Here is a 72,089-nt window from a genome sequence, read left to right as displayed (position 1 = left end):
TAGAATCCCAGTTGGATGAGCTATTTTTGGGTACTTGATCTTGAAGAAGTCCAATAGGAGTGATGAGTCCTTTCGCATGAAGTCGATTAAAAGCAGTATCGTAGTGATGAGTCCTTTCGCATGAAGTCGATTAAAAGCAGTATCGTAGTTCATCCCAGTAGGGGTGAATTCTTTCCTTAGTTTCTTTTTAGGTTTTTGGTTATCTATGGCTAAGGCTTCGTTAAGGTCAAAGGTACTAACATTGTGACTAGCATAGGCGGATCTATGAAGGGGCCTGGGTGGCACCGGCCCCCCCAAATTTTTTATTTTTTTATTTAAGTAAATATATAAATTTATAGGTTAAATACAAATTTTATGCAATAAATAACATCAAATTAGCTTTGTCATAGTGGTAATGTATTGAGTTTGGACAAAAAGTCTTAGGTTCAAGCCCTTGTACAAGCATTTTATTAAATTTTTTTATTTAGTGCCCCTCCACACTAAATATTCTACATCCGCCACTACTTACTAGAGTAGGTGTTTTTGGAAGAAGAAGGATTTTCGTTCTTCTTTCCTTTCTAGCCATTGTTGTTACTATGTTACTAGCTTTATGTTTTTCAAGATTGTCTTTAATATCAATACCTATGTCATAGACAGCTTTGAAAGTATTTAAATTGCATTGATATTTCAGATGCTTTTGGTACTTGTCTTGGAAGTTTTTGATGAACATCCTCATAGATTCCTTTTTAGTAGGAACTTCTACCATCATAGAAAAAGTTTCCCTCCACTTGTTGAAGAAGGAAGTAAATCCTTTTTTTTTAACATCTCATGTTCCCTATGGCCAATTTCAACTTGGATGTTGCATTTGTATCTATCAATGAAAGCGTTTGTAATAGTTTCCCAAGAAGCAATCTTCTCTTTGTCTAGGGAGAAGTACAATTGTTGACAAACGATTTCTAGAGATAGCGAAAACTGCAAATGGAAAGCTTTCCTATAAATCCCCTTGATATTCATTATAGTTTCAAAAGCTCTTAAATGAAAATAGGGATTGTCAGTTGGCTTGAATCTAAAAATGTCATTGGCATTGAACTTCTGCAGAAGAAGTTCCTTGTCCACTAAGACCCCTTGGGAACTGATTCCCTGATACTTATAATTGTTGGAAACTTTCTTAAGGCTTTCTTCCATGCGCTCAAGTTGTTCTTGCTTACTAAGGTCGTTGACTTGAAGAGCGAGATTGTTCGTGTTTTGCCTCAACTCATCAACTTCTTGTTAGGAAGCCATTAATACAAACTTTTTCTGGTGTCTGATGGGTTTATCGAAGAGTAGAGCTTGAACGAAAGTGTTGTCCTTGATTAAGCGCCCTTCTCTCCTTGACCAAGTGATGTGGAAAGGGAAGTCATGGATACTTATTGTTAATTGTTTGACTCAAACTCATTCAATATGCATAGATGAGAAGAGATCATGGAAAAATGAGGGAAATGATATGTATGGACAAAGCATGTGGAGAATTGAAAGATGATGTAGATGGAGAGATGTGGAAGATATTAGGAATAGAGTGGACCCCCAACTCAAATGACGGAAAGGGTGACTCATGCATGAACCTAAGACATAGTCATGGTGACGCATATACAAAGTGTGTGCTTTTTACTAGTGAGTGAAAGTGATATGTTTAAGACACGTGTCATGAAAATGTGACTAAACATGTGATTATACCCGAACAAAGACTAAGTTAAGATCACATGTATATGCACTAAACTGGACAGTCTGTAGGATTTTAGTCATAATTTTTTTTTTATTTGTGACTCCGAATTGGACGAATCCAACTCCAAATGAAAGATAAACCTCGGGGCTACAGATCCATAGGTTGCACGACTTGTAATTCTTTCTAGAACTCAGATTATGACCAAAACAAGTTGACGATTGTGAAATATACGGGAATAAAAATCCGGGTAGACTCAAAGAAACTATGACTCGATTTTAGACATAATTATTCGCTCAAATTAATTAATCAATTAATTAAGCAGAGTCCTTTAGTCATTGGTTAGTTTATTTAAGCATATTCATAATCACAAGTCAAACCAAACGGTTAGTGTAAACACATATAAGCTATGCACAAGCAAGAAGTGCACAAGTAGTCAAGTAAGCACAATATGATGCAATGAGATGCACAAGTTCAAGGATGCATCGCGCGAAAGCCTTACTGTAGAAACCTAATTGTGACTCCCCAAAACACAAACCCAGTGATGAATAACTTTCACGTCATTTGATTATCGAATGAGGTGAAATGTGAAAGAGTCTCGTGATGCACCTGTGTTTAATAAAAATACTTCTTTCTGTTTTCGAAAATATTTCTTTTTATGCCTTATTTATGGAAAACGTCCAGTCCACTTTAGTTTGGTCCATTATATGGGTCCGGTGATAGTGTAGTTGGATAGGGTTTGAAAAGAGTTTTACAACGATATATTATAAGCCCAATTCCGATTAATAATGTGGAAGTTATGGCCAAAATATTAAATTGGGCCCAAATGGTTTTATGTGGCCCAATGATCAAGTGCAGGGCCCATTAATTATCATTCCTAAATTTATTAGGATTTACTTTAATTTTCTAGAATAATCTAGAAGATTATTTTAAATTCTAATAGAGTTAGAATTAATAATTATATTTTTATATTATTTAGAAAAGATAAGGAATTTAATTTGGAATAGATCAAGTGTTTTAGAAGATAAAACTGATTTTAAATAAAGATAATTACGGATTCTAATTACCTAAATATATTAGGAAAAGGACTCCGTATAGGATTTTTATCCTGATCAAGCCATCGCACTGCGGAAAGCCTATCGCGCCGCAATAGGCCTATCGCGTCGCGATATGGTCTGTCGCGTCGCGATAGGGTCTATTTTACTTTGAGTTGAATTTTGACTCTTTTCGAAGTGTTCTAGACGTTTTCTCTATAAATAGGGGCGTTATTTCCCCGTTTTAAATAATCAATGATCATCTAATTCTTATTTTCTTCTCTTTCTTAAAGCTAGAAGTTTATTCTTTCTCCCTCTTTCTAAGCCTTCCCTTTTTAAAATACAATACCACATTCATGAGTCTTAGACACACATAGCCAAGCTCAAAGTTGCCTTCGCCCTAGACGTGAAAGGTTGATAATTTCTGAAGGTTTGGTCCCAAACCCTATTTCAATTATTTAAATTAATTGTTTGATTTAATATTTTCATTGAAGTTGCTAAAGAGTGTATTGTTTTTATAGAAAGAGATGCGAGGCAACAAAGTAAGTAGTTTCATTGCTCTGTATCTTTAGGAAGCATGCTTAGATTATATTAATTCCTATTATCATGTTAGGATGTTATTTATTGTTTTCGATTATCATGTTTAGATTGCTTCCTATTTTCTTCTATCATGTTAGTATCATATTAGGATTAAAGGTTTGATCTTTAATGTTTAGTGACATGCTAGGATTTGTTATTAATCTTGTTAGTATCATGCCCCTAGGATCTTGCTAATATTATTATACTTTGATGCGATTATTGTTATGATGATGATTTGTTGTGTCTATGTGTTATTATGTTGCTTGATATATTATTATTATTGCTTGATTACGCCCTCTCTTGCAGGTTTAAAGGGAATTTGTACTTGAAATCACGCTTAATAAGAGAATTAATAATTTTTATTTAGGCTAATATGATTTTAATTCAAGTGATCGCCAATAATAGGTTTGTTTGTGCATTAATATTCAACCAACATAGATTAAACATGTTTAGAATTAATACTCCGTATATTGATTTTATGTTAGTCAGAAAGCACACATGTATATGAAAAGAACAAAGTAGAGGCCTATTTTAGCCACAATGCTGTCTCATCAGCTTCAACACTCTGAAGTATGGCTTGGATGCACCACCTTATACTTTTCTTAGTGGCCAAAACATCACAAACTAATGATTTGGGTGCAAAGCTCATCTTTAGTGAGTTTTTCGGCTTCCATCATCGAAAAAATTCACCGGCTCCGGTGAGAATGGTGGTCGGAAAACTCACTAAAGGTGTGCTTTGCACCCAAGTCATTAGTTTGTGATGTTTTGGTCACTAAACAAAGTACATGGTGTTAGGTGCACCCAAGCCATATTTCAGAGTGTTGAGGCCAATTTTGCCTTTTATATTTGGTTATTTTGATTATACTTCATACTTTTTAAATAAATAGGTGTGTCAAATCTTTTTTTTTTTTAATAATGTTTATTTTTTTGCCATCTATAACTATTACTAAAGTTATAACCGCTGACATCATTGTTATACACATGTCATTTTCTAATTAAAAAACTTCCCTCCAAAATTGACTATGACATCATTTTTTTATATTTTTTATCTTTCCAACAAATAAATTCAAATTTAGGAATATTATTTTGTAAAATTAAATAAAAGTACGAGTATCAATTACTAAAAATGCATTAATGAACTTTTTCTTCCTAAAAGTTTTCTTTCATATGATTTGTTGCTAAATTATTAATTAATTTTTTTATGCACAAATTATTAATTAATTAATAATATAATATTAATAAATTAAAATATCTTTTAAATTCTTAAATCGTGCATCGCATGAGTATTAATCTAGTTATAATTATTTAACAATCGTTAATCTCTATAGTGTAATAGAGGAAGTATATGATACGTTTCTTTGAAAATCCTTGTTGACCCCTCTAATTTTAGATCTTCTTTTTCAAATGCTAATACTCTCAATATTACATTCAAGTGTACATAGAAAAGAGTACATTTAAGACTTAATTTTAGTTCAAGTACTCACTCTATAGAAAATAAAAAAATGAATATAATATCAATATGTGAACTAATATTATACATTTAGATGAATGTACCCAACTTTGAAATATACACCAAATTACTAGATGCACTAAAAAACAGTATTTACATTAGGAGTATCCCTCATAAGGAGGGCATCCTAACACAAACACACACAACAAATAAATAAATAAATAAAATAAAATAAAAACAGTAGTCCTACTCCTCTCATTGTAATAGCATACTTAATGAAGCTTCTCAAGCAATGCTTCCTTGTTTAATTAATGTCCAAAACCACATATTCCTTGACCAAGTAGTGACTAATTAATTGAATCATAGAGAACCAAATTTACGCATGATGAAGGTATAAGCTTAGGAAGTATTCCAAACTAGTTTGACCGGTGGTCCCTATAACATCATAACATGGAAGGGTCCTCTTTGAAACCTCTTTGGGAGACACTTGAATTTTTCTATCACTGTTTTGTGACTTTGTCACAAAACTTTAGGGATTGTAACCTTGAGATAAAGAGATTTGGTCTACTTTTCAAATGTTTCATTGTTTTATTTTATAGCCTTTGCTTCCACAACAAAGATAAAGCTTATGCTTAAGCCATCATTACAAGGTCTTGTGAGAGACTTCTAATCTAGTTTAAATTATTAAATGTGATTGAAGTGAATGAGATGAGGATGTTTCTCTAGATGTCGTTTATACTTCCTTCCATGGCTATAAGCCACGTTATAAGTTATTTTGAGATGTTCGGAATAATAGTCGATCGCTTTTTAAATTGATAAAATTACACCAGGTTATGGTTTGATTTTTTAACGAATAAAAAAAATAAAAATAAAAAAGGCGTTTCTAAGAACGTATGTGTCACGTAGATTCTCTTTCCTTATGCCATGTCACCTATTCAAAAATCGCATTACGCCACATCACCTGTCAGTTAACTATACTTCATATAAAGCATAAGGATAAAGAGATTTGAACACCCAGTCTCTTATAAGATGATTATTTATCCATCTAAATCAATTATCAACCATGTTATAAAAATGAAAATAAATGTAATAATTGCAAAATACAAAATCTAATTAAAAAGGAAAATAAAACACCATAAATATTAAATACATATGATCACAATCTGGTACAATTCACAATCTGGGGCAACGCTTGAATCACACTAATTCTATTAATGGAATGGAGGAGAAAGTAGGAAAATTAGCATATAACACTCCGTAGTTAAACAAAGTTTTTTAAAGGCAAAAGCTAATGAGCGCCCCCGGGGCGTTAAATAAGAGAATTAAAGGTAAATATTAGAGTAAAATTAACATTAATTACACCGAACGACGCGTGATTTTGTCATGAATTCCTAACTTAATACCATTTCAACCAATATAATTTATCCTTATCTAACGCCGCGGGGCGCTCGTTAGCAAGATCGTTTTTAAAAACATCATTATACTCCTCCGTATTTATGAGGTTTGTAGACATACATATGTTATAAGAAGCTCAAAGTACATTAAATCTTGATAAATGGAGCACAATTATTCTTTTAACATGAATTGTTCCTTCATTTAGGCGTCTCCTATTGCGTGAGATCATATTCCAAACACCTTTTATTTGCTTTTTAGGTTAAACAAATGCTTTCATATTGTGATAGATCTGGATTAATTCAAGTGACACGTCGATAAATTGGATCAAATTGTACACTGTGTAAAAGTTAATCTAGTATTTAAATATACAAAAAGAAAATAAAAGGTGACTATATTTTAAAATGAGTACGGCGCCCTTTAGGAAAAAGAGGGAGATGAAAACAATAAAGCAAAATCTTCTAACATTTTTAAAAAAAAAATTAAAAAAGAAGTATCATTAATATTTAGTGCCAGATTGAGGGAAATGTTAATCATGTATATCCACTAAACCATTTAATTAAACAATTAAGTACCAGCACTAACTTTCTAATATAGATGTAAAATTTCTTCATAAAGTTTCGACAAGTCTATAAAAATTGGCTTCTTAAGAAGTATTTTTTCATTTTAAAAAAATAAAAAATAAAAAAAAAAGTAATTAAAAGAGTATAATACTTGTTTCAGATGTAAAACAATGGTCTTGATTATGGTGTGAGCATCCATAGGTCTTGGTTTTTTATCGCGTAAGGACCTGCAAGATGAACCCAAATCTTTAAGACTGTTAGATTGAGCCTCCGACGCTTAAATTAGTACCCAAATAATGCATGTAGTATAATTTGAGAGTATTAGGTAAAAGAGCTTGGGATTTGGCCTTAGTCAATTTAAGCCTTAGTAGTGTTTTTGAGCTCTTTGATTTGGCCTTATGAGGCGCTTATTACCCATTCGGCTTATGTGGACCGTAATTGCTTTAGGCTAAAATGGATATGTCCATGTTACTATATATGAGTAGTGAATGCCAAGTAGTTAAGTTACTCATAGTATTAGGAGTTGGAATGTAAAATTTGATATTGAGTTTCATTTACTTCATCTATATTATTGTCGTTTGTGACTCTCTGTTCACAAAAAAACATATGAAAATATGAATAGCACATATACTATCACCAAGGGACCCTACTAGGGAACACAATTTCTTACACGCTAATTTTACAACACCAATGATCATCAAGTTCAAGTGGTAATTGATGTTGTGAAATTGTACTTCGAATAAGATTTAGGAAGCTGTCACATGCTTATTTAAAGTTGTCTCTCAAAAGGAAGCTAAGATCGCTTAACATGGCTTATGACATGTTATACACATTTTATTATTAATTAATTTGTACCAGATCTCACTCATTTCACTTACCAAACAATTCTATATTTGATTGGTTGATGCAGAATCACCTTAAGAATAATTTCTAAGATGAGAAATCTTAGTTTTGCATAAATTTGTAGATTGTTTACTTTAATCGGATGTTTTGTGTATTCTCTTTTGGGATATGATAGTAAATTATTTGTTTAAAAACAACAAATAGCTAAGGTTTAACAACATCAAACAAAATTTTAATACAAAGTATATAAAATATAATAAATAGACTCCTCAATTCAACGGATCTTTTACCAAAATGGCTAATTTGACAAAAGTATTTACCAAAACGGCTAATTATAAAATTTAATTCCCAAACTAGCTAAATTTATTGATTTGAAAGGATATTATTTATTTACCAAAATGGCTAATTACTCTATGTTTTTTTTTGGTTTTATTTAAAAAGAATTAGTTTTTTAAAAAATCTTGGTTTTATTTAAATTCTAATGCCATAGTTTAAAATATCCCATTAATTTGAACGATAAAAATCAAAATAATATATATGAAGTATGTAGTAATTCTCAATTTTTTTAAAAAGTTACACAACATAAACAAAACAACTACTCAAAAAAATGATCCAAACTTCCAATCAACAAAAGAAAAAAAAAATACAACTATTTTTTTAACACATAAAGATAGAAATAAATATACTACATATGTAAGTTTGATTTATCATACACATTAAACAAAAAAAAAATATTCATACCAGCCGACATTAACAAAGAGTATACAATTAATAGACATGAAAAAGATGAACAATACCTTAAAATCTCTTATCGTCGTATAAATTTGCAGTAGTCTTTTTTTTTTTTTTGAAGACAAATTTGCAGTAGTCTTAATAGAACAATACTACTTGAAATTCCAAATTTTTGTGATTGATATGATCAAGATGAAAAATTAGTGCTTTTAATTTTTTTTTTATCGAAATTAGGGTTTTGCGAGTCTACAACTGTTTACGTTCTTCGTAGTATTTTATATTGCTTAAATTTTCCAACTTAAAAAAAATCTTTAAGTAAATAAAAATAAAACCAAAAAAACAAAGTTAAAAAAAAAAAAAAAAAAAAAAAAGTGAACCAAACCGGTTCAAAGGAAATAAGAAATAGATAAATTCCTTCCAAGTTAATAAATTAGCGAATTTGGGAATTAAAATTTATAATTAGACATTTTGGTAAATACTTTTGTCAAACTAGCCGTTTTGGTAAAAGATCCCAATTCAACCCACAAATGAGTTTTTTTTTTCCTAACAATAAAACCTTCAAACCCTTTATTGTTTATCTCCTATCGAAAAACACATGTTTGTAGTGTCATATCCCAAAAACAATAGTGATTTGTTGTGTCATATCCCAAAACCATTTATAGAATCAAGAATTTTCATGTCTCTATTTTGATTCCGATCCTAATTTACAAATTTTTAAGAAGTAAAATCTGTCAAAACACCTAAAATGTAGCTCTTGTTCTCAAAATCAACCCTTGCTAAAAACGTTTGTTAAAATCCTCTAACAACTAATTTGTTTCCTAATGACACTCATTAAGGTAAGCATCAAGGTTTATTTTGATACTTTTGGCCGAATAATTCCCATTTAAGTTGTTATTACCTCCATTGATGGTTATCTGCAACTTTGAGGTATTATTTGTGAGATATTAAAAATTCCACAGTTATAAATAACTATTAACGAAGGTAGTATTTCAAAAAAAAAAAAAAAAAACACGAAGGTAGTATTAAAGAGATTATAGTGATGGATAGAGGAAGCGTTAAATCTCTATCTTTTGAGTTGTTTAACCTAAACAAAAATTTTATCAACCATCAATTAAAATGTACTACATATATACACTTCCCACAAAAAAAAATACTTCATATATACACTCTCTATAGAAGTATTATAATCTAAAATTTTGTCTCAAGCCCTAATCTTCAAATTAATTTTAAATGAAATTGTATAAAGGATTATCATAATTGGTAAGCTAAGTTGCTGTGTTGTTCACTTAATTGACAAAGCTTATTACGCTAGTGAAAAAAAAAAAAAAAAAAAACTTATTTTGCTTCGGTTCTAATGGAGGCATTCACTCCAATTTTGAACCGAAACACTTGTGCGGGAAGCCAACAACAAGAGTAAAAGACTCCGATCAAACCGGAAAAAGAAAAAAAAAGACTTAAGGGTTGTTCATATTTTTAGTTCAGCTCCAACATTCAGTTCAATTCAACTCCTAATTTCCCTCTCTCATAAAATATGCATTTCAGTTCAGTTCAGTTAAGCTCCAATCAGTTCAGTTTAGTTCCAACCATTTCAATTTAATTATGTTCAGCTCAATTCAGTAAATGTGAGTATGCCCTTATTGCTCTGGTTCTTAGGAAAAAAGACTTATTTAGTGTACTCTTTACAAAGCCACTTACGGTATAAGAAAACAAATTAAAAGCACAAGTTCTATTCCATGTATTGTAATTGACAATTTGTTGAGTTAAGTATAAAAGTGAGTACTCATTTTTAACATTTTTCACCTTTTGGGTACTCTAAGTTTTTTTTTCACCTTTTAGGTACTCTAATTAGAAAACCGGTTAGTTAACCCAATATAAACCCACCAGAATAAAACATAGTACCTTAGCTAAATAAATGCAGCAAAAACTCAGTCCCTTCATTGAATTTTAATTCCAAAAAACACAGTCCCTTCTGACAAATTAAGCAAGGCCACAGAATTGAGTAGCTTGAACAACAAGATCCCACTCCCCAAGGAACACGTGTGCCAATCCTATGCGCCGCCTTCAAATCATCATCAGACGTAATTAATAGGGGACTGAGTAGAGATGGCAATGGATCGGATTCGGATCGGGTAGAGCTTCACCCGCATCCATCCATTACTCTAATCGCTCCATCCACATCCATCCATCATCCGCTTCACCCATCATCCATATCCATCCGTCCATCATCCGCGGATGAAACGGGTGGAGCGGATGACTAATGGATGAGTATTAAAGTTGAAAAAAAACTCACATAACTTTAATTTTCGGTTATTTGTACAATAGTTTTATTAATTTTATTAATTAAAAAGGAAACAATAACAATATATAGTTTGAAAAATTAATTTGCAACAAAAAAATACATATAATTTTCTTGCACATTTCAGATTTTATTATTAAAATTCTTAGATTAAAAAATTAATATATGTTAAACGGGTGGGTGGATGATTAGCGGGTGAAAAAAGTATCATCCATATCCGATCCGATCCATCATCCGCTTCATCCGTCACCCGCTTTTCATCCATTTATTTATTGCGGGTTAGTGGATATCCACTTAATATTGACATCCCTAGGACTGAGTTTTTTCATCATCCCAAAGAATTTTTTTAAGTGGGTCCCACGTATACAAGGGTACTCAGTTTTTAGGAGTTTTTTTTAAAGTGGGTCCCACGTGTAACCAAGGTACTAAGTTTGTAACTCACCTTTGGTTAAGTTTTGACCGGAATATGCCTTTGAATACTTAAAAAATGAAAAAAAAAAAAAAAAAACTTAGAACACCCAAAAGGTGAAAAATATTAAAACTGAGTACTCACTTTTATACTTAATTAACTCACAATTTGTTAGATTACAATCATATTCATTTATTTTACCAAACATAAATACTACCAAACAAAGATTCAAAATCTACCATCGCAAGTGACTGAAGGGAGCCACCAAACAAGATTATTGTGCACGACTACTTTGCCCTAGTATATTCTTAAGGTTTTTCTGAAAAAATATTAATTAATTAGTTTTTTTTTTTTGAAACATATTAATTAATTAGTTTATTGAGGGATTTTGGACAAATTTTCCTGTAAATTGCTGTAATTACGATTTATTGGATGGACTTTTACTTCACTTTGATCTCATGTTCACTAGATTCTAAATTTATTAATTATTAATGATCATATGAATTTTCTTCCGAGGATTATTGTACATGTATTACATTATTAAAATTTCAGATGATAATTCAAAAAATCCATAATTTTAAAAATAGTTATGAACTAGTACATTATTTTTATTTCATTTTTGTACAGAACACTTAGTACATTTGATTAAAATAATTATAGTCAAAAGTTTTTATTATTGTTATAATTATTTTATAAATATAGAGCGGGAATGGAAAAAAGCGAAACGTTGGCGTTTTATTGAAGTTGAGCCAATGAGTTGGCAAGTAAGACCGGTATGATTTTCTTGGACCCATTTTTTTTACCTTTATAAACCGGCACAACATTGGGCCCATCTTCCTTTTTTCCCTGTTCCCCGGTTCCACTCATAAATCATTTCCTATTTTAATGAAATAAACCGACCAACTTGGTTCATATATATATAACACACTTCACTTGGTAAGTCACACAATAATACACAAAAATAAACAAATACACACAAAAGAAAGAAAAAAAAAAAAAGCATGGAGTCTCTTAGGCTTGATCAAATAGTTCACCACATTGACACCCCAACCTCCCCTTCACCTGAAATGTTCTCCTTCCCGGGGACACCGGCCGATGATCAATCCGAATTCGAGTTTGGCTCGTGTGTTACACCGGATTCTCCTACCATGTCCTCTAGTGACGTGACCAAAAACAATTTAGTCGATGACTTCTCTACTACTTCACCAGCTGATCAATTTTTCCTAAATGGCCGACTCCTCCCCCACGACTTCCCTGTCGTGCACATGACGAGTAGTAGCACCCGGGCCTCGTTCTCTGGACGAGAGAACATGGGCCCGGGTGCTACTGTCACTCTGTCTAGGGGGACTAGCGCGGGGAGTAACAGGAGTGGCAGTTGTGGTAGTAGCCAGTATAGTAGCAAAGACTACTCACTGGTGTCGTCTAGGAGTAATAGCACCAACAGCAGCAGAGGCAGCACGTGTAGCACATGCACCAGTAACGCTAGGATCAGCTCCAGCGAGGTTACTTCAGACAGGAAAACATTTCCAAACAGAATGCATAGTGTAAAGGAAAAAAACGTTTCGAATTCACCCTTGGGAAAATATTACAAGTTTGGCGCATCAGGGTCGTCTCAAAGATGGCAATTCATCACGGCAGTGCCCGTGCTAGGGCCAAGCCAGTCGCGGCGAGGGAGGAGAGAAAATGGCGGTGGGACCGGTACGAGCCCGAGGATGATGAGGGATGTCGGGAGTAAAGAGAAGCGTGGTGGTGATAATAATAATGGAAGTTTTTTGTACAAAATATTGAGGTCAGTTGTGGCGACATGTAAAGCTTGCCATGCTATGGAAGGTCAAGAAAATGAGTTTGAGTTGGATGCAACAAATGATGTGTTAGGACATTAATAAATATGGATTTCAAATTTCATACATTGCTGCTTTTTTTTTTAATTCCTTTTTTTTTTTTTTGGAAGATGGTTTGTTATGATTAAGAGAAGTTTAATTATGTACGTACTCGGTCTATTAGAAAAAGAAAAGGGGAAAAAAAAGTTTGCTTTAAGAAACAACTCTCTGGCTTGAGTATTTGATTAAGTACATTGTTAATGATGGAATGATCACTCATAAAGGATTATAATGCTTTTGTTTATTGAATTGTTTTAGAATTAATTACTCAAAAAGCTAGAGAAAAACTACGGAGTACGTATCTGTAAGATTCGCGAGGAGTACTCTATAGGTATACCGTATACAATTTCATAGGGCTCAAATGTAGTAACCTAAAGGACTATTCAAGACAAAATAAAAAATATAGGGCTTGTTTGGCATTGTTTTTTGTTTTTTTTTTTTTTTTTTTTTAACAAAAAACCAAAAACATGAAACAAGAAAAAGGTGTTTTCACTTTTCTTTGTCATTTTTCAATATTATCATGATTTTAATGGGTTTGTCTAATTTTTGTTTTATTATATGACATATATCATATGAGTTTGAAAATCAAAAAACAGAAAACCACAACGATGCCAAACGAACCCGTAGTAACCTAAAGGAAATGTAACTCTCGTATATCTTAATAATAAATTAATTCTCTCAAATGATAATATCCATTGAAATTGGTTATAACTTAATTGGTTGTGCTACAGCATAATTATAAGAATTACATGTTGGGTACACCTTTTATCGATGAGTGTTGTATGAATTAGTAATGCAATTGGATTGTTCCTTGTTCGCCCTATGAGATAAGACAAAGGTGTTTGTCCGGAGAATATAAAGAGAATTTATCTACCTATGTTCGCTTAATATGGCGACTACGAGTTTGTGGCCAATTAGGTCAATCGAGCTGCACCCTAGTAGACACTTGATGGTCTTTTGACGTTGAAACATGATTTTTAATTTGTTTATTTTGTTGGCTTATCTTCTATATTTAGCCTCCACTCCTATCAAGACCTAGCCTAAACACATAAGCAAATTTAAAACCCTTCGAGTAAGATTCTGGTGCATGAATTTGAAGGATGTTGTATTGACCTTCGAGGTGATATTTGTCAGATCACCAAAAGCCATATACATAAGTAGTGGTTACAAAGGAATTTTGTTTTCAAGACAGTGATCCATCAACACATATTTTTTGGGTAAGATGAAGGACCCTATTAAACTGGTATCGAAGGACCCTAATGAATTGATACTTCTCACAAGTTTAGCTAGCCTAGGTCCGCAAATCAACACTTGAGAGTAGAGGGGAAGGTAAGGAATCCCCCTACTTCCAAGCATTTTGTTCTTAATGGGACTTAAACTCGTGACCTCAAAGTTACAAGATGAGTTCTCCACCAACTCTATTAAGCTTTGCTTGACAAAAAAGAAAAAAGACAGTAAACTCTAATTGATCTCTCTCTTTTTTTTTTTTTTTTTCGATCGATCCATATTATCATGGCACAATTCCTATACAAGTATCTTGAGATCTACAATCACATAGTAGTATATTCTCCTTCACATAAAAGTATTATTATTATTTCTTGGATTCTACAACTTTTATTTACCAACTATCACCATACATTGCTTATAGTAAAAATTACAACAAAAGTACAATTTTAATTATTATACTTGTAACAAACTAAAAATTGAGGCTTCGTGGTTCTTTCTATTGATGTAGTTGCTTTTCGTAATGGCATTCTCTTAGCAAATATTGGATTGATGTAGATAGATAGCATATGTTCATAAATTATTAAATTACATAATACATACATTGATGTCCACAAAATTAAATTAATTAAAGATAATTAATAGGGATTTAATTGGCTAGTGTTAATATTTATGAGATTAGATAAGATATGGTTATAGGGAATCAAACCATATCGATCAACTACTAGTTGGTTAGAACTTGTATGCACCATGAAAGTTGAATTGATGAATACGATGGAGATATATATTAAGATAATTAATTGATGATTATGACTTTGATTTTCTCTTGTATATTGAATTATATAATTGAGTAACTTGTTAGGATTAAACGATGTATGTACCCTCTAAACCAGGGTTCCGAACCAAGCGTGCAGCTAAATGCATGCTAGATGCTACATAGATCAAGCGACGACGGAAGATATCATTGGCTTATTGCCCAAACCTTTGCATTGAACTCGCCGTAGAGTTTGTATTGAAACTCAACACAGGGTCGTTGTTGCACAAGGGTCGACACCCTTTCTGCTACTTCCGTTAATTTTTAGTTGCAACAAATAAATTTTTTATGTCTCACAAATAATGCCACGTACCCCATTATTGCAACCTAAAATTAATGAAGGTAGTATTTGAATTACACGGTTCAATTCACATATTATTAGTTGATTAAGAAATATTTTCACATGAAGTATTAAATTTTATGTTGTTATAAATAACTGCAATTATGTAACATGCGCATGGAATAGTTGCAAAGAATTACTAAATTACATTGTATTTGTAAAATAAAAATATCTAAAAACATATATGTTGTAGACCTTGTAGTAGTATATGAAGACAAACATTATGTACTTTTTATGTTTCAAATTATTTTTTCCAAAGATAAATACTTTTTATTAATTAAATCACAAAAGCTACACAAATAAGAGTTTGTAAATAATATCAAAAGCCAAAACGTGTCAACTAATTCGCAACTACTCCAAAAGTTTAGGGACCTATATTATGCTTAATTACCTCTGTTTGCTTCTACGCAATCATCACATTGTTGGTCAAACATTTCCAAACTAAGCTATGATTAGATGAGTAGTTCGTATTGATAACAAATTATTCTGTTACCTAAAGGAAAGATACTAATCAGTAGGATTATGCATATTTGTTACTGTTCTCTTAAAGAGATCAAATCATCAGGTTGCTGGCTTAGGAACCCTATTTTAACACAGCTAGCATACATTAGTATTAACACACACTAGTGATACTACAATTAATGAAATTGCATTGAAATTTTATGTACACTTGGGTGTAAAATGCATCATAAGGTTATTTTTTGCTCCCTCGTTTAATGTTTAATGAGCAATAGTTATTCTTTAATTTAATCATCAAAATAAGCAAAGAATACTTTAAATGCATCGTACACCTGAGTGTATATTGATAGAGAATATCTATAGAATATTCTCATCCTAGGTTTAAAAATTAAAATGATATTGGAGCCAGCATGACACAAAGGTCACGCGTTCGAATCTCATCCGCCCCTCTTTTAAAGTGGAATTAATTCGCACCAAGTATGGGTGGCCCTGTGTTGCATCCACATTTCAAGATAACCCAATTTTTCATTTAAGTATTAAGATTTAAGATAACACCATTTGCTCATCACTGTAACCTCCTATTATTTAATTAATTGCCTTATATGTGATTATGGAAGTGGCTAGCCACATATAAGAATTTGTGATTAATAATTTGATAAAAATAATTTCAACCAACCGCTGAATGAAATTATCTTTACTATCAAATTGTCTATTGATTTAACTTATTTTATTAGTCAGTACAGTGAATTTTTTTACCAATTTATCGTTATAGGTCTTTTTTTTATTTTTTAACCAATCTAGTCAATTGGCCAATAATTGAAGAAATAAACTCTAAGAAATAAGCAGTTAATGGAGACCCGCCCATCCTAGGCCCATGAGGCTCTTCAGAGGGACCTACTTATGCAGCAATTCTCAAGACCCAACTACCCAAGCAGCTTAATATGCATACCCACAAAATTCATCAATATTGTCGCCCAAACTAAATGGTCAAAATGAACTGAAGGTCAAAGAAAGAGTCTTATGATATGAAGCTAATTAGTATGTACTACTTCCAAGTTCTAACTCATATTGTGAATGCTACTTCAATTATGTTGCACATCATGATTTAAGAACACAATCAAGTTATAATACTTCTGTAGTGCACTTTCTAGTCCAGAATTAGTCACGTATGTTGTTTTAAGATGTTGAGAATAGTTTCACATGTTCAAAATGTTGGGGTTTGGTGAGTCCGACTCACCGTGGAAACAACCCCAACCCAAAAAACTACTCGTAATTAATAAAACCATAAAGCATAAATAAATAACACAAGAAAAGGAAGAATGAATCATACCCTTGAAGAGAGCTTCGCCCTCTCAAAACAGGCTCTTACTTGAAAGCCTTGAGTACCGCAAATGTCGTGCCTACAACGGTATCCACCCACAAAGGACGAACACGACTTTTTAGGTCCGCTACCTTGGAGTTAGCAAGGTCCGACCAAAACCCAAGTGTTAATGAAGTTTAAGAGTTTTTCCCAAAATGTGGAATGCTCTTTCTAACTCCCACTCAAACACTTTACTCCAAATCCCAAGGTTGGTATTTATAGAGGAAAGTATGAGTGGGAATTTCTATCCCATCAATGTGGGATCATGAAATTCCACAAATTAATTTAAAGCTAAATTAAATTAAAATTGCAAACTAATAATAAATCTACAAGTGGCATTACCATGTGAAATGGGTTGGTGAGGACCACATCGAGAGTAGGGGACCATACTTGCTCCCCACTCAATACTCTCCTTATGCCACATGTCCTTACCCACTTGCTCCCATATTCCTCAAGCTTCCCCATAGTGACCGGCCCTATGGCCCTAGCCACGAGCCCAGCCCGAGCTCAGCCCCGCACCAAGATGCGAGCTGCTGATGTGCGCGCAAGCCACGCACTTGGTGTGGGCTTGCTGCTGTGCGTGGCTGCTAGTGCGTACGCTGCTAGCACGCCTAGCTTGCGGCAGCTAGCTGCTGCACGCACCACGTGCACGCGGCTGCTAGTTGCTGCTGTGCGTGGCTGCTAGCACGGTGCACTAGCACGCACCTAGCCAGCCATGCTAGGCTCGACTTGGTGCGCTTGCTAGCCACCTATGCTTGGACATTTTTTCCCCTAGCATTCGGATGCTCGGGGCACTCCGATGCTAGGGGTATTTTGGGAATATGGTCGATTTATTATTATTTTGCGCGTCTCGTCTTTTTATTATTTTTGACTCGACTTCCGACGATCGGTTTCGACGCTCCAAGCTCGAATTACCGACGTCTAAATATTTAACACTCGGGCGACGAATTAATTTCTTCCGAATTAATTCGTCGAGTCGGTTCGTATATTTTGCTTGGGTGTGACCCGAAGGGTTCAGTCAAGATTAAGTTGTAATATTGATATTACTGATCGGAAGCGGCCTCCACCCAGGCATTCCGATCACTTCACCTTACTGAATATATTAGTTTTTTAATAATTCTGAACCCGCTATCAGAATAATACACTTGTTCGAAGGACACCATTCCTTTCAATCTCCCACTTGTCCATCCGAACAAGTGTGCATTTAGTGTATAGCCCCTTTCCTATGTCTCTTCATGTCTCTTCATGAACTACAGAATAAGATTGCTCGTCATCTCTGTTACGTCCAGAAGTGTTTCTCAAATTCCGAGTTTGACTGTCAATAAGCAGATGATTTCTAAAATCCATCTGAGCACGGCCATGCATTTTCACAGTCTCGCTCTTCGAGAGGCCTTGTAAACAACAAGACATGTTCCCTATTGTTAGTAGGGGGACATTTCCAGTCTTGTAATGTAGCTTCTCTTACTAAGAGGACCTAGCCGCCCGATATATGTCGTTATAATCCCCTATTACGGCAGACGTTTGGCGGATACCAAAGCGGACTAGTACTCAAACAAGAGACCTCCCACTACTCATGGTCAAGGAAAAGAGTTCCGATAGTAATAATGAGAAAAATACTTATGATGATTTTAAATCTCTTAAAGTATTCTCATAGGTCGATCCAGTATGGTTCTAAACCAATACCTGTGCAAATGATTTATATCCTCATAGCACAAGAAACGGTGCTATAAATCATACTACACACTAATCTCTAATGGTCATTAATCGTCCACAAAAAATATGACCTTGATTAGGGATAATTTTCGATTAAAATATTCAATGTTCACTTAATAGGTGTTTCTTTATCCAAGCCATTGACATGATACCCTATTTTGAATATTTATTAAAATCGAATGGACTCATGATTTAATTCTAAACCACAATTAAATAGAGACGGGGTGAATTAAATTGCATGAAAAAATTTAATTATTCCAAAAACTGAATGGTTCATCATAGTGCTTTACATTAACATTGTCCAAAATTTAATTAAAACACTATAATATGGAAAACAAAGCCAGTTCGCGACATGCTTGATTCCCATTGCCTCAATGTGTTTGTTGTGCTTCACTTGAGACAAGGGTTTAGTAAGTGGATCAGCTACATTGTCATCCGTTCCCACTTTGCAAATTCTGATTTCACCCTCTGTCTTCCATTCTCGAATCATGTGAAATCTCCTCTTGACATGTTTGACCTTCTGATGTTCTTGTGGCTCTCTAGCCTGAGCAATAGCTCCATTGTTGTCACAATGGAGGTCTATTGGACCCTTGATGGAGGGTACAACACCAAGTTCATCAATGAACTTGCGAATCCAAACTGCCTCCTTGGCTGCCTCAGACGCTGCCAAGTACTCGGCTTCAGTTGTAGAATCAGCGGTTGTGCTTTGCTTTGCACTCTTCCAACTAAACACTCCTCCATTGAGATAGAATATGTATCCGGATTGTGACTTGGAGTCGTCTTTGTCTTTCTGGAAGCTTGCGTCGGTATATCCCTCAACAACCAATTCATCTTTACCGCCATAGACCAGGAATTTATCCTTGTTCCTTTTCAGGTACTTCAGAATATTCTTGGCCGCAGTCCAATGCGCCTCTCCTAGGTCTGATTGGTATCGGCTCGTAGCACTCAAGGCATACGATACATCCGGCCTAGTACATATCATGGCATACATGATCGATCCAATAAGCGACGCATATGGAATACGACTCATCCTTTCTCGCTCATCAGGTGTCTTTGGACACTGCTTCTTGCTTAAGGTTATGCCATGTGACAAGGGTAGGTGCCCTCTCTTGGCTCCTTCCATTTGGAATCGAGCTAGTACCTTATCGATGTAAGTACTTTGACTCATTCCTATCATCCTCTTTGATCTATCCCTATAGATCTTGATGCCTAGTATGTACTCAGCCTCTCCCAAGTCTTTCATTGAAAAACATTTCCCGAGCCAAGCCTTTACAGACTCTAACAACGGAATGTTATTTCCAATGAGCAAAATGTCATCGACATATAAGACTAGGAAGGCGATGTCACTCCCACTGACCTTCTTGTAAACACAAGACTCATCTGGATTCTTGATAAAACCAAACTTACTGATGGCTTCATCAAATCGCAGATTCCAACTTCTGCTTGCTTGCTTTAATCCATAAATGGACTTCTTAAGATTGCATATCTTCTTAGGATTGTTCTGGTCGACAAAACCTTCAGGTTGTGTCATGTACACAGTTTCTTCCAAAATTCCATTGAGGAAGGCGGTTTTGACGTCCATCTGCCATATTTCATAATTGTAATATGCAGCAATCGCTAGAAGAATTCGAACGGACTTAAGCATAGCTACTGGAGAAAAGGTTTCATCATAATCAACGCCGTGAATTTGCATGTAACCTTTTGCTACTAGCCTTGCTTTGTAAATGAATACATTTCCATCTTTGTCGGTTTTCATCTTGAAAATCCATTTACATCCGATAGATGCGTAACCTACGGGTAAATCAACCAAGTCCCATACTTGATTTTCAAACATGGAGTCCATTTCGGATTTCATGGCCTCTTGCCATTTTGCAGAGTTGGGGCTCGTCATAGCTTGCTTGTAGGTTGTCGGCTCATCTCTATCCACTACTAGGATGTCCTGATCTTCGGTTAATACAACACCGAGATATCTGTCAGGTTGAGATCTTGGCCGAGTTGACCTACGTAGGGTAATGGACTGAGCATTTGCATTGTCGGTTTGACTTTGCATATTTTGACTTTGACCAATGTCAACAGATGCTTCGTGAGCACTTTGATTGTCAACTTGTCCTTGTTGCTCGTCCTCTCGAACTTCGTCGAGTTCGATTTTCCTCCCACTTGTCATTTTGGAGAGATGCTCCTTCTCCAAAAAGACACCATCATGAGCAACAAACACTTTGTTCTCGAATTTGTTGTAGAAGTAATACCCTTTGGTTTCTTTTGGATAACCCACAAAGTAAACCTTGTCAGATTTCGGATGAAGTTTGTCAGAAATGAGTTTCTTGACATATGCTTCGCATCCCCAAATCTTGAGAAAAGACAACCTTGGAGGTTTATTTGTCCATAATTCATATGGAGTCTTTTCCACTATCTTTGACGGAGCACGATTCAGTGTAAGTGCCGCAGTTAAAAGTGCATGTCCCCAGAAAGAGATTGGAAGTTCACTAAGACCCACAGTCGATCGAACCATGTCTAACAGGGTTCGATTCCTCCTTTCAGATACTCCATTCCATTGAGGAGTTCCCGGAGGTGTCAACTCTGAAAGTATTCCATGTTCTTTCAGATGGTCATGGAATTCTTGGCTCAAATATTTGCCACCTCGATCCGATCGAAGCGCTTTGATTTTCTTGCCGAGTTGGTTTTCAACTTCGTTATGAAATTCCTTGAATTTATCAAACGATTCAGATTTGTGCGACATTAGATAGACATAACCATATCTACTATAGTCGTCCGTGAAGGTTATGAAATACCGATAACCACTCCTTGCGGGTGTACTCATTGGCCCACATACATCGGTGTGTATTAGTCCCAACAAGTCACCGGCCCTTTCTCCCAACTTGGAGAATGGTTGCTTTATCATCTTGCCTAATAAACATCCTTCGCAATTCTCAAAGGATTCTAAATCAAATGATTCAAGAATGCCTTCTTGAAGAAGTTTCTTGATGTGTTTGATGTTAATGTGGCCAAGACGATAATGCCACAAGTAAGTTTGACTAGACGGTGTAGTATTAGCTTTCTTTGAAGGATTATTAACGTTATAAATTTCATTGTCTAGAGATAACACATAAAAACCATTTTCTGAATGTGCCGTACCATATAAAACATTATCGAGATAAAATGAACATGATTGGTCCTTAACTCGAAATTCAAAACCTTTGGCGTCCAACGTCGAAATTGAAATGATGTTTTTGGTAATGTTGGGAACACAATAAACATTGTCAAGTTCCAAAACTAGCCCCGTGGGCAAAGACAAACTAAGAGATCCTACGGATATAGCACCAATCCTTGCTTTATTTCCTACCCGGATCTCGATCTCTCCCTTCGCTAGCCTCCTAGTTTTCCTTTGTGCCTGTGAATCGGAACAAAGGTGTGAGCCACATCCGGTGTCTAATACCCATGAAGCCGAGCTAGTGAAGTTAAAGTCTATAACGTAAATACCTGATGTAGAAGCAACGGTTCCGTTCTTCTTATCTTCCTTAAATTTGAGGCAGTCTCTCTTCCAATGTCCCTTCTTCTTACAATAGAAGCATTTGGAATCAGACTTAGAAGATGCTACCTTTTTCTCCTTGTTGTCTTTGGTAGCTTTCGGCTTAGGCGGAAAGTTCTTCTTTCCTTTCCCCTTGAAGCCCTTCTTCTTTTTTCCCACCCTTTTGAATGGCTTGCCCTTCTTAATCATTAGCATATCATGCCTTCCCTCATCCTTGAGCGTCTTCTCAGCTTGCTTCAACATCCCATGAAGCTCGGTGAGGGTTTTCTCCATGCTATGCATGTTGTAGTTCATCTTGAACTGGTCATAGCCTTTGTGAAGGGAATGGAGAATGATATCAATAGCCATTTCAGTTGAATACCCCGCATCAAGCCTTCCCATGTTCTCAAATAATCCGATCATTTTGAGCACATGTGGGTTGACTGGCTCTCCTTTCTTGAGCTTAGTCTCAAGGATCTGCCTGTGGGTTTCAAACCTTTCAGTTCGAGCCTGTTCTTGAAATATATTATGTAACTCATAATTAATCTCATAGGTCGATTCCTTCTCGAAGAAGGTTTTCTGAAGTTCAGGAGACATAGTGGCTAGCATTACGCACTTGACATCCCGATCGGCTACTTTCCATCGGTTAAGGGCTGCTTGAGTTACCTCCTCATTGGGAGCCTCGGGCATTTCCTCATCAAGGACATACTCTTTCTGTTCTTGCATAAGAACGATGCGCAAATTCCTTTGACAATCAAGGAAATTTGTACCACTCAGCTTCTCCTTGTCGAGAATTGAGCGTAATAAAACTGGTTGTTTGAGGTTGAAGACATGATTCTACAATTGAAAGAATTTTAATGAAAAACCACTCAAAATTACTTAAATAAGATTGAATTTTATTCATGCAAATTTTCAATACTTATTTAACGTCTTATTTACACGTAAAATTGTCCCTATTTTGTGAAAATAAGGCGATTCCAAGATCCGAAGAAACAAAGAGTGGTTAAGCATGCTTTGGCTTGTCTTAACACTCAATCTTCTAGGGTAAGCATTGCCTTTCTAATGGCTCTAAGCCACTCTTGGTTAGATAATCGTCGCATCTAATGCATCTTTGACGATGTATCTCTTTTGCCACGGTATGTGAGGACTCCTTACTCATACCGATGAGTTAAACCAAAACCAATGTGCACACCCGGTGCCTTATGAGCCTTGGAGAAGTGATGGAACCTCTCTTTGGCGTAGCTTACCATCACCCTCGTTCGGTTGGTAAGTGTTGTTTTGGAAAGGCAAGTTTGACTCAATATTATTAGGGACCTAGGATTTCTATGTTGGTTGATTTAAGTTAACTTAACTAATCATCGCAACATAAAGAAAACCTAAACATGCATCTAACGAATAATTTACATGTATATATAAGCATAAAATATAAAGCGAAATTATAGATGCATATTGGCAACTAGCATGACCCCTTGAATTCTTCAAATCTTCAAAAGGTCTTCATTTGAAATTCAAGGCTTTGTCTTCCAAGATACGCCGTCTTCAAGACTTAACCAAACTATGCAAATACTAGTGTCTATGACTAGGAATAATCTAAATATTAAGGTACAAAAATGCTTAACAGTGCGTAGACCGTATTTAGATTTACAAAAATACACAACGGCACGTAGTCCGTATTTTCTATCCTAATCGGGTCCCACTAGATGCCATTTCATAAAACCTGTGAGAGAGAATATATATTCCATTCATCCATTCACTATTTGTGAATGGCCCATGCAATTTACAATATCAAACAAGTAAAATGCATTTAAACAACGCGCGCACTAGTAACTAATCTAAGTGGTTAATCCGATTAACACGCCTAATTAAAACTAGTCAAAGTTGTTTAACCGATTATGTAATTTGACGTCATTAATTAATTTGAGCTCCCACTAAATTTCGCATTTCCCTTAATTAATCCAATTAATTAAGTCGGTAGCACCCAAACTTGTCAAAATAAAATTTTGCCAATGCCGCTCAAAACCGAGGCCTAGCCTCCCAAAATTTTAATTAAAATAAACAAAATTAATTAAAATAAATAAAACGGCAACATAAGCAATATTAAGCCAACCGCATTTCAAGTGGCTTTCGCTTTAAGCGTTTTGCCAAGGAAACTCGAATAATCGCGGCTCATGCAAACCAAGCATACTACGACTATTCACCTCACCGCACCAAGCATATGCACACACGGCCCGCGGCAAGCAGCCATGGGCTGCTGCCACTGCCGCACGCACGCGCACGCACAACCATGGCTGCTGGTGCGTGGCTGTTGTGGTCGTGTGCTGCTGCCGCGCGTGTGGCCCCATGCAAGGCGGGGCAGCCACCTTGGCAGCCACATGCGGACTTCTATGCAGCCCGGCTAGCCAAGGGTGGTTCTTTGCCTCGTTTTGCGTGCCATGGCCTCGGGTTTTGATCCCATTTCGCGAGACATAATTAATTAATTCTAAATTAATTTTAGAACTAACTTAATGAGCAAAAAATAAAAATTTTAAACAAGTCTACCTTAATAAAATTTCAAAGTGCAAATAACCAAAATAATTCCAAGAACCATTCTTAATTAAATTGGTTTAGCTTGGTGCAATAACAAAGTTGAGACAATTTCTCACTTTTAATTTAATCAATTTAAATTAAACTTGAGAATTTGACAAAGTAAGGGGAAGTTGGAAAAATATGAACTTTAATGTTCAAATGAAAATTCCAACATCTAAATTTTGTGAAACCTTGAAAATTATATCTTCCAACATGAAGATAACCAAATTTCTATCACAAAAATTGAAACTTTATGTTTCCAATCAACTCTAAATGATTAAAACAACAAAGTTTAACACAAAATAACATGGAATTTAGTGGTTTTTAAAGTTTCAATCACTTATCACAAATAAAGATTGAATCTTTAACACTTAGGAAGCCTCAAAACAAAAAATTTCACACTAAAAAGCAATTAGTTTGCAATTATGTGAAAATAAATCAACCTTTAAGAATCAAATACTACCAAGTAAGTGTGCTTTAAAGGGACTTAAAATTGCAGAAAATAATGCAAATAATCAACCACATAATCAACAAGTTATGCCATTAATTTCAAGGTTAGAAAAGACTTAAAATTTTTCGTCAAAAACGAAAAATCCCTCGAAAAAGGCATTTTTGGTCAGAATTTGGCTTAAATCTCAGTCCCTTTGGAATAAAAATCTTTCCAGAACACCTTTTCCACCCAAAATTCACTATTTTTGGGCGAAAATCTGGGTTCCGGGCCAAATTCGACATTATAAACGGGATTAAAATAAATAAAACCGAGCTAATAATCTAATTAGCAACTTAAACCAGAAAAATAAGCCAAGATAAACCTTGAAAAACATGATTATAAAAATAAACGAGCGGGGCTCCGACACCGTTGTTGGGGTTTGGTGAGTCCGACTCACCGCGGAAACAACCACGACCCAAGGAACCACTCATAATTAATAAAACCATAAAACATAAATAAATAAACACAAGAAAAGGAAGAACGAATCATACCCTTGAAGCGAGCTTCGCCCTCTCAAAACGGGCTCTTACTTGAAAGCCTTGAGTACCGCAAATGCCGTGCTTACAACGGTATCCACCCACAAAGGACGAACACGACTTTTTAGGTTCGCTACCTTGGAGTTAGCAAGGTCCGACCAAAACCCAAGTGTTAATGGAGTTTAAGAGTTTTTCCCAAAATATGGAATGCTCTTTCTAACTCCCACTCAAGCATTTTACTCCAAATCCTAAGGTTGGTATTTATAGAGGAAAGTATGAGTGGGAATTTTTATCCCATCAATGTGGGATCATGAAATTTCACAAATTAATTTAAACCTAAATTAAATTAAAATTGCAAACTAATAATAAATCTACAAGTGGCATTACCATGTGAAATGGGTTGGTGAGGACACATGGAGAGTAGGGGACCATACTTGCTCCCCACTCAATACTCTCCTTGTGTCACATGTCCTTACCCACTTGCTCCCATATTCCTCAAGCTTCCCCATAGTGACCGGCCCTATGGCCCAGCCACGAGCCCAGCCCGAGCCAGCCCCGCACCAAGATGCGGGCTGCTGCTGTGCGCGCAAGCCACGCACTTGGTGCGGGCTTTCTGCTGTGCGTGGTTGCTAGTGCGTGCGCTGCTAGCACGCCTAGCTTGCGGCAGCTAGCTGCTGCACGCACCACGTGCAAGCGGCTGCTAGCTGTTGCTGTGTGTGGCTGCTAGCACGCACCTAGCCAGCCATGCTAGGCTCGGCTTGGTGCGCTTGCTAGCCACCTATGCTTAGACATTTTTGCCCCTAGCATTCGGATGCTCGGGGCACTCTGATGCTAGGGGTATTTTGGGAATATGGTCGATTTATTATTATTTTGCGCGTCTCGTCTTTTTATTATTTTTTACTCGACTTCCGACGATCGGTTTCGACGCTCCAAGCTCGAATTACCGACGTCTAAATATTTAACACACGGGCGACGAATTAATTTCTTCCGAATTAATTCGTCGAGTCGGTTCGTATATTTTTCTTGGGTGTGACCTGAAGGGTTCAGTCAAGATTAAGCTGTAATATTAATATTACTGATCGAAAGCGGCCTCCACCAAGGCATTCCGATCACTTGACCTTACTGAATATATTAGCTTTTTAATAATTCTGAACCCGCTATCAGAATAATACACTTGTTCGAAGGACACCATTCCTTTCACAAAACATCGCAAGGTATTTTATGATTATATTTAGTGTTGGAAAAGCATATATACAAGTGGGGGTGGCCTTTGATTTTGTGTCCATTTCTTGCTGCTCGCCAAATATATCAAACATTATGAAAACTGAGATAACTGTATAATCTAAATAATTTAATCTCTAATTAATTCTTGTTTGTGTCATGTCAAGTTCATGTTTTTTCCCATAACCTTGTCATATTCATGTTATTTCATGTTACCGTGTAAGAAATTGTCAACTCAACTATGCATCCAAACATACATCCACTAAAAGTAGCGTAAGTTAAGATGGGAAAGAGGCAACTACAAGGCGTATTCGGTATTCCAATTGTATCATGTTAGAACCTTGATCACAAGATATTGAACCAATATGACAAATAATTCCGGATGAAGAGAACATAAAGAGTGTCTCACTATAATCTTTAAGCTTGTATCGATCTTAATAATGACGTCTCAAATCAATACTTAGCTCATGTCAAGAAGCATTGTCTAAACTTGCTTAATAAACCTGCAACTGTACTTTAAACTTCATCAATGAGACTACAAATCGTGCTAAGACTACATCAATTGACACTGTTAATGCAAAATGGGACAAAAATAATTACCTAGCTGGTTTTTTCCTTTCAAAAAAAAAAATGAAGGTGCCAAAAAAAAAAAAAGAAGGTAAAAAAAGGAAACTTCAACTAGAATTTATGTTTCCATAAGCTACAATAAATTGGTGAACAAAGTTCAGTTAAACATCACAACCAAAAAAAAAAAAAAAAACAAAGGCCTAAAAAAGATAGAGAAAAAAGTACAAGAACATCAACAGTTAAAACTAATAGAACTAGGAAAAAAGAAAGAAAAGAAAACTAGCATAATCTAGTTACAAAGTTTTCCACCATCTACCTCATTACTCTAAGAATGTCTCCATTACATCAGAGTACATTCCGGCCTCAGGATTTCGGTACTCCTGAGGGTGCTGAGGATGATGATCAAGTGAAGTCGACGAGCCTGAAGAAGTCATTCTAGCTGGTAATGTATAGCTCCTCTTGAATTTGTTCTCAATACTCTTCCTCATTTGCTCTTGATGATTATCCAAGCTCAAGTACTCGTTTGAGTTCGCCCCACCGGTACCTTGCATATTCTGGTTTGGACCCTCGGGGTTAGAGTTTGGATCAGGCTTGTGACCCAAGCTATCAAGGTTGAACAACAGCTTGGCTTCATCAGCCCTTCCTGTAAGAGCATTGAAGAATGAAAGGCCATTAGGCCACTTGATATCGGATTCATGCTCTCCCATCATCTCATCCATTCGATTGTCTGCTGAATGCGGCATCAAAAACATGCGGGGCTCGTCTTTTGTAGGTGCATAGCCGAGAGGCCTCTGGAAATTGTGAGGTGTTAGCATTGAACCCGGAGACGATAGGGGGCGTGGGCCCCAGTTGAAAAGCGGGGGAGGGCCTAGTGTAGGGCCAGGCTGCTTTGTGGGGATACTAGAAGAAGAGGAAGCATTTCTTGTTGAGGAGAAAAGTTGTGAAAGATAGAAGCCAGATTGATAGCCTAAAGATTCAAAGGTATGCCTCATTCGTAGCACGAAATGCAAGTCTTCAGGTATCTGAAACACAGTTAACACATTTTAGTAAGACCATGAGCAATATTTTTCTTATGCCAAAACAATATTTTTTGTCAAAACTTTTGTCAAGTTTCAAACAGAAAGTTAAATAATAAGTTCTTATATTCAAATCGAGCATCATAGCAAATATAAACATGATGGCACCTTGCCGAACCAGCTACATAGGTATAAGCGCATCAAAAGCTACTTTTAGTTAAAAGATGCTAACCAATTTTTTTAAGCAGTCTAATCAAAATAAAGGTGTTTTTATATTAATTGTGCTAATCAAGTTCAAAATCCACCTAAACGTTGCTTTAATCTAACACTGTGCCCCACAATCAATTGTCTAACGTACTTTAGTAAACTGTAATACTCATGGTGTATCTAAAATTGCTAATTATAAGTAATTGAACCATTAGAATATAAGGGTGGAAATGAGATATAAATTCAATACAGAGCAAGAAAATGAGAATTGACTCACGATCTTGCAGGAGCCTAATTGAAGGAGTCCATGACCAGCTTGGATTACAGCAATCGTCTGTTTAAACAACAAGACAACAGCAAAAGATACAGTTATTAGATACATTTTTTAAAAGAAGAATGTATGCAGGTAATGTAAGTAGTATCAACTCTAACCTGAATACCCGATTCAAATTGGTCAGTCCATTCAGTAGGAAGCTGCAACCAAAAAATAAAAACATCAATGAAAAGGTGGAAATAGTCTCTTAATCATATAAACAGTTATTGGCCCTAAACATAATCATTAAGCATATCGGCGCAAAACCCTATTTTTATTATACCATGAAATGATGGTAACATAAACTTTCTCATTAAGGAGGGGCCAACTAACAAGAACTAGCAGCAAAGTGAGCCATAGTGTGTCCTAATCTCCATTACTTTCTAATATATTATCCTTATGTCTTCCAAGTAGACCATATAAGACAAAAACTTGCAGATTTACGCATATATCTATAGAAAATTCTTTGCATGCATATTGGTAAAACTGAGATATTGGGTACATAAGTTTCAAATTTGAGTTTCTCAACCACTTTTTAAGCGTTGTACTGGCCATAGTGCCTCCTATGAAGAGCATAAAAGTAGACTAAGATGTAACAAGGGATGAGTTCTCTACAGTTGATATTTGCGAAAACGAACTGATTTTTGCTACTTAAAACTTGGTCTTAATCAAAGCTAACATTTACGGATCAAAACTGATTTTGAACCGATTAAAAACAGACTTTAATATGCTGAAGAGAACAGAACAACAAACAAATCATACAAAAGATAGGTCTAATAAAAAAATTAAAATGCTTATGATTTTAGTAATATCATTGCTACATACAGCATCAAAGGAGCTCTGCCAGTAGTTTGATATATTTGGTTCGCATTCTGAAGGCTCTTTGAAAACCCATTTGTGACATTTATCAGAAGCAACTTTCCCCATTAACCTGCATGAATTCAAAACAACTCAAATTCACTATAAATGAATCAAAAATACATGAAATCAAGAGCCCAATAAAGCCTTAACAAGGAACATATTTCCCATCGATGAGCAGACAGTAAACATTCACATATTTCAACAAATTACCAATATAACAACCAAAGTTATTCATTATTCATTACTAATCGTGAAGGGGTCAAGGCACGGGGCTGGGGTGACAAAGGCAGGGAAATGGAGTAGCACATAGTATAATAACAACACCTACCAAGTACCCACCCTTCTCCATAATTATATAACTGAATTGACATCTTGCTGAATGCCTTCCTGACAGGATCTTCACTATCCATCTCTTCCAAGCAATCTGCAACTCTTCCTCGGCAAAACCCATCTTCCCACATCAACATCCTTCACCATTCAATCATACAAAAATCAGCTCAACATCCACAGAATAAATAACCAAAATGAAGTGTAATAAACAAAAACAGCACAACTACTTCGCCTACAAATTGTAGCGCAAGCAATACACTAATAGCATTAGTAATAAAGATTCAAGAACAAGCTAGGAATCTGGGAGTTTATGACTAACAACAAAATTTGTTTATATATTGTGGTGTATGGAGTACATGCCAAATTGCCAAAGCCCAAGGATTATGTTGCAAGTAAAAAAAACCATATGAAGTATACATCTAGCATTAAAATATTTAAAACTCTTTTTGTACTCCATAGTATACAAGTTATAAAGTAATCTTCCTCCATATTTTTTATTTCCATCATAGGGACTTCTACATGATTCACACTCCCTTTTAACCATCTTTATAATCGTGTGAGACCTTATTTGATTTTTCTCGATACAAATCCTCAATGAGTCTTTTTAATTTAAATAATATTAAAAATACTAATGGTTAAAGTTATACGCAAGCTTGAGACTCTCAGTCTTGTAGTAAATACTATAACAATTAAGATTAAAAAACAACAAAGGAAGTAATATGAAAAGGGGGGCAAGGGAGTAAAGAGGAAAGATTTTTAAGATTAAAACTCTTGCTTTATACAGAAAATTAGCCTGGTCAACTCTTACGGAGTACATGATAACCATTTTTTTTTTTTTTTTTTTGACAAGACATGATAACCATATAATAGCAACTTTATTAATGCAAAAAAACTCCTTAATTAATAAGTTCACTTATTATAAACACTTCAATATGGCATTAATCATTGTAGCACCTAAAACCTAAGTTCATCCTAATCATAAAAAATTATCAATCAAATTAGTTTGCTAATCTAATCAAATCAACACTAATCATAAAACAAAAGAAAATTTGAAGAAAAATTAAAGTTATCAAAAAATAATTTCAAGCTAATCATCATTAAATGCACCCAAAAAATCACTAAAAATAATGGTCCCCTGTAACAGCTCTGTTAGAGAGTGTGGACGAAAGAGGAATACTTACAAGCTTCCATTATCATCACCAACTTTGCAACCATTTCCACCTCTAACTCTCCTGCAATAATGGAAAATGATAAAATTAAAATCAAAAATACCCATTTTTAGAAAAATAAAAATTTATTATATAATCATAAAAATGAAAGAACAATTTCTTCATCATCTTCTTCTATAAGCTTTGTACTTGGTGGACTACTTTCGAGTTCAAGAGAGACAAAAATAAAATAAAAGGACAAAGGTGGGGTTTTGAGAGAAACATACAAAAAGAGGGGAAATAAAAAGAAAAGGTTAGATTTTTAGAGCACCCAATTCAAGTTAATCACTAATTCATCCTATTAATCAAAAACCCATTTAATTTTAATTACCATAAGTAAGAAAATTAGCAACCAATAATGGGAGTTTTAAGGAATAAACACCCAAAAAAATGAAAAAATAAAGGTTGGATTTTTATTTTTTTGGGGGTACACCCAATAATCACTATTCACTAATTCACCCAAATCACTAAAAACCCACATCCTATTAATGGGTGTCAGCTAGCTAAGTTTAGGTTAGGCCGAGGTAATAAAAAGACATGGGATCAAATCTCGTCTACATCACAAAAAATACTTACGGCCGAGGACGGATGGTCCAGAAGACAGAGTAAGTCCAGTCTGAGTTAAGACAGACGCTTCTGAGGGCCTCATGAAGGGCCATCATCCCAACTGCCTCTTTGCTCCTATCTCCTCCACCTCCTCCTCCTGCTCCTGAGCCCACCATTTCTCTCTAAAAATCACTTTCTCTCTCTAAAATCAATACACTTTCTCTCTCTAGATTTTATTCTACTTTCTCTCTCTATCTCTCTATATGTTTCTAAGGGTTAGGAGGGAAAGACTTGGGCAAAAAAATTGGACTTAAAAAACAGAGGAAAATGGTCGTTTTTTACTCATATATATCACTTTTAGGCTTTAGCAAAACAAAGCTTCAAATGTTTAGCAAAATAGCAACCACAAAGGTGACTGCTTTCTTCATCACTCTCACTTCCTCCTTTTGTTTTTTCTCTGTTTTTTTTTTTTTATTTTTTTTTAATTTTATAATTTCTTTTTAAAGAGACTTCGATTCTCCCAAGCAATAAGCAAAAGAGGTGTGTGTGGGGGTGAGGGGAGGAGAGAGAAAGAGAGAGAAGAGAGGATTTGGTAAAAATAATTTTGGATTATTTTGCAATGTTATTTATTTAAGTAAAGTTGGTAGGCATATTTAATTATTCAAAGTAGTGTATATTTTGTGTGGGATAGTCGATCTGACTAGGTATTAGTTACACAATTAACTTAATCTCGTGTAGAAAGTTATTTTAAATTTGTGTGTAGCTTGTTTAACCTTTAATGATTCTATATAATTAGTGTCAAACTACATCTTATATCAAACAGTCAATTTAACAAGGTATCTAATGTTACCGTCAGTCAGCCGTCTGTCTAATACAAGAATTTGCGAGTATAATAATAATATTATTAAGACAAAAAGGAAAAGTGGGGACAACTTTTATCCTATCCTCCAAGAAAAAAGCCCCCCTTGTTGTAAGAGAGGCAGTGAGTTTGAGATGAGACTTTGGGAAAGGAGGGATAGGGGGGCAAAAGAGAGGTATTTTTTGCTCACATTTGGGGGTGGGGATAGGGGGGGTGGGTGGGGGTAGTAAAATGACCATTATGCCCTTTTGTCTGTTAGGATCTTTTTGGTTAAATGTATAAGATCCAACAACCAAGTGGGTTTTGTTTGGCTAAGGAGGTGTCAAACAATAGAGATGAGTTTCTTTTGGTTTAATTGGCAAATGGCATAGACATTCTTGCAACACTTTGAGTGAAAAAAGTAGAGTTGGATGGATGGATGGATTGGTGTTGTTTTGCACCATTTAATTGGTGTTGTTTTTGTATTGTCTAGTTGTCCAAGTTAAGTGGTGACATGTAACATGCTGCGTGCTCTTTAGAGCTAGTATAAATGTCACTAAGTCAATGGTGATTTTCCTTATTTTATCCATTAAGTCAATGGTGAAGTCCGTTGTGTACTTGTGTTTGATGGTGTTTGTTTTTATTTTGTTTCCATTAAACTTTAGAGGGGTAAAGTTAATTATAAATGCTAATAATGCTATGGAAATAGATCTTAGGTTGTAGATTAAATGTGCATTATATTGTGTATTAACATACGATGAATTGCAAAGTATATGTGTCTTTTGATCTGAATTGCAAGGCTTAAGGCCTATTCTCATATGATTATTTTCATTTCAGTTCAGTTCAGCTTTAATAAGTTCAGTTTAGTTCAGTTCAGTTCATTTCAGCTTTAATAAGTTCTGTTCTGCTCTAATAAATTCAGTTCAATTCAGCTCAACTCATTTCAATCAATGAGAACAGGCCCTTACTCTCTTTCTTTATTATTATTATTGGTATTATTTTTACAAAATAGAAAGTAAAAAGGTTCACTCATCATCATTGGATTTCCATCAAGCATTAGAACAATTAACTTATATTATTTTCAAGTTATATATTCCCTTCGTCTTTAAAACAACAATTCTTTTGAGCATTTTTCACGGGTATTAAGAAACTTAAGTGGAAAATACAAGTGCATGGGAAACTACTAAAAGTACATTAAAAAGGTAAATTTACATGGAATTTGTAAAAAAGTAGAGAAAGTATGTAATAAAAATACATGGAAAAAGCAAAAATTACATAGAGAAACTAATTTTGCATAAATATTATTGTACTTCGTAAATTAAAGGGTATTTAATGCAAATGGGATGAACATTTTGGAAATAAAATTTAGCAAAAAAAATCGTTGTTTTAGGGACGGAGGGAGTAGTAAAATATCATTCTCACTGTTGTTACTAATTATATATGTGCATCGAAATTTTTGTGATTGTTACCACTTACAAGTAAGTGTTATGCGACATTATATATCTCTCTCTCTCTTGTATTTAGACAAGGGTATAATTTCAGTGTTTGGTATAGTAATTTTAGATATAAAAAACGGATTTAATTAAGTGGTTTCATTTCTAGTTGTTTAATATGGGTTAAAAGTAATAAATAGCATTTCCGAAGGGTAACAGATTGGGTAATAAATATCATTTTCGAAGGGTAACAAAATCCCCCAATTTGTTACCCTTGACAAACTAGTGGAAACAAAATATGTTTCCTTACTCAATCACAATCTCGTCAAATTGTTTCCATTCCATTGGAATACCAAACATATAGTAAATGTAGCGTCTATCATTACTTTTTTCCTTACTTTTTTGAATCATTTCCGTTTCATTTACAAATGTTTAATTTATACTCTCTCCCTGTTTTTTTAAATGTCACACTTTGACCGGCACATAGTTTTAGGCAATTCAATTGACTTAAATAAAATAAGAGGTAAGTGGGCTAGTTAGAGTATTAAAAAAATTATAAAAGAAAGATAGTGAGTTTAATAGTTTATTGAAAAGTAATGAATGTGAGAGAAAAGATATAATAAAAAAATAGTAGTGGGTTTGAGTGGGGGTCATAAAAAAAGAGAGATAAAATATTTCAATGTAGTTTTTTGCCAAAAAAAAATATAACACTTTTAAAAACACGGCCAGAAATAAAAAGTGTGACACTTAAAAAAACACGGAGGGACCCAAACACCCCCTTAGTGTTGTGTTCACAAGAAATAAACCTTTATCATACTTCGGAAACGGCCTTTTAAACCGTGGATTAATCTTTGGTCATAGTCCATTGTAAATCAGTGTTTACTTTTAAAATAAATAAATAAATAAATACCTATGCCATTTTTCTTTTAAGTGGGAACAATATAATTAAAAACAACAATTAAAAAAAATTAAAAACAACACTTAAAACAGTTTATCCCCCTTTCTACATCATAGACATTAGCTCATATTGGTTCTTTAGGGCATGTTCTTTATAGGTTAATTTCAGTTCAATTCAGCTTCAATCAGTTAAGTTCAGTTCAGTTTTTAATTTCCTTCTCTCATAAACAATTCAGTTCAACTCAATTCGGTTCAGTTCAGCTCCAATAAATTCATTTCAGTTTAATTCAGCTCAATTCAGTAAATTAGAATAGGTCTAGTCTCATTTTAAGTTATGGCTCTCATTGGATCTCTTATATATATATAATATATTCTAGATCATTTTTGTTTTTATTTATTACCTTTCGTATATTCAAGGATTTTTTTTTTATTACCCTTCAACATCCATTTGATTGGTTCATAAGCAACAATATGTACCAACCCTCCAACTCCAAATCCACCAATGACTCCGGCTAACTACAAAATCAGTTAATCAAAATCAAAAAATAATACCAAAAGTGGTAAGAAATTTCAATGGTAACATTACAATATCACAAATTGTCATAGTCAATTAGTCATGCTTAGGAGTGAGCAAATATTTTGAGCACGAAATCATAACTAGAACAATTTTAGAATTGAAATCATCGAACTCGTGATTTTTGAAACAAAATTGGATTTGGGGGGTTGATCAATTGTGGGTAATAAAATTCAGAACAAGTTGCAACTAATTTTGAGCTGGTACTCGGCGATTTTAATTAAGTTTGAATTTTAAATATTAGTAGTTGACTAGATTCTTATTTTAAGAACCGTCCTAACCAATTTTTTAAAGTCTGGTCAATATATTTTTGGCCGGATACCAAGTTGTGCACACCCCTAATGACTCTAGTCTTGTAAAAAGAGCAAAAAGTTATGGCCCAATGATGCATTGTCACATTAATGGTACTAGCAACGACTAATCAAAGGAGGAGATGCAATTACATACTAATGTCTACAGCGTAGGCATAAATGGTCATGACAAAAATGTGGCCTTGTAAAAATGTTTGCATCTCACATTCAAGAGGACCGTAGACCCTTGTGGTCACTTATAGGATCAAAGCTCAATTTCATACTTTGTAGGGCATTTTGAGATTTAAATTTTCTTACTCTTTCCTTTTACACTCAAAAGATTTTGTCCACTAACTAAGATCAGGTTAACTTGTAAAAAGTTCCGATCTCTTAATAACTTCTCCTTACCTATTAATGATAATAATTTTAAACAACGTGTAAAAAAATATCTTGTACCGTCACCAATTTATGAATATAATCAATTATAGATGACTTTGCAACTAATTAAAGTTCTAGAGATAATTATTTAATATACTTGATCATAAGATTTTTATAAAAAAATAAATAAAATAAAAGAGTACAAGAATAGTGTGACGTCTGCAATTCACAGCCTCATAAAGGGTTGGCATGGAATCTTTTCAGGTCAAAGTTGAGAAAAAAATTCTGTGTGTTAGATTTGGTATAAGATCTTAACCAGTATGATATTAGACAAACGAAATGATAATCATACTAATAAGCATATAAGTTTACTATATTAACAGAGAAAAAGATATTTAATAAACAAGATATAAAAGTACCTGAAAATATGGACTGCTGTTCAACTAGTTCCTCTTATAATATACAGTGAGTAATGGAATATTGATGCGTATTTCATACTTCATGATTAAGTAATCAGCCTCATTACATATGCTTGATTTAGCTATCCATGCACATCCTGTTAATCAAAGGAAGGTTGTGTAGGTGTAGCTTTGTGGACTTGTGGGTGTTATGTAATACAAAAGGGTTGTTTGGCAATTGGCGGTTGGTTTTTTGGTGTTCTGTGATGACTAATTTACTTGACTTGTTTCAACCGTTTAAAGTTTTAAACAACTAGAAGTATTAGCGGAGTATATGAATTGTCTTTTTTAGCTGGTTGTTTAAATCAGCGGTTTATAAAAGCGTTTGGCAAAACTAAAGTGGGTTAACCAGCCAAAATGCAAAAGCTAATAGAAAAAGCTACGCTTATTGATTAGCTTTTTGCTTAAAATCCAACAAAAACAAATAGTCAATAATCTAACATATTTTTTTTTTACTGTTTTACCAAACTAAAAAGCCAAAAAAATATGCAGGCAAAAAACTATTTGTCAAATACCCCTAAACTATGAAACTGAGTAGCTTTTTAAGAGTCGAATATGCGTACAAGACTAAAAAAAAATAGCCTGGCTCATAACCAAACGATTCAAGTAATACTTGGCCTCATGATTTAAAGGTTAACCATTAAAGTTGGACCATATAAATCTCTATCCAAACGAAAAAGTCGATTGATCAGAATATGGTTGAATAAAAATTGACTTAGCTTAATCTATTACATATGGATTATCTGATCTATTTTCATAATTATTTTATACAGAAACATTTATGTAAGACTGTAAGACCTCCCTTTAAAATTGATCTAGCTTAATTTAAACATTAATGAATTTAATTTATTTTCGGGCAACTCCTATTGATCCTAAGTTGATTGATCAAAAGGATCAACTTGCATTTTCTCTTACAGTCACAATCTCCAATTTGTTGGTGGTGTAGTGACTGGAGTTACATTTGGTAGAGAATATCATATTGGTAGATCCCCGACAACAACAATTGGAAGGGGACCACAACTAAATCACAAACAAGCCTGAATTTGGATTAGCCCTAGGGATGAACCGGGTGAGAACACAAATAAATAAATAAATAAATAAAGTTCACATCCCGTCACTTTAGTATTCTTTAATTTATATACATTACGGTTGCATACAATAGTCTTGAAAAAAAAATACTTTTCTAACTTTTGTATATCTTTCTACATAAAAAAATAAAATAAAAAATAAAAAAATTACGGTTGCACATAAGGGCTATAAGGAAAATAATAAGTGAGATACTCGCAAACGAATATGAATTACATCAATCAACATATGACTTTGTCATGCATTCATCAATAATAACAAATTTAATAAAGGTAATGAATTTTTATTTATATTGTTGTAATAGATGCAAGAATTTTTTAAAAAAAAAAAATTACCAAATAAGAACACAAATTTTGCATGGATCACTAATGATGAGTTAGCATAATAATTCATATAAAATTACAGTTTTATCGATTTTGAGAATATTAGAATTTACATAATAGTGATTAGGTTAAAATCTAAGGGTGTTTATATAGTACCCTCAAAATGAAAAGGAATAGGCAGGCTAATAATTAATTTTTTAAAAAAAAAAGCCCATATAATAATACCAAATTTAATAAAGGCAATGAATTTTTATTTATATTGTTGTAATAGATGCAAGAATTTTTTTTTAAAAATAAATTAACAAATAAGAACACAGATTTTGCATGGTTCACTAATGATGAGTTAGCAAAGAATTCATATAAAATTACAGTTTTATCGATTTTGAGAATATTAGAATTTACATAATAGTGATTAGGTTAAAATCTAAGGGTGTTTATATAGTACCCTCAAATTGAAAAGGAATAGGCTACTAATTAATTAAAAAAAAAAAGCCCATATAATAAATATCGTAAGTTACAGGGCTATATTATCCCCCAACTCATTAACTGGCCGCCTAACTAAAGGGTGAAAGTAATTCGGACTGAATTAGTAATTCAGTTTGACAATATATATATATATATATATATATATATATATATATATATATATATATATATATATATATATATATATGTTTTAAATTTGAATTCGGTTTGGGTTTAAAAAAAACTGAAAGCCGAATTATAAGCCAAAATTTTGGACCATTACATTAAGCCCATATCTTCCTTCAAAAAATATCTTGATCCTTTTTCCTCTTCTATTAACTATTACTAAAACAAAAGTTTCTGACATCATTGCCCACGTGTCGCTTTTTCAATAAAAAATTTCCCGCCTAAATGCAATGATGATATCATCTCTTTTTTTTGGGGGGAAATCTACCATATTTAACATTTTTGAAATTTAAATTGGAATATTCTACATTACAACTAAAATCTATCAATTTATTGTAGGAAATTGAAACAATTTTAAATATCACACTGCACACTAATAAATGACCTCCTATATGATTTAAAAAAAATGACCTCCTATATTGAACTATGAATTAGACAAGGTTGAACCGGTATTATATCATAATTTTGATTAAGTAAAAAAATTTAATATTACAAAATATACGTAATTCTTATTTATATTCATGTATAATAGCGATTTATTTTTAAAATGTACAAATTAAAAATAGGCTTTATATAAACAGTGCATCGCACGGGTTCTAACCTAGTTCATATATAAACCAAAATAAAAATAAAGACTCTCATTCTCATTTCCCCTTCCTGACTTCCTTAGTCTCTTACTCTTTCACAAAGTCACGGCTCACCGACCACATCTTCTCCAATTTTTCCTCCTCTCTCAATTTCTTCGACGTTGTTAGTGGACAATAAAAGTGAATATAGTAAACGAGAAAAGGTTAAATAATTGAAGCAATCATGTGGGTAAAGTTCGATTAATGTTGTAAAAGAAGGCAACAAATATCAATTTAGATTGGATTCTAATTAAAAAAAAAATCCAAATTAATTCAGTTTAGTTTGAAATGGATTAAATCTTAATTCGATTTAGATTCGGTTTGAGAAATTCAAAATCAAATTAATACGGATCAATTTTGATTTTGGCTATAATTGCGAACTTTCACCTTTAAACAGAATGAGACTCCGTATTAGTCACTTGAAAGGAGCTAATAACAAATTTTATATTCTAGCTTGAAACAAAAACTTTTGTATACATCCGGTTTACACTAATATTAGTGTACATCGAGCAGTATAGGGGTAACTTTAAGCCAATTTAGGGTAACTTTTTGCCTTTTTTGGGTAACTTTGAACATAATATGATTTTTTTTAATAAATCGAACAAGAAAGGTTTTATAAGGGTGATAAAATTACTTTCAATCACTAATAATTGAATTTTAGTCATTTAAAATGTGATTCTTTACCAATAAAACATAGATTATTTTTATTTGTATTGGGTTACTTTTATACATATTAAGGTAACTTTTATTCATTTTAAGGGTAACTTTTGATCACTTTAAGAGAGATTTAAAATGGATGTACAATAATTATTGTATACCTGATTTTTTTTTAAGTTTGTGAACTTGAAATATAATTGGACCAATGTCTAACAATATCTCTTTGAATTGAATGAAGTCAACAATGTATCCAATAACATTGATGTCAATATAATCTCTTTGAATTGAATGAAGTCAACAATGTATCCAATAACATTGATGTCAATATACAATATACAATAACCAGATTCACCACACAAAAGATCGAAGATGAAATTATTCCATTGTATTCTTCGTAGTAGAAGATGTCAATAGCACAAGTCCACAAATATCTTACATTTTGGTCATCAAGATATTAACATTGATCCACATACTATCATTTATATCTTTTATCCCTCCATAGTTTCCCAATCATCGTTAAGCCTCACATCATCAACCACCTACGCTTTATTTTTACAGACTTGTTTGGTAAATGACTTTTCATTGATTTTTTGATTGGCTTTTGGCTTTTTTATTTGGTCAAACATCTAAAATTTGTGTTTTGTAAATGGCTTTTTTAGGTAGTTGAAAAGCTGGCTTTTAAGCCAAAATGAAAAAGCTACTTGAAGTAGCTTTTGGCTACCTAAGTTACTAATAACATTCAACAGCCAATTTTACCAAATACTTCGTATGTTTTAATACTAATAAAAAGTTAAACAGCTAATAAAAAAAGTCAATACAAATAGTTAGTCAAACCAGTCAATCAAACCAGCCGATAGCCAACATCCAACAACCAATTGTCATACAAGACCTGTATATTCATTTTTAAAGTTAAGGTTCATTTGAACTCTACTCACTAGATTGTTTAATTATTTAACAGAAATCATCTCTAAAAATAATCTATATTTGAGTGACACATGTTCGACGATGAAGCTTACCTTACCTAGGCTCACAAAAATTAGTACAATATGCCACATTAACTTCTCTCATTTATTATTTAGGGAGAAAGTAAGACATACTCTCTCTATCCCTAAATATACTTTTCATTTGATTTATTTGGGTCGAAATTTGAAAATTTTGACTAAATTTTCGTTAAATTATAAGAGATTATACGTTCATGTGAAATCTTGTTGGATTCGTTACATTATATATTTTATTAATATTATGTTTTTATAATTTTTAAACGTGTAAACGTAGAAATATAAACGTTTTAGGGCACGTCTTGACGACTGTGAAAATTCAAACATAAACTATATTTGGGAACGGAGGGAGTATTTGAAAACTACTCTGCAGTATTCTCTTCGTTATGAAGTAATGGCATATGTAATTTTAAGTAATCAATGTATATCTATTTAGTTATCACCTTTCATGTTTTATTCAAATGTTATTGTAAAAGAAAAGAATTATGTACTACGTTAATTAAAAAAAAAAATCTTATTGGAGCTAGAGAATGTGAGACTCTAACTTTTGATAGTAAAATAAAAATTGTACTTTTAAATAAAAGTGATATTTATCGATCTTAAAATAGAAGAGTTAAGTTGATATGAGCCCGTCAAAAAAAATAAAAAATAAAAAAATGATATGGGATATGTACAAAATATAATTATAAAACTAATGTGAAATGAGAGGACTAATGGAGTATAACTAATAAAATTAGTATAAGCTGACAACGAGGTCATGACTTATTGGTTAAGGCCTTATTTATGGTCATGACTTAGGCCCCGTTCTTTAGAGCTGCTCTGCTCTGCTGAAATTTGCATTGCATTGCTTTGCCTTGCTCTGCTCTGCTCTGCTTTGCTTAAATATGCCCTGCTCTGCTTCAATTTGCTCTGCTTCAATCTGCTCTGCTCTGCCTTGCTCTGCTCTACTTAAAATTAATACTTAATATTAAATTATTATAATAATAATTAATATTTAATAATAATGATAAATAACTAATAATTAATATTTAATATTTAATAATAATAAATAAATAATATTTAATAATAATAATAACAATAATTAATACTTAATAATAATAATAACAATAATTAATTATTGATATTTAATAAAAATAAAAATAATAATTAATATTTAATAATAATAATAAATTAATAATAATTAATAATAATATTAAAAATAATAATAATTAATATTTTATAATAATAATAGTAATAATAGTAGTAATTATACTAATAGTAATAATAATACTTATAACTAATAATATTAATTATAATAACAATAATTGATTTTTATAATAACAATTAATATTAAGATAATAACTAATATTTAAATATAATACTAATTATTAATTTTTAATAATAATAATAAAAAAATAATATTTAATAAATAATTAATATTTAACTTTAAAAATTTAATGATTATAGTAGCAGTAGCAGTAGCAGTAGCAGTAGCAGTAGTAGTAGTAGTAGTAGTGTAACAACAACAATAACAACAACAACAACAATAATAATAATAATAATAAAATCTGCTCTGCTCGGCTCTGCTCTGCTGAAATCTGATCTGCACAGAAGCTCAAAAGAACAGGGCCTTAGTGGTTAAGACCTTAAAACTAATGTGAAATGAGAGGACTAGTTAACTATTAGTTGATTGATATAATTGATTGTATTAACTAATTTAACTAGTTTGTATTAACTAATTTGATTACCTCTTTACTCATTAAGTTTACAAAACACAAAAAGGTAAAATTGGTATAAACCACCTTTTTTGTCCAACTTTTTTTTAAAAATCACCTTTTATGTTTTTTTATTTACTAAACCACCTTTTAAATAACCTAAATTTTATATTGCACCACCCCTATTTCAAATCTAACAGATTGCGGCATCTCAACAATCCACTTCCAAATCATCAACCATAGCAAAACCTTCCCTTCCATCTCAACCATCACCTCAATTACCTCAATTTAGGGTTTGAGAATAAACAAATACTACAATTAAATTTTTTAGCAAAATTAGGTTTGTTTTTTTTAAGAGCTTTACTCAATTTAGTCATGAATTTATATAGAGGGAAGGGTCAAATGTTTTTGGGGTTGAAAAAATACATGATTTAGGAGCGAAAGACACAAGTTGTGGGCCCTTTGACGTCTTTGTTAAATTTTCCGTCAAAATTTGAAATAGGGGTGGTGCAATCAAGAATTTAGGTACTTAAAAAGGTGGTTTAGTAAATAAAAGAACATAAAAGGTGGTTTTTTTTGTTGGACAAAAAATATGGTTTATACCAATTTTGCCTCATAGCTTAGTGGAAGAATTTTTCAAAGAACTCCTACAAAAAGCTGGATTAAGTAGCTTTTCAAATTATCTTATTAAGCTCTCATAAGCCCTTTTATATCATCTATTTACCAACACCAATGATAGTTTGTATTTTGTAGTTAAACCATCTAATTGTTCACAAAAAGTTAAATATTTTCAATCAGCTCTTTACTAAACAATGCTTGAGAGGCTGAGGCTGAGGCTGAGGCTAAGGCTAAGGCTAAGGCTAAGGCTGAGAGTGATTGTATCTACTTCCTTCATTTATGTATAGTTACAAGACTTACAACACACACCTTATCACAATATTGTAGAAAACTGAACCTCACATGATATAATACACTTAAAATGAGCTTTAGAGGTTGCTATGAGTATGATTAAGTGGGTCATGAGCTTTAAATAAAGATAATACTTCATAGTAAAATTTTCATTATAAAACCTTCCTTTTATAGTTTGTTGTAACTATTGTAATATTTTTATTTCAAAAGTATTGCAACTATAAAGAAACAGAGAAAATATATAAGTCAATGATTAAAATGTCCTCACACTCAATTGTAATGTATATTGCGGAGTACTTCCTCAGTCCCAGTTTACTTGCAATATTTTGACTGAATACGCTTGCCGATGCACATGTTTGACCCTCAATATATTTTATTATATATTTATCTATCAAAACTATAAAAAGTTTGTATTAAGAAATTATACATTAAAATAGATGTAACAACATTTTACATGATTATATTGACTTACATATATAGCTAAAAAGATTGTCAAAGTGAGATATGTGGATAGTGCAAAAAGTCACAACGTTGCGAGTAATTTGGGGCGGAGGAAGTATTATTAGGTCTTGTTCTTTTGAGCTTCTGATAGCGCAGGACTTAGTAGAGTAGAGTAGAGTAGATTTCAGCATAGCAGAACAGGACTTCAAAGACTTTATAAACCACGGCAGAGCAGAACATATTTAAGCAAAGCAGGGCATAGCAGAGCAAGACAGAACATAACATAGAAGAACAATTCAATAGAATAGGGGGTTACTCCGTATTACGGGCATGTTCTGATTTACTGAACTAAGAGCAAGATTAGCGCAGTCTCATTTTAAGACTTTAATCCATTGCCACATCAGCTTTTTAGATTAAATTTAATTATTTTTTTAATTTATAATTATGTTAAGACTCGATAAAATTTATCTCTTCAATCGCTCAGACTCATTTTTTTACATATAAATTAAATTATTAAAGTTTTTTAAAAATAAAAAAATAATAATCAAGTGTTATATTGAGTCTTGAATTTTCAACACTTCTCTTCGGGTTTTATTAAGACCAAACTTTATAAATGCTTAAAAATAATTAAATAATAAAGTCTTGTCTTAAGACTCTAAAATTAGAAATTGATGATGTCATCTAGAATCTTAAAACTCAGAGCTAATCTTGCTCTAAGTTGAACTGAAGTGAATTAGACTGGTTTGAACTGAATATTTTATAAGAGAAGAAAATTAGAAATTGAAATGAACTGAGCTCAACTGAACTATGATGAACTTAATTAACTGAATTGAAGTGAAAATAAGATGAAGAAAACATATCCTACGTAACTTTGATAAGTACTCAACAAAGGTATCACGTGAGCACGTGAGATGGCAGAGGAGTCGGTGCATCGTTAGCAATAAAGAAAAAGTAGTACCCGCACGAATTGCGGATATTGGCAATCGTCCTGTCCCTTAACAACCCCACGCGCCAACTTCCACCTCGAATTTCACTCGCTTTCTCATTAGCCAATATAGAACTTTCCCTTTATAGCGTTTTTTCTAATAATTGGACCTTTTAAAAACGTTTATCTTGCTTAATTTTGACATTTTCTACAAGTTTCATGAGGTGTTTTGCACCGTAACTTTGAAAATGAAATTTCAAGAAGTGGGTTCTATGAATGTGATCGTGTTGCTGATATCACGTTTATTCTAATCATTGAACTTAGTCTAAGAATTTTCTAATTGTCTTACTAATTGAATACTATGTGCCATTTGGGCTCATATTGTCATTTGTATGCTATTTTCAATCATTCACTTAATTTTGTATTTACTTGTTAAAAATTAATAGTGACAATTACAAATAAAAATGATAACAAATGAATCTATAGGAATTGTGAATTAACATAAAAAAAAGAGCGAGTTCAATTAGAGCTAGATTCATATTAGGTCTGGTGCATGTAAATGTCATTAAGGGTCTGTCCTCTTACGTTGAAATTCAGCTCAGTTCAGTTCAGCTCAACTTTTAATTTCCTTCTCTTATAACATATTCATTTCAGTTCAGTTCAGTTCAGTTCAACTGAGTCCAGTCAATGAGAACAGGCCCTAACAGATAAAAATTCTACAATCATTAACAAATGTTGATTCATATTAGGTCTGGTGCATGTAAATGTCATCGAGTATCAGGTCAAATAATTGTCAATTAATATTAAAAAGAGTTCAATTAGAGCTAATCACTAATCAGAATAGAGTCAAATATGAGTATTTTCGATCCATATCAAGTTCTTGAATCTAATTAATCTTTAGCGCCTCTACGCACCCGTCACCTCCTCGCTAATTCAAGTTGCACAATTCCACACCAATTAGACCATAATACAACTTGTCACCCCTTGTTACTCCCTTCGTATTTTCTCCACCCTCGGAGTTGTAGGAGAGATAGTACATAGTATAAAATAATAAAATACAAAAGATGTAAGGCTGGTAGAAGAATAAAGTATGACACTGGTACTTGGAAGGAGAGAGAATATGTAAATATTGGGATCGAAGAGGAAAAATTTGTAAAATATTGTAAAAAATATCAATGCAACAAGTAAGAAAATACTACGTAGAAAAATGATAAAACAAGTAGTCCCTTCGTTTCTTAATATTCGCAACACTTTCCTTTTACATCTGTTTTATATTAATTGCAACACTTCTTTATTTAGAAAGAAACCATCTTTTTTTTTTAATTTATAATTTCTCTCTCCCGCTAACTCTACTTTTATAATTTTTTTTTTATTATTTCTCTTTCCTACCAAGTTCACTTATATTACTTTTTTATTATTTCACTTTCTAACTAACAATATTGAATTTATTTTTTTATGTAGCTGGCTACATCATGTTGCAGGGGTTACTCGAGTTATTTGGTTAGAGGTTATTCGAGTTCTTCGATCAGGGGTTACTTGAGTTTTTTCGCACTTAAGGGGTTTGGTCAGGGATTACTCGGTTAGGGGTTACTCGGTCAAGGGTTAATTGAGGGTTTAGCCGATCTGGGGTTATACGAGTTATTCGTTCAAGAGTTACTTGAGGGTTTAATCGGTCAGGGGTTACACGATTTATTCGTTCATAATTACTCGAGTTATTCGGTCAGAGGTTACTTGAAAAATTATTTGGTCAGGGGTTACTTGAGTAACTCGATCAGGAGAAGTTGAGGAATTTAGTTAAGGCGGGGTTACTCGGTTAGAGGTTAATTAAGGGGTTACTACTAAGTAACTCGGATAACCTTGGGCATACACTGTGGCCAACCACACAGAAAAATATTCCAACAAATATTTTATATTACGAGTATATAAAAAAAAATTCACTTTTACATCTCACCGTATAAATTTTCTTTAACTTTGTAAATACCCTAGTGTTGAGATTAATACGAAACGGATGGAGTAATAAAGTATAAAGGGAGTATTATTATTACTCGTAGCATCAATTCCATTGGATTCGGCTCTATTATTTGCCTAATGCGTACACTACAGCTACACCACCAACCTAGCAATCTAGCATAGACAAATTAGTCAATTTTAGAAAGGAAGTAAAATACAATACTACAGTACCTAAAAGTTTCTATTTTGAGCGCGTGAAAGAAAGCGCGTGGGAAAAGATAGGTGAATTTAGATTTCTGAATATGCTCGTCAATCTGAACTGCTGTGCTCCCTCCGCATTGACCGGACTTGGTCTCATGACCGTATCTTTGTGGGGCCCACTTTTCGCTAATTTTTTTTAATAATATTATCTCCTGACTTAAACACAGTCTATTTAGTAACCTAAATTAATTTAATATTTTTCTTTGATAACATAAATTCATTTTATACCCAGTATTTCTTAATCAATGTACTAGTATTAATTTTTATAAATTTATGAAAATAAATAAATAAAAGTAAGAAAAAAGGCAGGGCATTTGCACTTTTGCAGCATCCATAAATAAATAGATTAATTTTTGCAACAAGGCTATTTCTATAATATATTAGCATGGAATTCAGAGCAAAAAGAATTAATAGTATGTGAAATAAGGAGTAATATCAAATTAGTATTCTAATGTTTTTGGATGTTTACTAGAACCTACTAGTATTAATTTGGTGGGGAAAGTATGACAAAATGTTGATATGTAAATGTTAGTTTGATATGTCATCATCTTTTAATAAGGCCCATCTAATTTGGATCTTGGATATACTTATGTCCCTTTTCCTTCTCTATTAGGTAATCTAAGGTATTCAAGTGTCAACTTGATGTTACCTAATTCTTAGAAAACCAATTATTAGGAATATTATTGGAGTATGCGGTTATGTTATACAATCCAAATTATGTACTATTACTCTGTTTTTTTAGTTGACACGTTTTGACTCTAGCACTATTCACACATTTTCTTTTGACCGTATTTTGTGCTTTATGCGTAATGAAAAAAATAGTCACGTGGAATCTTATTAGATTCGTCACGACATATATTTTCAAAATATCAAATTTTTATAATTTTTAATTATCATTAATTAAAGATATAAATTGTTAAAGTCAACGTGACTAAAGAAACGCCAACTAAAAAGAAACGGAGGAAGTAATATACTTCATTACCAAGCTGAGCTTGATCTAGTGGTAAGGATTGTACCTTCCAACCTTGAGGTTGATGGTTCAATCCCCACTAGTAACACTTGAGGGTGGGGAATCCCTTACCCCTTCCCCCTCACTCTCAAAGCGTCTGTCCCGCAAATATTGGACCAAAAAAGCTTTGATGGTTGAGGTTCGTTCAAGGTCCTTCTCCTTACCCAAAAAAAAAATAAAAAATTCACACACTAATATACTTCATTTGTTTTATTTTAATCGATTCATTTCTTTAGTAATGTTATATTTCATATATCAGTATCTTTATCAATTTATGGGAAGTTGTAAAAATAAGGCACTTAGGTTAATTTTTTTTTGCTAATTTCGAGCTCAAATCGGATGCTTAAGGACTAAAATGACCCCTAAAACCTTAACCGAAATTTTTTCGACACGTGAACCGATGGAAAAGTTGAATCGGGCTGCAATTTACAATTTATAAGAACTTTTGGACTGCAATATGCAATTTTTTTAAATGGCTGCAATTTGCAAAATACGAACTTTAAATGACTGTAATTTTTCTAATTTTAATGACAAAATAAGTATAAAAATGAGATTGTGTGTCCAAAAGATATACTAACTCTGTTGATAACTATTTGCAACAAAGAAACTTTTATGTCTCACTAAAATACTCATTTGTTGCAATAATAAGAAATGAAGATAGTATGGAAAAGTGCTTGCAATACACTTCTTATTATTGACGTGTTTGATGGACACTACTGCCTATTGGCAACAAGAATGAAAACTAGAGTTGAATAGAGCTTATGATGGGGTCATGAGGATGTCGAGGTGGGCACAAGTTGGTTCGACGAGGTGACTACGGGCCTGTTCTGATTGACTTAACTGAACTAAATTGAACTGAACTAAACTAACTATTTTATGTGAGAAGGAAATTAAGAAATGAAATAAATTAAAAATAATCTGAAGAGAACAGACCCTATAAACCTTAATAGTTTTGAGGCTTGTATTCCATCTATTTTGTGTGTTTTTAAACTATGTGGCAATATAATATCTATAAAGACGGAAAGACCTACTACAACAAACGAGTAATAAAGTACTCCTTCCTTTTTAAATATTCGTTCAATTTCTCTATTCACGGAGTTTTAGGAGAAATTTGAGAAAGTAATAAAATATGAAGGTGGTGGGGTAGTTGGGAGAATAAAAAATTGTACTCCGTAAAAAGCAAAAGTAGTTGAGAGAATCGGAGGAGAGAAAATATAAAATTAATAAAATATGATTTTTATTGGGTTCACTAGGTGAGAGAAAAATTAATTATTATAATACCTTTCCAAATAAGGAAACATAACAAGTATTTAAAAGCAGCCGGAAATGAAAAGTGTAGCAAGTATTTAAAAACGGAGAGAGTAGTAGACGACAATGGGTAAAAGCTTTATTCCGGTGATATATAGTTTTTATGGTAAACACTAAGTTGACAAGAACATATATAACGAAAGGAAGATGGATTCTAACACTAAAGCTAAAGGGATATGATTTAAAATTCTAAGGTAGTTCATGCCAGTTCCATTCACCAACTCAACCTCTCAATTCATACTTCGTACAAAATAAGATATCTTAGTCACCATAATTATATAACACCCCTCCCCCCCCCCCCCCCCCCAGGGGGGCTCTCTTGTGAAGAGAGACAACAAAGATCTCCCTCAAGTCCCATGAAATTTGATCTCTAAACCTCAAAGATATGAAGTGAAGAGCAATGCCGCTACTCTACCACCTCTACTTCAATTTTCTCATTCATATTGAATTGAAAGATTGCTTACAATATTGATCCTCCAACAAAATTCGAGGGCGGAATGTGTAACAATAATAATAATAAAAAATAAACGATGAAAAAATAAGAAAAATACTTATTAGGAGTATAGGACAACAGTATACCAACATGGAGTTTCATATTCGTTCAAAACTCCAGTAATTTGCCGAGCAATCCAGGTCAAAACTCTTGGATTTAGAAATATAGCTTCTCAAGTGTTAAGTGTTAAAAGATACATCTATTGTGCAAAGAAATACAGTTCTATCACAAACATATACATCAATAAATATCTATATTAAGAATGCAACACAAGGCTAGCTTAAAATGAAAAATACATATTTGCTGTGTAAATAAAATTAATGATGAAAAAGGAACCAAAAGAAAAGAAAACCATAACTCGATATGTACATCATTAAGAATAAACTGTATCAAGAAAAGCACAACAAAATGCCTATGTGCAAATATGGCCAAAATTTTCTGTTATGTTGGATTCAGGTCGCGAGAAGCTTGGCCATGCCATCTGCATTTAGGAGGTGAAATTCGGTTAACACATATTGCAGATATCCACTTACAAAAAAGAGGGTAGAGCGCACACCCAGTCCAAACAAATTATATTAGAGGCAAGATCATTAAAAGTTGTCATACCAACAGAAAATACTGCATTTGCACAAGAAGGTTTCCTCGTGAGGAGGTTCTCCTAATAATCTTTTTTCCTTACTCCATATTACCCTTATATATTCCTTTTCTTTTCAATAAAAGGAAAGAAACACAGTGTAACACAATCTTCAGATCACAAGGGAGTCTTTCAGAGCTCCTCCGTGACCAACATCTTATATATCATACCTGAGCTGATTTATCAAAGGACTAGTTCTGCATTTACAAAATCCCCCAGTCTCTCTCTCTCTCTCTCTCTCTCACACACACACACACACACACACACACACACACACACACACACACACACACACAGTGATTAAAAAGAAAGAAAAAAGTATGGGAACTATAAAATCTAAGCTCACCTTGAAAGCAGAAATCTCGCAAGAGGGCTTATATTAGGATTGGAAAGAAACTCTTTGCTCTGTGTTTTTTTATTGCTATCATCTTCAGATATCATATTCGTACTATGATCAAGAGCTTTGTCACTCCTTGAAAAGATGTGAACAGCCAACTCCTGCAAATCCTTTAATGAAGGATCCCTTGAACTGCAAAATTTCCACACAATTGAATGATTCATTACTAAAGCAAATCCAATCAGATACTAAAAGCAGTACAAAATATTCAACAGCTATACCTTCCAAGTCGATGAAGTAGCCTGCTGATAAGAACTTCAGAAGAACCGGGCTTTGTTCGCTCCATATCAATAAGGGCATTTCTTACAGCAAGAGTATACCCTTCAGAGTCTTCAGAAACTACCTAACTCATGTAATCAAATTAATTTGTAAGGCTTCTCATAATTGACGAATGCTAAAATTATCTAGTCTCTTCTGCATAATCGATATAAGCATGCTTTCCATTACTCCTACTTCAAACCTTATCAAGGTCCAAATTCAGAGTAACTTGAACATGGACATAATCTTCCTTGGCTCTTTTATATTAAAAATGTAACATAGTAAGTTTTTTCAAGGTTTCTAGGATATACTTTTGGAATCTGATCACTAATTCTTCAATTATGATTACAAAATAGTTTCTCTTTTGAAACCAGATGATTAACAGTAAGAATTTGGGATCAGACATTATAAAAGATTATTTAACACTTGATATGGGATGGAAGTTGTAGAATCTATGATAAAAAGAATAGGTTTTATGCCCATTCTACAAAGACACCTTAGTAGACAAACTCAAAGTGGCTTCTGTAAGCCTGTAACCCACAGTGGGCTGAAATTTAGCCAGATCACTTTCAGGCATACCAGTAAATTGATACTTAAGCAATCACCAAAGCAGATAATGACAATAGAAAAGATTAAATATGTAAGCTGAACCAACCTCCTTCACTGAAGGGATGAGCAGAGTAGATAATGAAGCAGATGATGTCACTATAGAGATTTTTGCATTTTCCTCATCATCACTTGTTGGACGTGACCTCAAGAAAGCTTTCTGAGCATCTAGATATTCTCGACTGCTACAACAGAAATGATAGTTGTAAGAATTCAGTCACGCTAACTATAATAATCAGTAACTACCAGCAGTACCTAGGAGATTCGGAACTATTTGACATTTGATCGGTTCGTCTGTTTTCTTGGGTATCTCTACTGGCTTTGTTTACAGCAGGCCTTTCCCGAGAAAAACCTTTCCGCAACCCTTTTTGCATGGCTGCCCTTGCCTAAGAAACAACAATAGATCAGGCAGTAAGCCAAGAGAGCAGTAAAAAAAAAAAAAAAAAAATCATCAAAAATCAAAAACTAATTCCTAAAAAGTAAACCACAAATTACAAAAATGCATAGGTTCAAAGTGCCATGCTTCTTTTGATAACATGTATTAAATGCACTAAAAGATATACAATTAAATGTATTACATGAGCCTTAAATGATAAATAAAGCAACCTCAGACAAGTTAGTAGCACTGTCTTCAAAAGAGGAAGTAGAACTTCTTTCAGGCATCCCAAGTTTTGACTTGGGAGTTTGAGGAGATTCTGGGTCATCACGTTGACCACGGACAACCATAGTCCCACTAGTGGAGGCATCCTCAGGAGATGCATATGTGCTGCCAGACTGCATGATGATGGGAAAAAAAAAATTCAGTCTCTGATAAGTACAAGAGAAAAAACTGAAGATTAACACTTATAAAGAATGACCAATATTACAGTAGTGCTTTGATCACTGCGAAATGAAGATGACTGGGGCACTCCAGAAGATCGTACAACAACAGTTCCTGATCCAGTAGAAGACCCATCTTCCTGTAAAAAAGGTGCATTAACACTGTATGATGACACGGGAAAACAGGAGGTGAAATCACACATAGAACCCATAATCATATGGAACTCTACTCGATTCTAAAAAAGATCAAGGGTAACTGCAGGGAGCTTTTAATATTGCCTTCTTACACCTTTACATCATTTCAAACATCAAAGGCACAACTATGTAGACTCTTACTTTGATGACTAATTAATCAAAATAGGGTACCTTAATCTTAGTTATAGAAAATATCTAGACTCCCATTCCTGAATTATTTGCTGCAGGAATCAATACACATCTAATTCAGAGGACAAAAGCTCCATAAAATTCATTAAAGATGTGTAAACTTCATTTGGAGATCCAACAACAATTTGAGGAATTGAGGCCAGTACTAACATCAATTTAAGACAAACAGAAACAACTGTAAAAGGTATCAATTTATGAGGAAAAAGTTAAAAACCTTCTCAAAGTGCATTTCCGTGGACACAATGATACAGACAGAGCATTAAACACTTCAAAGTTTTATTAAATTTGATCAAAGTGAGTTCAAAAAACTGAATCAGTACATCTATATAACTGAGTGCCAAATCCCAGAACACAACCAGTTGCATTGGAAGGCAAAATCTTATTGACCTTTCATATTAGCTTCAAGCAACCAGAGAAAACATAATTGTAGAATAGAAAAAAGTGGGTGATTAAAAGAGAGTAGCTGCCATACATATTCATGAAAATTATTCTGTTTTTCGTCGTCTCTGGAGTATCTCCCAAGGGAAACTTCTGATGATTCATACAGTCCATTTCCAGATGCAGATATCCATTGGTTGTCGCCATCAGAAGTTTTTCTCGGACTAGCGTCATTATTTAAACTTTCTTCACGTTTTGCCCTCACCGGAGGTAGTCTCACTGCACTTCGAACCGTGCCAGTACTCTGTGATCCTCCAATACTGAAGTCCCATCCCGCATTCCTTAATGTTTTTCCCTGATTACTGAGGTAATCAAAGTCAGTCAACTGGTACAATGAAAAAGTCAAAGTTCATGACCTAAACATTCAGCCCACCTTGCTCGGACAGTTTCGTCTTTTCTTGGCTCTTTGGTCACCTTAACAGTGCCGGATCCTTCAGCAAAAGCTTTGAGACCATTTCTAACATTTTCAATATCATCCTTTACAAGATATTTTGGACGTTCTCTACAACAACAAAACAAAAGTTAATTAATGTACTCCCTAAGCAAAGCAAATCAGATTACCAGATTCATTTAATATGATTCCATGTCTAGCTTAGTGAGTTCGAATGGTACAGGAAGAAACCTTGTAAAATATATGCACTCATACAGGGATACAGCATTAATTGTTAAACACACCTTATTCTTTCAAGGAGCCTGGGACTTCTCCTGGGATTTCTAATAAACCTGTGCTTTAATAGTTCTTTGGCACTAGGCCTCTGGAATCAAAAGGGGAAGAGCAATCAGCAAACGTTACCAGCCTCACCAATAAAGTAATTCTTAGAATATAAAAATATATCAAAGCTAAGCCCAACAGAAAGTATCTGGTGCTCAAAGGAACTTGCCTCAGCAGGAACTTTCCGCAAACACAAAGAAACAAATTCTTTCATGGGACGAGAGAAATGTTCATCCAGCTGTGCATCAGAAACATAAAGATTAAACTTTGTAAATCTTCAAAAAAAAAAAAAAAAAAAAAAACTCATCAACAATTTGTCCACTGTGAAAAACCCAATGTTTTAATAGAAAAGATAATTGCAAGTCAAAAATCATATAACAGATGGTAAAATAAAAATAAGGCCACATGCAATTCTAGTCTGCACCAAAAAAAAAAAAAAAAAAAAAAAAAAAAAAAAAAAAAAAAGAGGCACTTCCCCTAGAAGTACAAAACAAATATAAAATTAATTCCTATGTGCTACATTTTGTGATATCCAGACAGAATGGACTAAAGTTGGGGAAGAGGAAGTAATTTTGTACAATTATCTAATACATTCATATAGTTAAAAGACACTGGCCAACCTGAGGTGGGTTTTCCCGAGGTATTATAAAAAGAACTCTCATGGGGTGCAGATCAGCAAGGGGAGGCTCTCCTTTTGCCATTTCAATTGCAGTAATACCCATGGACCAAATATCCGCCTACATAAAAATACCAAAATTAAGTCAAGGCGGACTTAAGATGGCAAGTATTTAAAAGATGGATGGAAAATCTAGAAAAAAAGGAGACAAATGAAGAAAAACAAAGTGTGCACGTGAGCAGTTTGCATATATATATATAAACAATAGAAGAAAAATAATACATCAAGCAAAGTGAATCTATGATGTTAACCTTTTCATTGTAGCCTTCAGAGTTCTGTATTACCTCTGGAGCCATCCAAAATGGAGTTCCAACAAATGTCTACCATAAACAAAAACATTTAAAAAGATAATTAATCAATATATACAACTAGCCAAAGACCGAAAAACAACTAACACAAGGGGTAATCTAAAAAAATAAAGTAATAAACATGCAAAAATCCGAGCTGATTTAAACAATATGCTTTTATGATAGCTGAAGAATGTCCTCAAATTGCAAACATGAAAGGGTGACAACTATGAAACCTCTAAGATGCACAAGTTTCCACTGAAACCTTTTTGTTCTCTATATTGCTGACGAAAAGTATAAAGCAAGAAAAAAGTGGAAATATATAATTAGTTCACTTAGGAGGTGTTTGGTTCAAGTGTAGGTATAGGTGGAACTTGATTCTACTACGTGTTTGATTTTGTTAGGGAATGGGCATTTACGGTATAAGCCATATCCACATCCCCCCTCAAACAAACACTAGGTATGTGTTTTACCTCATTCCAAAATAATGCTAACCAAACACCCCCCAAGTAAAGCTTGGTATAAGATATGAGTTTAGAATGGTTTAAAGACCATACCACATGTTTGTTTGATGGTTTAAAGAAATTTAGACCACAATTTTTAGCTAATATATAAATCAAATGTTAGTTTCGTTCCAAATTGCTCGCTACATTCTGACTTTTTGCACTATTCACACACCTCAATTTGACCACAATTTTTAGCTAATATATAAATCAAATGTTAGTATGTAAGGTGTTGAGTCTATCTTGATATATACAAACTTCACACTATAAAAATATCAACATTTTTATAATTTTTCTAATATATAATTAAAAAAAAAATGACAATCAAAATGGTGCATTGGCATGCGAGTCCACTTAAAATGTTACAAGTAATCTAAGATAGAGGGTGTCCAAAATTATAAAATTAAGTATTTACAAAAAAGGCCCAAAAACAAAAATGGTCAGTTTTCAAAAAAATTTCAATTCCATCCCATCTAATCTTGTAAAAAACAATATATATAAACCCACTCCAGATCACTTTGTAGTAATTTGGCTTGGCTTGACTTGGATTTGATTTAATACAAATAGAAGACAGCCCTAGGTTCACTAACAAACAATTTCATATCCCGTCAAAAAATAAAATAAAATCGTACACTAAGATTAACTAAAGGCTCTAGTAAAACCTATCGCTTAGGAATTCAAAATCAGGACACGCAATTACAACTTCAAATCACAATCAAATCACTTATCCGACCCCTGAACAAAAGCTTCTAGAACTTGCTTAACTAGTCTGACCCCTCTAATAATCTTGATGCCCAACTAGCTTAACGTTTTCTCAAAACCATGATATTGGGTTCTTTTAACAAAGGAGAAGAGCACCTTAAATACTAATTCCAACTTAAACTACTTGTAACACTTACTCTATATACTATTTTTGCTTCTATATATATGGCCTCAATCCGTATCATGTTTTCAGTATAGGGAATATCTACGGGCTACCACCTACACAATACTATTATTAGACAGTTTGAGAAGAACCAACTAGTATAAAAAGTATATTCATGGAACATAGTTCATTATTTATTTTATTTATGTCACCCAAACCTTTGCCTATTATGATTTAAAATGCCAATCAATCCTTGTGAGTCTATGCAAATCGTGATTAAGGTAATACTTGAAACACTGATACTGCATATCCATCATTACAAGCCATGATTCCCTAAAAAATCTGGGCATTTGGATGTGAAGTCACAATACAAGCATTTAAAGTCATGATACAGAGGGTACAATGGCTTGAAATGCTTATATAATAAGTGTAAAGGACATTATACGTGTATTTCCACCAAAGAAGGCCATAAATCCACTGGAAAATCGGTAAAGTTGAATTTGATATGGCAAAGTTATACTACGTATACAAAGATGCTTTGCAGATACTTTTTTTTTTCAAAAAAAAAATCCCCGATTCTCTTTAAATCACAACGTTGGACTTTTTCACTATTCACACACTCTTTTGACTATCTTTTGTGATTTATATGTTAGGATAAACATACTCCATGTTTTTTTAGTGCCCCAGTGCCCCACTTTCCAAAAACGGCAGTATTGCCAAATTAGAAACCCCATTCACATAACATATTATTTCTTTTTCTTCCTTTTGAACCCACAATCATTTATTCTCTCACATTATACCTAGTGGTCCCATATTTATATTTCTCACTTTTACTTTTCCAAGTTTTTTATTCCCATCCATACCCACTTATATATTATTTTACTCCTTTACCTAAAACTCCGCACACCCCAATGGGACACAAAAACAGAGCAAGTAGTGATGAGGGATCTTGCTGGATGAAAGCAGATCTGCTCGCCCAGTGTTAAATTCGTCTTGATATATGGCTACAAAACATCATTAAAGATATTACTGGTATAAAACGTGGATTGGCAAGCCTAAAAAGCACAACGTTGCAATCAAAAGAGTGTGGAGGAAGTATATGGGTAAGACAGTGTGTGTAGATGTGAGGGTATGGGTGAGTGTACCATGTAAGCAAATGTGTGTGTATACATATTATAACTAAATGGGTTCATAGCAAGTACCAACCAAAGTGGATTCCCATAAGACTTCCTGAATGTTATGCTACCAGAGTACCAGATGAGATGACAATATTACATGTACATATCAAACACATCCAGATATTATAATACCCTCATATGACTTATACTTACAATTCCACTAACTACTGCTGAAAGTCAATCTGATGCCTTCATGATAAAAACAGACATTTCTGCTGTAACTAGTAGTCTCTCTGTATCAAATAAAATCGTATACTTCCTTTTTCAATCTTCCCCATAATAATTTTAATACTTTCCTTTCTTTCAAGGTCCCACAAACTTTTGTTATTATTAAAAATCCCTCTGTTTGTACTCAGTATCTGCTTTCCCGTCTATTATCTCATTTATGCAATAATACAAATACCCCACTAACTTCCATCAAATATTCTATTCCATAAAATAACAATAGATGATTCAACCACATCATATCTCCTAAAACTCTTGCACTGACAAGTGTTCAAACAAATGTAGGATGGAGGGGGGTAAACCATAAAGCTGGCTATTGCTTGTACTCTATGTGGGTAATAACAGATAAGTTAACCACAGTTTTATCTCCTAAAACTCTTGCACTGGATAGTGCTTTATTAAGTGTCATAGTCAATTAGCCACTATCAGCAGGCAGGCAAAAATCAGCTAAATGATTATACCGAGGTAAGTAATTAGTGAACTACAGTACATGATACCTTTCTTCGTGATATAGTCTTAGTCAATTGAGCAGAAACACCAAAATCTGCAACCTAAAGAAACAAAAGAAAGTAAAAACTAATTGGACCAGGTACTCTGTGACAAAACAAAGCCATTGAACAATTACAAGTATCTGAGAAGTGATACCTTAACATCACCATTCTCAGTCAGCAATATATTTGCCGCTGCAAAATCAAAATCACCACTTTATTACAACATATAGCAAAGAAAAATGCACATAGCATCAGGTCTCTAACTAGTAGTAATAATAAATCTATGAATTACATGAGAATATATTTGAAAAAAAAAAGTTTAGGGAAAAATTTTGAGGAAAAAAGGAGGAAATAAAGATCAAATGCAATTAATAGAGCACTAACCTTTAATATCTCTGTGTATTTTTCCCTCAGCGTGAAGATAATCAATAGCATGCAGTAAGTCACGTAAGATGCAGGCTATTGATATTTCATCAAGAGGGGGACCTGACTGCAGCTGCAGAAGAATTATATAATTAGCAGCCAAACAAAGTATGCTTTCAATAGGAAGAACAAGTCATAAAACTGATGATAGTAACAAAAGCAAAATCAACAAACAGACCAGCGAGAGGAAACCCCACTACAAGATTTGTACCCTCAGCCAACCATTAGTCGATACCATAAAGTATCATTCACTTCAGACTTCAAAGCTTAACCCCCTGTGATTATTCTAATGACCCTGTCCAGTATACCAAATAATAAATGGGAAATAATCAATGGTAACCTCGTAGGCCCACTTAAAACATAACTTATCGCATCCTCCGAAATAGACATAAACTTAAAATTTTCCTACTAAATTGACCTTATGACAGTTAGAAAGCTGATGATATGAACTATTTAAAAATGTGTTTTGTAAATATAAACACCTTCATGACATATTTTTTTAAAAATAATAATATAAAATTAAATCTCCTATTTCCCTGAAGTGGTAATGTGATTGCATTTATAAGTAATTCATAAAGGAAAAAGTTTGCTGCAACGAGGGCCCTTCCAGTCACACATTGGATACCCGGAATGATATCAAAGGAAGCTGCATCAGGGAGTGGGAGATGGGAAGGTTCATTGAAGAAGCAAAGAGAGAAAGTGAGGGTTACCGATGCTACAGGTCTATTCAAAACCAAATAGTGGAAAAAAAAAATCATTTAACCTTGAGTCAGGTTGAAAAGCCGTATACTAATAGGTGAGCTAACCACACACCACAGATGCTGAAGCACACAAGGCACTGAGGGTGAACACAACAAGGGTGCCACTATTCTCTTAAGGCGCATGGTAAACTTTGAAATAGGTTGATTAATCAAAACCTTACCAAGTTTTTAAAAAGGGGAGGGTTGGGGAAGAGGGGGGGGGGTTGTGTGTGTGTAAATAAATGCAGTAATAATAGATCAACACTGCAAATAATGCAGTAATTCTTGCGGAAAATTTAAATAATACCCTTACCATTCCATTAATTAAATGTTATTCCTAATTATCCCAAGTATAGTGCATACTCTTCTAACCACTGTGACCAGCCCCTATAACTTGTTACTCCCTCCGCCCCGTATTGATGTGCTCGTTTCTCAAATTTCACAGTTAATTAAGAGCTTAGTTTTAAATAGCGCGAGGCGCAAAGGGTCCTTGGAGCCTAGGCGCAAAGCGAAAGCGCACGCTTCTTGGATATGAGGCGCAATTTTTTAAAATTTTAATTTATTTTTATTTTACATCCTTTTTTTATTTTTATAAAAAAAGAAGAAGTTGGTTCAGACTGTTCACGTGATTAACAAGTTAGGAGGAGCAGGAACCAGTTATAAAACTGAAAAAATAATAAAGAAAAAACAAAACTTTACGTCATTGTATATCGCAGAGGAGAGAGATTACGAAAAAGTAGAAAAAGAAAGAATGGAGCAGGATCGAAGAGAGAATAGAAGAAAAAAACCTACTTGGGTTGCTTCACGGGTGCCGGCCGCCAGTATATCTGCTGCCAGAAACCACCGGGGATTGATCTCCGGCAATGTTTGTCGTAGCATAACCCACCAATTTTTTAATCGCAAAGCAACCCGTAAATTGGGGTTTTTAAATTGGGGGTCAAATTGAAATGATTTCATTCAATTAACAAGGGGCTTTAGCTCGAATCTTCACTCTAAAGACTGGGTAAGCTTCAATTTGTAAAAAAATGTGTTTTTTTAATACAAAAATTGATCCAAATCCCCCTTTCTCCCGCTTTTAAACATAAGGCAGATGCAGTGCTGCGCCTTACGCCTTGGTGGAGGCAGTTGAGGCGAGCGCCTTCTGGAATGCGTGACGTCTAGGAAGGCTGAGGCGTTTTGGCCTGCACCTCAACAGCGCACTTTTTAAAACTAAGATTAAGAAGAATAGAGGGAGTAGAAGAATATTTTATGGGAATACTGAAAAGTAGAGGAAATTTTATGGGAAGTAATGATTTTTTGGGTACATGTCTTTTGTATTGGAAAGATAAAAAGTAAGTAATGATTATGGGCTATTTTTAGAAACATGCACATCATTTTGGGATGCCCGATTAGAAAAATAAGCACATCAATACGGGACAAAGGGAGTAACATAGATGGAAAATTTACCTTACCCAATCCACCGCTCACTCACTCTTTCTCTCTCTCCCTCCCTCCCACCCCCCCCCCCCCCCTAAAACAAGGTGATGAAAGGACCCCTTGTTGAATCTCTCCTACAGTCCGATCTTCTCTATTCTTCTAAAACAACCTCACCCAATACCTATACAACCCTATTACTTACACTAGATAGGCATGCCCAAGACTAGGAGGACAATAAGTTCGGGACCAGGGGAGTTAAAAAATTGCTCAAAGGTATATTTCTCAACATTAAAATTGACCTTAGCTCCAAAAAAATCAAAAGCAGTCTGCTCAATGTAGAAGCCTCCCCAAATGTTCTTCAATATATTAAATGTGACTCCCTGGGTTTGAATGAAAAATTGCAAATGGAAGGTTGCCTTCCAGCTAAAAGCCTTCCATCATTACTGGTGCTCAAACTTGTTTTTATTTGAGCCTCATTCCTGTATTTTATTTGCAAAAGTAGCTTTTAATATCAATCTTACCTATGATTAGTGTGCATGTACAACTAACAGTCAATTAGAAAGCTGAAGCAACAAAGAATTCCAAAGACAATGAAAAATTAGACCTAAATCACAGAAACATCTGACCACAACGACATCTGTACGGACTGTAACTATATAAAGGGACATGCACTTGCTTGTTTAAATTGATATAGGCAAATAATGCATGCCCATCATTGCAATAACTTTAACTTAACTTATTTAACATATTGTGAGCTCAACAACATGGATAAATATGAACTAGAAAAGAGAAGATGAGATCATGAAGCAAGAAACATATAAAAGTAACTTACTAAATCAGCAACTGAGCCACCAGCCATATACTCCATTATTATCCATAATTTTGTTTGATGGAGATAAGAACCATAGTACTCAGTGATATACTGTGAGCGGCATTGTGACAGAACTGAAATTTCCTGCTTTGCCAAAAAATATGATAAGGTACAAAATAAATAAAAAGTGATGCAACAACAATGTAGTTGCCACCAGGCCCACCATACCTTCTGAATGTCTTCAATATCATCTTCGCTGAAAATCAAAATATAAGAGGGAAAAATCAATTTGTGAAATATAGAGCAGAATATTGAATAAAAATTGAAATGGTTGCTAAAGCAATATACATCAAAAAGGAAACAGAGTCAACTGGTAGTATGAAATTTTAATTATGCAGAAAAAAGCAGCACAATTTCCCATCTAGGCCTTTTCATTAGTGAAACAAAATTAATGAATAGAACTGAAGAAAGAAAATCATCAAAGTACCACGCACCCATAAAAAAAAGGTAAACCAGCTACATTTTCCACAAGTATTAACTATTAAAACCACTCAACCAACTTGGCATTTAAGCACTCTTACATAAGATTCCTCCTAAAGTCCTAACAGTAGCTTTCATACAAGGTATCAGACCAAAATTTTGAAATCTCTGTCTTGAGGGCATTACAGTTAACCAGGTTTCCAACAGCATACTCTCCCAAAAGCAGATTACAGGTTAAAAGCTTATAAGTTCCTAAAAACTATCCTAATAAAGGCTTTGTTTAGCACACCATATAACTAGTACCAGGGGCGGTGTGACTAGTATATATATATATATATATATATATATATAAGTGAAATAGTTGTCCTTCATTTTTTTTCTCCTTCCCTATAAAGTACCCCCTCCGTCCCGACACATAATTTAAGAAAACTACAAGTGGGTTTATTTAAAACATTTATTTATTATATAAAGGATTTTCTTTTATATTTTTATATTGTAAGAAAACAAAAAGTGGGGGAGATGGGGGTAGTGAGGAGAGAGAAAATGTAGGATTTAATTGGGTTTTGGGTTTTGTCATCCCAAAAAGAGTATATGAAAATATTTTTTATTAGTGGTCTCATTCCATACCTAATAACGTGTCAAGTATTTTGGGACAGACGAAAATGGAAACTATGTCAGTATTATGGGAAGGAGGGAGTAATACTTTGGCGAATTCTGGCATTCAACACTCAACATAACTTTTGCTAACTAATATTCTCTCTCCTCTTTATTTTCCTACACCAATCTTTTTTTATTTTTATGTTTTACCCTTTGCTCTAAGATCTGATCATCAGATTATATAAAATAAAATTAGGTTGTTTTGCTTAAACTAATTACTTTGTATAAAATTCAATTTGCATCAATGGTCAACAAATGTTTAATCCTTGGCTTTCCAATAATACTGGTGTTGTCTTTTCTCTCTTTCTTTATATATATATATATATATATATATATATATATATATATATATATATATATATATATATATATATATATTGTGTGTGTGTTTGGTTTGTAGATTAGAAGTTAATTAGAAGTTTATAATATTATTAACAATTCCTATTACTGTTGCATCTTTTTCTAAATTAAGTTGTTAAAGTCATACTTACACACTACTATGTCACAAGAGATGCTAACTGGGTTATAGATGAGTTTGTATTTAATGAAAATGTAGGATTGCACTTGTACACCGTGATGTTTTTTGGACTCGATAAGGGCCCATTTAATGAAATCGAACAGCCCCTGCTAAACTTTGCCCCCTCCCCCTGTTAAAAACTACAGAGTATTAAAAGTTTGACAGGGAGGTTGAGAAGGCAGCTGATTCAGATAAATACAACAAACATAAAGGCCCCTCTTTTAGCACACAAAATGAGTAATAAATCCAACTATTTCTTCTCAATTGAAATAATGTGTAATATTCAAACCCTTCAGGGTTAGGGGCTTTGTCCAAGCACCTATGATTGATAATATTAAACATTTAAACACCAAAGGATCACAACCATATCCATGATTAAGAAAATGACATAGACAAAGAAATTAAAGAAACTGATCAAATTCCCATAAGCCGACTGATGATAGTAGTTTTGAATTTCTGGCCATTTAGGAAACAAGAGAGTAAGGTCAATATTATATCACCTTCCAATAACCAATCATTCACTTTGCACTATAGTCCACAATATAGATATAAATACAAACAATCGATGGCTGCCATGGATCATTTCTAATGATATTTGCAGAAATATTAAGATCTAGATGACAAAGTGCATTATATCACCTCATTCGATCTTTGCAAGACAAACAAATTGTCATATCAATGACACTGAAATTCCAAAACTATTATGCAACCAAAGCAACACAATGTACAATTCAGTTATCAACTAGCTATAGCAGAAGGAGAGTATCTCAAGCTTAGCAATTAAAACGAATAGTCAAAGCTTTAATGATGCTAAAAAACTTCACATAAGAGAAGTGAATGAAGACTCACGATTCCTCAAGGTCAATAACCTTAATTGCAACTACTTTATTGAGCTCCTTGTCAAAGCTGCAAATAAAAAATAAAAAAAAATAAAAAATAAAAAAAGCAACAGATGATAGATAATCATTGCAAATGATCAAAAGATATTAGCAGTTTAAAACACCAGGCTTATTAAACTAGATTGCAACTTACACACACTTAAATTAATAGTATAGAATTTACATTCTACTTCTGTTACTATCATAATATCATACATCCAGCAGCACAAACGATGAATCTAAAAGTTGATAAAATGGTACGTATAGTGTAAAGATTCTTCCATTTCTAAACAACTAACACTTCAGCGCAGATAGAAGCATAGCATCAAGAGGCTGGGAAGTAAAATATAGATACGCCTTTTCTTGCCACTAACCAATACAGTATGGAACTATAAAAACATATTGCATCAGAGTTTAAACCTAATCAACCAGATTGCTTCTCACTAATCAACATTAGAAACAAGTATAAAAAGCGAAGATTTATCAGAATGCCACTTAAACTTTCACAAACAAAGTTGCATCCAAAAATGTTACTTAATGGCAAACTAAAGGGTAATGCTACAAGTATCAAGACAATCAACTACTTATTTATAAGCTACAGAACAACTAGGTTCATACCCTTTATAGACGTCGCCGAATGAACCTCTTCCAATCAGCTCCAAATCGCCAAATCTCGACCCTGCAGCTTCAATAAAAGCCGCCACATCCGCCATTTCAACAGAAACTCCTCACCCCACTTGCAATTCAACAAACACCCTACTTTCTTCAATCATACATCCTTACAATCATCACATTCATCAACACAAACATCCATTCCCTAATTCCTAACACCCTAAATCTACAAAAATAATCCCACAATGTACTCTTCTCTCTCGAACACCGAAATCTGCAAATCACACAACCCAAATTCCATCAAAATCAAGCTTATAAACACCCAAAAATCAAAACCCAACAACAATGCGTAAAGACTAGAAATCGTTACACATCAAAATACAAAGAAATGTGACACACCAACAAATCAAAAAATTAAAAAAATCAACTATAACTTACACAATACAACGAAATTGAAAGGGAAACTCCAACAATAATCCGTGTAATTCAATGAAATCCTAGGGTTTTCAACACAAATCTACAGAGGAAAATTTGAAAATTGAAATGAAATTAACAACAATTACCTGATTGAATAACAAAATTGAAGTATAACCGAACCACAAAAAGATGATAAACCGATCGATGAAAAAGTAGTGAAGTGGATTAATGGAGAAGTAGAGAGGAAGAAGATGAAGAAGCCATGAAAATTTGTGTATATTTTCTCTCTCCTCCTAGGAGAACGAACGAAGCTGGCAATAACAAGATGGAATTGAACGAAGCCTCTCTTCTTTTTTGGGTTTGTTTTTACTTGGTGAATTTTTGACTATGTAAATACTATTTGGAAGATGTAGACAGTTTTTTTTTAACCCAAAGGGTATATTTTGATTCATGGGAAATGTACAATTGTACATACGATATGTAGATTTGACGTGAGTTAAAATATACGGCGTATTGCCAATTATTTTTTGTCAACTACGAGGCATGTCATTTACAGAATACTACCTACATTTTTAAATACTTGCTTCATTTATATATGCGTGGAGTTTTAGGAAAAAGTAATAAAATATACTCTGTAGATGTATTGGGGTTATTAGAAGGCAAATTGGAAGAGAGACAATTTAAAAAGTAGTGAATTTGGGGCCCATTGGTTGAGCAAAATGAATTATAAATACTATAAAAGCTTTTCAATAAGGAAATGGAGCAAGTAATTTGAAATGGCCGTAAAAAGAAAAGTGGAACAAGTATTTAAAAACGGAGAGATTAATAATTTAGGGAAAAAAATATCAAATAATACTCGTAATTAAAAAAAAGTACTCGTAAATAACACATATTATTTAAAGACATAAATTAAACGAGATTAAATTAATAATATTGTCTATCCAAATTTTTCTAATGGTAAGAATAAACCCTACTAAATTGACACTTCTTACAGGTCAATTCAATCCAGCTATGGGTCAGATTCATTAGGAGTAAATGGAAAGGATAAGAGGAAAATATCATCCTAAAAAAGCTTCTAATGAGATTTGATTCCATGACTTTTAAGTTATGAGGCCGAACTTTTTCACTGGATCAAGTCTTGGTTGACTATTGTCTATCCAATTTGATAATTTGCTTTTATTACTACATCAAATACATGTTTCATCTCACAAGTTTGCAAATTTTGAAGGAACACGCACTTGCGCGCAGGTTTTAAACAATCACGTGTAGCTCCTAACTCCTAAGAGGGGACTCATGGGTCATGGCCAAATAAAATTAACCAAAAAGTTGACATCTTCAATGTGAATATTGGTTATATCTTGTTATAGTGCTAGTTGGATATGAGGACCATTATACCTTAAGCCATAAAGGATTGAGTGGTACAGTACTAACGAAGAAAGTGCCGACCGAAATGATATTGGCTTTGTAATCTCTAAGGACGGTGCTGGCCATGACAGAGATTTTCTTACCAGAAATTTGAAATTGAATTTTGTGAAATTTAGAGGACAAGGTTCCACGATAATAGTGATTGTGGAATGGGACCAGGTGGTGAGAATCAACCTCCTCCAATCGGGAAAAAAGCTCTAACCACTTGAGAATCAACCTCATCCTCAGAATACCATGTCGTTAAAAGCAGTCTAAATAGATTACAAGTACCATACTCATAAATGTTGTTTGTTTCTGGAAAACTGTACAAAAATAGATAGTTCATCACTAAATTTCCTATTATTAATTCAGTATCATTAAACCCTAATACCCCATAATCAGAAGTGCTCACGGCCTCAAAATTCAGCAATCCTATAAGAATAGAAATAACAATTTCAGCAGTAGATTACTGATTAGCCTTGTCTTCATCCAAGGTTGTTTCATAGCTTGTTATCGAAAGCTTAACTTAAACTGAATTCAGCAAATACCAGACTTCTACAGGTGAGTGGCCTATTTTCACAATACTGTCAAAATTAGGAGCTTCAATTTTTGAAGCAATTATATATACACAGATGAAATGATGAAAAAATCCAAGATTGTCGATTGGTGAGATCCTCATCTTCTTCTTCCTTTCGAAAGTTGCTTGGCAGGAGTGAGCTTGCGAAAAGAAGCATGTAACATCATAACTGAATACAGAAGCAGATAAACAAATCAGAAAAAAAGAGTTTAACCTCTATTGTAAAAGAGACAATCAGTACCAGAGAGCTAATGCATACCTATGTAACCAACTCCTAAAGTGAAGAAGACTGCCATCTGAACATTGGACCAGAATAAAATGACTGCAACTGCTGCAAGGCACAAAAATGCATTTTTAGTATGTAGTTCATTAGAACTTACAACCACCATATGCAGCAGATAAGGAGCAATTCATAATGTTTTTCCAAAGCTCACAGGTCTCACACAATTTCATCGAAAAGAGGTTGAGCTTGCAAACCAAGTGCAACACAATGCAAGAGATTAGGGTATGTATCAATCTACCATGGGACACCTCCCAAGATTCATATTCAGCACGACTTGTAAGTTGTAAGTGTGTAACAGCACCTATTTGTCCTATTCATTTTTCTGACACACTTCCATATGAGAATAGCTTTACCTTATGAGAGAAATTGGTGGTATCAAAATGGTCTATAATCCTAGAAAAAGTAGTTCTAAATACCTTGTTAAACCATGCAAACATAATAGGCAAATCGATAGCAGCTACCATTCTGAAACAGTACAAGTATAACCAGCATAAAAGACTAACTAAACAGTGAAAAAATAGTTATGCACTATGACGAGAAATCTGAAGAGCTTTAGAACGAAAGCACACATGAAAAAGAAACTACCCTATGTGCCACCTCCATCCTAAAATAAATCTCACACTTCCAACAGAGTATAATTCTCTGCTTTGAATTAGCTCAGATCAGTGACCAAAACAAAGAGTATAAGGACAGAAATGAGAGATTAAGGGAAGAAGAAGAAGAGAGATTAAGGAGGAACAATTAAAGATATGACTGAATTAATGCTAACCAGGGTGCTAATCACCAATTAATGCTAACCAAGCTGCTAAAATAAACTTGGCATTCATCTCAAGGAGCATAATGGGGTTTAAAGAGTCCTGTTAGACATCTTAATATGCTAATACGTGGAAAGTGAACTTCAATTATCCGCTAATCATAAGGCTCCCAAAACTCATTAACCAGGATAGCCATCTATCTAATACTGCAAATGCTAGTAATCAAAATTAATAGAAATTTCTACAATATATGACTGATTGACTGCTATTAATCAGAAAGCATTAGCAATGAATCAGCCTAAAGTGGATGCCATGCCATATCTGCAGAACAAGCTACTGCATATCCGTCACTTCGTAAATGGTTCTAAAAGGAAGCCTCCACACACATTTTCAGTTATGTGCGTGAATTTTGTTAGCTTACTTGCATATGCTTGATATTGGATACAAGTTCCTTGTAAAACATAGAGTTTGATAACTAAAGGCTAAAATGTACAGTAATATATACAAGCAAATTTGTCACAGAGACTCACCACATTGAGCAACACGAATTAGAACATGTCGAATAGCGGAAAACCTATCGAGTGCCCATCTGTTGTCACAGAACCTAAATACTTCCCATGTCGCTAAACAAGATACCAAGCCGACCAAAGCAAGTGGCATTTGATACCTAACATCCAACAACAGCAATAATAAGAAAATAACAATCTAAAATTTTGTCATGATTAAAGACTTAAAGTGGCTACACACTAAAGCCAGCATAATTGATGTGCAGAATGTTTACTCAAATTGATCAAACTCGATCAAGAGCTCAATGTGGTGAATTCATAAACCATGGTTCATTAATACATCATACTGAGCACTTGACCAGCACAAGTAGGATGATTATAAACACACCGCAGAAATCCCCAATTTATACATGTCATTAAAATACAGATTTTGGTGTGAAAAGGGAAAACAACAAGAGTTGCCTTCAATTCCCAAGTGAAATTACTTCCAATCTCCCCCAACAATCATTAAGACATACATAAAGGTTCTCAATTGACCGAAATTTGGGCAATATATCGACAGAAAATGAAAATCAATGAAACCCCAATTTGAAGAATTGACAGAAATTACAAATCAACAGAAACTTTACAGCAAATTAGCGGAATTAGAAAACAACCCAATTGCATAAATCAACAGAAATTAACAACAAACACAGATTATTCCCAAAATTAATCAAATTAGAGAGCAACCCAATTACTAAATCAAAACAACCAAAAAAAAAAAGAGAGAAAAGAGAAGAAATTAAACATACAAAGAGCACGCAAAGAAGAGAATAAGAAGCGTAGCATAATTCTTAGCAAAACGCTTAACATTCTCATGAACACGCATCCTAGCTTGAGTAGAAGAAGAAGGAAAAGAGTAAGAATCAACAGAACCCAGAAACCCAGAAGAAGTCAAAGAGGGAGAATTCTGCTGAGAAAAATCAGACGAAGTAAGTTTAGCAAAAGGGTTGAGAGTTAGGAGAGAGAAAATGGTGGCAAACGATGAAATGAGGGACATAATAAGGCCATAAGCTATGGCAGTGATAGTGGTTGTTGGGGTTCTTCTGGGGGCGGTTGATGGGATTGGTGCGGTGGTTGGTGCGGCGGATGGTGCGGTGGTTGCTGCAGTGGGTGCGGAGGAGTTGAGTTTGTGGAGTTGGGTGGTGCGGTGGTCGAGGATTTCGAGGTAGCCGGAGTCGCGGAGCCATGACTCGAAGGCTTGTTCTGGGACGCTTAAAGATAAGGGGTTGGTTGCGAACGCCATTTTTTTTCACCCGGGAAAATGGATGTGTAGTGTGTTGGTGGAGAAAGTGAGAAAGTTATGTATGTGTAGGTTGTGATTTTGTCATTTGTCAATAAAAAAAAAAAAAAGTTGTGATTTTGTCAACAATTTTAATGTGAGTATTTTTTTTATACGGTTATTTCACCCAATACCCTTTTTGAGTAATTCGCTTAATCACAATGTATTTTGAAAATTTTCAAATACACCATGTATCTCCGAGTTTAACAAAAATGCCTTATATATCCAAATGACTAACGGACTTACGACGTCAGCTCCGTTAGTCATTAAGGGTTAATCTATTTAAGTAATTATTAAAAAGAAAAAAATCAAAAATATTTAATAAAAACTACAAAAAAACCAAGCCCAAACCCCAACCACCGCTGCCTCCCCTGAACCCCACCCCGGCATCGAAACGATGCAAATCCCCCCTGAACCCAGCACCGGTGTCACCCCGACCCCTTGAAATCGACCTTCCCTTTCCCTCGACCCAAACCACCATTCTCGCAACACTAGAAACCCCTACCTCCCTCTAAAAAACCTCCCTCCCCACCTACCCGCATACCCCCTTCCCATGTATCGATGAATGCAATTCGCCCCTATCCCCTTGAACCACCACCTCAAAACCTTAAAACCCCAAAATCAAAATTTAAGGACTTGTTTGGCATTGTTTTTTTTTTAAAAACAAAAAACTAAAAACAGAAAACAAGAAAAAGGTGCTTCCACTTTTGTGTTGACAATTTTCAAAATTATCATGATCTTCATAAGTTTGACTGATTTTTGATTCATTATATGACATATATCATATGATTTCAAAAAAACAAAAAAACAAAAACCAAAAAACCACAGTGATGCCAAACGAACCCTAAGGTTTCGATTTTCTGGTTTAGTGACACCGTGGAGCAGTCTCCTGAGTGGGAGAGGCTTGGCACTGACGAGAGGGAGTGTGGCCGGCGTCGAAATAGGCTTGGTGGGGCGGGTGGTGGTGGCTAGGGTTTGGGCTAGGGTTTTTTTTATTTATTTTAAAAACTTTATTATAACAATTAATTATAAAGATTTTTAAAAAAAAAAAAATCAATAAGCAAATGGCACGTGGCACAATAAATCCTTAATTACTAACAAAGTTGACGTTCATTAGTTATTTGGATATATGGGGTATTTTTGTTAAACTCAGGGGTATATAGTGTATATGAAAAGTTTCGTCAGTATATTGTGAATAAACGAATTACTTAGGGGTATTTGGTGAAATAATCGTATTTTATACAATAGTCTAAGGAAACTTTAGTCAAACGAGTAAACACAAAATTACAAGTCAGTGCATTCGAACCCCCAACCTATTGTACTTGAATGGGGTAATAAATATTAAATACCCCCTCCTTGTTTAAATAAATGAAACGTTTGCCTTATGCACGTATGCCAATTCAATATCTTGACGGATAATATCATTAATTATAAAAAAAGTAAAAAGTATAACAATTGAATATAAATAAAAAAAAAAATTATTAAAAATTCCAACAATTATCCACAAGACTACATTTATTCTTATATATAAATCACAAACATTACTCAA

The 72,089-nt window shown here is 33.8% G+C and overlaps 4 protein-coding genes across 7 annotated transcripts; 1 reads left to right on the top strand and 3 right to left on the bottom strand.

Moving 5' to 3' along the window:
• Nucleotides 1–11,977: 11,977 nt before the first annotated feature.
• Nucleotides 11,978–12,859, top strand: LOC110687012. The gene has a single exon (XM_021863647.1). It carries the CDS (start codon nucleotides 11,978–11,980, stop codon nucleotides 12,857–12,859), a length of 882 nt encoding a protein of 293 aa, XP_021719339.1.
• Nucleotides 12,860–27,682: 14,823 nt separating this feature from the next.
• On the bottom strand, nucleotides 27,683–32,834 carry LOC110686976 (protein RICE SALT SENSITIVE 3-like). 3 transcript variants are annotated; one of them, XM_021863605.1, is made up of 7 exons: nucleotides 32,102–32,834; nucleotides 31,499–31,549; nucleotides 30,327–30,455; nucleotides 29,952–30,057; nucleotides 29,246–29,287; nucleotides 29,091–29,147; nucleotides 27,683–28,612 (listed from the first exon to the last, which is right to left on the bottom strand). In XM_021863605.1, exons 1-7 carry the CDS (start codon nucleotides 32,245–32,247, stop codon nucleotides 27,911–27,913), a joined length of 1,233 nt encoding a protein of 410 aa, XP_021719297.1. In that variant the 5' UTR covers nucleotides 32,248–32,834; the 3' UTR covers nucleotides 27,683–27,910. The 3 variants fall into 3 exon arrangements, with proteins under 3 accessions (XP_021719297.1, XP_021719299.1, XP_021719298.1); XM_021863607.1 differs by lacking the exon at nucleotides 32,102–32,834 and adding an exon at nucleotides 31,857–32,083 and having other exon boundaries at nucleotides 30,316–30,455; XM_021863606.1 differs by lacking the exon at nucleotides 32,102–32,834 and adding an exon at nucleotides 31,857–32,080.
• A 17,659-nt stretch (nucleotides 32,835–50,493) lies between these two features.
• LOC110686975 (germinal center kinase 1-like) lies at nucleotides 50,494–66,069 on the bottom strand. Of its 2 annotated transcripts, none has more exons than XM_021863603.1 (21): nucleotides 65,841–66,069; nucleotides 65,284–65,551; nucleotides 64,637–64,693; nucleotides 62,362–62,389; nucleotides 62,155–62,277; nucleotides 59,128–59,239; nucleotides 58,898–58,935; nucleotides 58,750–58,803; nucleotides 55,446–55,514; nucleotides 55,139–55,255; nucleotides 54,688–54,756; nucleotides 54,482–54,561; nucleotides 54,180–54,308; nucleotides 53,841–54,108; nucleotides 53,032–53,124; nucleotides 52,772–52,939; nucleotides 52,421–52,551; nucleotides 52,215–52,350; nucleotides 51,523–51,644; nucleotides 51,251–51,433; nucleotides 50,494–50,751 (listed from the first exon to the last, which is right to left on the bottom strand). In XM_021863603.1, exons 2-21 carry the CDS (start codon nucleotides 65,376–65,378, stop codon nucleotides 50,712–50,714), a joined length of 2,112 nt encoding a protein of 703 aa, XP_021719295.1. In that variant the 5' UTR covers nucleotides 65,379–65,551; nucleotides 65,841–66,069; the 3' UTR covers nucleotides 50,494–50,711. The 2 variants fall into 2 exon arrangements, with proteins under 2 accessions (XP_021719295.1, XP_021719296.1); XM_021863604.1 differs by having other exon boundaries at nucleotides 52,215–52,347; nucleotides 65,841–66,067.
• Nucleotides 66,070–67,371: 1,302 nt separating this feature from the next.
• Nucleotides 67,372–71,135, bottom strand: LOC110686974 (PRA1 family protein H-like). Its single transcript, XM_021863602.1, has 4 exons — nucleotides 70,011–71,135; nucleotides 69,244–69,380; nucleotides 67,935–68,006; nucleotides 67,372–67,844 (listed from the first exon to the last, which is right to left on the bottom strand). Exons 1-4 carry the CDS (start codon nucleotides 70,502–70,504, stop codon nucleotides 67,774–67,776), a joined length of 774 nt encoding a protein of 257 aa, XP_021719294.1. The 5' UTR covers nucleotides 70,505–71,135; the 3' UTR covers nucleotides 67,372–67,773.
• Between the last annotated feature and the right edge of the window lie 954 nt (nucleotides 71,136–72,089).

Source organism: Chenopodium quinoa, unplaced genomic scaffold (assembly GCF_001683475.1).
Source record: "Chenopodium quinoa cultivar QQ74 unplaced genomic scaffold, ASM168347v1, whole genome shotgun sequence".
In the NCBI taxonomy this organism is placed as follows: domain Eukaryota; kingdom Viridiplantae; phylum Streptophyta; class Magnoliopsida; order Caryophyllales; family Amaranthaceae; genus Chenopodium; species Chenopodium quinoa.
Note: the sequence above shows the minus strand (reverse complement) of the source record. Positions and strands in the feature narration are given on the sequence as shown.

What these genes read in the sequence shown, in the direction of transcription:
- LOC110686974 (XM_021863602.1), bottom strand. Translation starts at nt 70,504, where the DNA reads ATGGCGTTCGCAACCAACCCCTTATCTTTAAGCGTCCCAGAACAAGCC. An exon ending in CTCTTCTTTGCGTGCTCTTT is followed by an intron (nt 69,381 to 70,010) that starts GTATGTTTAATT and finishes GTTGGATGTTAG; the next exon opens with GTATCAAATGCCACTTGCTT. An exon ending in TTTAGGAGTTGGTTACATAG is followed by an intron (nt 67,845 to 67,934) that starts GTATGCATTAGC and finishes TTCTGTATTCAG; the next exon opens with TTATGATGTTACATGCTTCT.
- LOC110687012 (XM_021863647.1), top strand. Translation starts at nt 11,978, where the DNA reads ATGGAGTCTCTTAGGCTTGATCAAATAGTTCACCACATTGACACCCCA.
- LOC110686975 (XM_021863603.1), bottom strand. Translation starts at nt 65,378, where the DNA reads ATGGCGGATGTGGCGGCTTTTATTGAAGCTGCAGGGTCGAGATTTGGC. An exon ending in AATACACAGAGATATTAAAG is followed by an intron (nt 58,936 to 59,127) that starts GTTAGTGCTCTA and finishes TTGATTTTGCAG; the next exon opens with CGGCAAATATATTGCTGACT. An exon ending in AGAATAATTTTCATGAATAT is followed by an intron (nt 53,125 to 53,840) that starts GTATGGCAGCTA and finishes CCTTTTTTACAG; the next exon opens with GAAGATGGGTCTTCTACTGG.
- LOC110686976 (XM_021863605.1), bottom strand. Translation starts at nt 32,247, where the DNA reads ATGGTGGGCTCAGGAGCAGGAGGAGGAGGTGGAGGAGATAGGAGCAAA. An exon ending in TGGACCATCCGTCCTCGGCC is followed by an intron (nt 31,550 to 32,101) that starts GTAAGTATTTTT and finishes CCATTATTGCAG; the next exon opens with GAGAGTTAGAGGTGGAAATG. An exon ending in AATTAGGCTCCTGCAAGATC is followed by an intron (nt 28,613 to 29,090) that starts GTGAGTCAATTC and finishes ACTGTGTTTCAG; the next exon opens with ATACCTGAAGACTTGCATTT.